We start from the raw sequence: 72,089 nt of genomic DNA on the forward strand, positions 1-72,089 counted from the left end.
TACCCTAACCCTAATCTTACCCTAACCCATACCCTAACCCCAACCCTAACCCTAACCCTAACCCGACTGAAAACATGTGAAATGAAACGATTAAAAAGTCATGTAAAAGGTGCACGTATTTCACCCTACCATTTACCTAATCCTAACCCTAACCCTAACCCTAATTTAACCCTAACCCCAACCCTAACCCTAACCCTGACCCTAACCCTAACCCGACTGAAAACGTTTGAAATGAAACGATTAAAAAGTCATGTAAAAGGTGCATGTATTTCACCCTACCATTTACCTAATCCTAACCCTAACCCTAACCCTAATCTGACCCTAACCCTAATCTAACCCTAACCCTAACCCTAACCCTAACCTGACTGAACACGTGTGAAATGAAACGATTAAAAAGTCATGTAAAAGGTGCATGTATTTCACCCTACCATTTACCTAATCGTAACCCTAACCCTAACCCTAATCTAACCCTAACCCTAATCTAACCCTAACCCTAACCCTAACCCGACTGAAAACGTGTGAAAGTAAACGATTAAAAAGTCATGTAAAAGGTGCATGTATTTCACCCTACCATTTTCCTAATCCTAACCCTAACCCTAACCCTATTCTAACCCTAACCCCAACCCTAAACCTAACCCTACCCCTAACCCTAACCCGACTGAAAACGTGTGAAATGAAACGATTAAAAAGTCATGTAAAATGTGCATGTATTTCACCCTACCATTTACCTAATCCTAACCCTAACCCTAACCCTAATCTAACCCTAACCCTAATCTAACCCTAACCCTAACCCTAACCCTAACCCGACTGAAAACGTGTGAAATGAAACGATTAAAAAGTCATGTAAAAGGTGCATGTATTTCACCCTACCATTTACCTAATCCTAACCCTAACCCTTACCCTAATCTAACCCTAACCCCAACCCTAACCCTAACCCTAACCCTAACCCGACTGAAAACGTGGGAAATGAAACGATTAAAAAGTCATGTAAAAGGTGCATGTATTTCACCCTACCATTTACCTAATCCTAACCCTAACCCTAACCCTAATCTAATCCTAACCCCAACCCTAAACCTAACCCTAACCCTAACCCTAACCCGACAGAAAACTTGTGAAATGAAACGATTAAAAAGTCATGTAAAAGGTACATGTATTTCACCCTACAATTTACCTAATCCTAACCCTAATCCTAACCCTAATCTAACCCTAACCCCAACCCTTACCCTAACCCTAACCCTAAGCCTAACCCGACTGAAAACGTGTGAAATGAAACGATTAAAAAGTCATGTAAAAGGTGCATGTATTTCACCCTACCATTTACCTAATCCTAACCCTAATCCTAACCCTAATCTAACCCTAACCCCAACCCTAACCCTAACCCTAACCCTAACCCTAACCCGACTGAAAACGTGTGAAATGGAACGATTAAAAAGTCATGTAAAAGGTGCATGTATTTCACCCTACCATTTACCTAATCCTAACCCTAATCCTAACCCTAATCTAACCCTAACCCCAACCCTAACCCTAACCCTAACCCTAACCCTAACCCGACTGAAAACGTGTGAAATGAAACGATTAAAAAGTCATGTCGTAGGTGCATGTATTTCACCCTACCATTTACCTTATCCTAACCCTAACCCTAACCCTAATCTAACCCTAACCCTAATCTAACCCTAACCCTAACCCTAACCCTAACCCGACTGAAAACGTGTGAAATGAAACGATTAAAAAGTCATGTCGTAGGTGCATGTATTTCACCCTACCATTTACCTTATCCTAACCCTAACCCTAACCCTAATCTAACCCTTACCCTAATCTAACCCTAACCCTAACCCTAACCCTAACCCGACTGAAAACGTGTGAAATGAAACGATTAAAATGTCATGTAAAAGGTGCATGTATTTCACCCTACCATTTACCACCTCCTTACCCTAACCCTAACCCTAATCTAACCCTAACCCCAACCCTAACCCTAATCTAACCCTAACCCTAACCCTAACCCGACTGAAAACGTGTGAAATGAAACGATTAAAAAGTCATGTAAAATGTTCATGTATTTCACCCTACCATTTACCTAATCCTCACCCTAACACGAACCCTAATCTAACCCTAACCCTAATCTAACGCTAACCCTAACCCTAACCCGACTGAAAACGTGTGAAATGAAACGATTAAAAAGTCATGTAAAAGGGGCATGTATTTCACCCTACCATTTACCTAATCCTAACCCTAACACTAACCCTGATCTAACCCTAACCCTAATCTAACCCTAACCTTAACCATAACCCTAACCCGACTGAAAACGTGTGAAATGAAACGATTAAAAAGTCATGTAAAAGGTGCATGTATTTCACCCTACCATTTACCTAATCCTAACCCTAACCCTAACCCTAATCTAACCCTAACCCTAATCTAACCCTAACCCTAACCCTAACCCTAACCCGACTGAAAACGTGTGAAATGAAACGATTAAGAAGTCATGTAAAAGGTGCATGTATTTCACCCTACCATTTTCCTAATCCTAACCCTAACCCTAACCCTAATCTAACCCTAACCCCAACCCTAACCCTAACCCTAACCCTAACCCTAACCCGACTGAAAACTTGTGAAATGAAACGATTAAAAAGTCATGTAAAAGGTGCATGTATTTAACCCTACCATTTACCTAATCCTAACCCTAATCCTAACCTTAATCTAACCCTAACCCCAACCCTAACCCTAACCCTAACCCTAACCCTAACCCGACTGAAAACGTGTGAAATGAAACGATTAAAAAGTCATGTAAAAGGTGCATGTATTTCACCCTACTATTTACCTAATCCTAACCCTAACCCTAACCCTAATCTAACCCTAACCCTAACCCTTACCCTAACCCGACTGAAAACGTGTGAAATGAAACGATTAAGAAGTCATGTAAAAGGTGCATGTATTTCACCCTACCATTTACCTAATCCTAACCCTAACCCCAACCCTAATCTAACCCTTACCCTAATCTAACCCTAACCCTAACCCTAACCCGACTGAAAACGTGTGAAATGAAACGAGTAAAAAGTCTTGTCGTAGGTGCATGTATTTCACCCAACCATTTACCTAATCCTAACCCTAACCCTAACCCTAATCTAACCCTTACCCTAATCTAACCCATACCTAACCCTAACCCTAACCCGACTGAAAACGTGTGAAATGAAACGATTAAAAAGTCATGTAAAAGGTGCATGTATTTCACCCTACCATTTACCTAATCCTAACCCTAACCCTAACCCTAATCTAACCCTAACCCTCATCTAACCCTAACCCTAACCCTAACCCGACTGAAAACGTGTGAAATGAAACGATTTAAAAGTCATGTAAAAGGTGCATGTATTTCACCCTACCAGTTACCTAATCCTAACCCTAACCCTAACCCTAATCTAATCCTAACCCCAACCCTAACCCTAACCCTAACCCTAACCCTAACCCGACTGAAAACGTGTGAAATGAAACGATTAAAAAGTCATGTAAAAGGTGCATGTATTTCACCCTACCATTTACCTAATCCTAACCCTAACCCTAACCCTAATCTAACCCTAACCCCAACCCTGACCCTAACCCTAACCCTAACCCTAACCCGACTGAAAACGTGTGAAATGATACGATTACAAAGTCATGTAAAAGGTGCATGTATTTCACCCTACCATTTACCTAATCCTAACCCTAACCCTAACCCTAATCTAACCCTAACCCCAACCCTAACCCTAACCCTAACCCTAACCCTAACCCGACTGAAAACGTGTGAAATGAAACGATTAAAAAGTCATGTAAAAGGTGCATGTATTTCACCCTACCATTTACCTAATCCTAACCCTAACCCTAAACCTAATCTAACCCTAACCCTAATCTAACCCTAACTCTAACCCTAACCATAACCCGACTGAAAACGTGTGAAATGAAACGATTAAAAAGTCATGTAAAAGGTGCATGTATTTCACCCTACCATTTACCTAATGCTAACCCTAACCCTAACCCTAATCTAACCCTACCCCAACCCTAACCCTAACCCTAACCCTAACCCTAACCCTAACCCGACTCAAAACTTGTTAAATGAAACGATTAAAAAGTCATGTAAAAGGTGCATGTATTTCACCCTACCATTTACCTAATCCTAACCCTAACCCTAACCCTAATCTAACCCTAACCCTAATCTAACCCTATCCCTAACCCTAACCCTAACCTGACTGAAAACGTGTGAAATGAAACGATTAAAAAGTCATGTAAAAGGTGCATGTATTTCACCCTACCATTTACCTAATCCTAACCCTAACCCTAACCCTAATCTAACCCTAACCCGAACCCTGACCCTAACCCTAACCCTAACCCTAACCCGACTGACAACGTTTGAAATGAAACGATTACAAAGTCATGTAAAAGGTGCATGTATTTCACCCTACAATTTACCTAATCCTAACCCTAACCCTAACCCTAATCTAACCCTAACCCCAACCCTAACCCTAACCCTAACCCTAACCCGACTGAAAACGTGTGAAAGTAAACGATTAAAAAGTCATGTAAAAGGTGCATGTATTTAACACTACCATTTACCTAATCCTAACCCTAACCCTAATCTAACCCTAACCCCAACCCTAACCCTAACCCTAACCCTAACCCTAACCCGACTGAAAACGTGTGAAATGAAACGATTAAAAAGTCATGTAAAAGGTGCATGTATTTCACCCTACCATTTACCTAATCCTAACCCTAACCCCAACCCTAACCCTAACCCCAACCCTAACCCTAACCCTAACCCTAACCCGACTGAAAACGTGTGAAATGAAACGATTAAAAAGTCATGTAAAAGGTGCATGTATTTCACCCTACCATGTACCTAATCCTAACCCTAACCCTAACCCTAATCTAACCCTAACCCTAATCTAACCCTAACTCTAACCCTAACCCTAACCCGACTGAAAACGTGTGAAATGAAACGATTAAAAAGTCATGTAAAAGGTGCATGTATTTCACCCTACCATTTACCTAATCCTAACCCTAACCCTAACCCTAATCTAACCCTACCCCAACCCTAACCCTAACCCTAACCCTAACCCTAACCCTAACCCGACTCAAAACTTGTTAAATGAAACGATTAAAAAGTCATGTAAAAGGTGCATGTATTTCACCCTACCATTTACCTAATCCTAACCCTAACCCTAACCCTAATCTAACCCTAACCCTAATCTAACCCTATCCCTAACCCTAACCCTAACCTGACTGAAAACGTGTGAAATGAAACGATTAAAAAGTCATGTAAAAGGTGCATGTATTTCACCCTACCATTTACCTAATCCTAACCCTAACCCTAACCCTAATCTAACCCTAACCCGAACCCTGACCCTAACCCTAACCCTAACCCTAACCCTAACCCCAACCCTAACCCTAACCCTAACCCTAACCCGACTGAAAACGTGTGAAATGAAACGATTAAAAAGTCATGTAAAAGGTGCATGTATTTCACCCTACCATGTACCTAATCCTAACCCTAACCCTAACCCTAATCTAACCCTAACCCCAACCCTAACCCTAACCCTAACCCTAACCCTAACCCAAACCCGACTGAAAACGTGTGAAATGAAACGATTAAAAAGTCATGTAAAAGGTGCATGTATTTCACCCTACCATTTACCTAATCCTAACCCTAACCCTAACCCTAATCTAACCCTAACCCCAACCCTAACCCTAACCCTAACCCTAACCCGACTGAAAACGTGTGAAATGAAACGATTAAAAAGTCATGTAAAAGGTGCATGTATTTCACCCTACCATTTACCTAATCCTAACCCTAACCCTAATCTAACCCTAACCCCAACCCTAACCCTAACCCTAACCCTAACCCGACTGAAAACGTGTGAAATGAAACGATTAAAAAGTCATGTAAAAGGTGCATGTATTTCACCCTACCATTTACCTAATCCTAAACCTAACCCTAACCCTAATCTAACCCTAACCCTAATCTAACCCTAACCCTAACCCTAACCCTAACCCTAACCCGACTGAAAACGTGTGAAATGAAACGATTAAAAAGTCATGTAAAAGGTGCATGTATTTCACCCTACCATTTACCTAATCCTAACCCTAACCCTAACCCTAATCTAACCCTAACCCTAATCTAATCCTAACCCTAACCCTAACCCTAACCTGACTGAAAACGTGTGAAATGAAACGATTAAAAAGTCATGTAAAAGGTGCATGTATTTCACCCTACCATTTACCTAATCCTAACCCTAACCCTAACCCTAATCGAACCCTAACCCTAATCTAACCCTAACCCTAACCCTAACCCTAACCCGACTGAAAACGTGTGAAATTAAACTATTAAAAAGTCATGTAAAAGGTGCATGTATTTCACCCTACCATTTACCTAATCCTAACCCTAACCCTAACCCTTATCTAACCCTAACCCTAATCTACCCCTAACCCTAACCCTAACCCTAACCCGACTGAAAAGGTTTGAAATGAAACGATTAAAAAGTCATGTAAAAGGTGCATGTATTTCACCCTACCATTTACCTAATCCTAACCCTAACCCTAACCCTAATCTAACCCTAACCCTAACCCTAACCCTAACCCGACTGAACACGTGTGAAATGAAACGATTAAGAAGTCATGTAAAAGGTGCATATATTTCACCCTACCATTTTCCTAATCCTAACCCTAACCCTAACCCTAATCTAACCCTAACCCCAACCCTAACCCTAACCCTAACCCTAACCCTAACCCGACTGAAAACTTGTGAAATGAAACGATTAAAAAGTCATGTAAAAGGTGCATGTATTTCACCCTACCATTTACCTAATCCTAACCCTAATCCTAACCCTAATCTAACCCTAACCCCAACCCTAACCCTAACCCTAACCCTAACCCTAACCCGACTGAAAACGTGTGAAATGAAACGATTAAAAAGTCATGTAAAAATGTGCATGTATTTCACCCTACCATTTACCTAATCCTAACCCTAATCCTAACCCTAATCTAACCCTAACCCCAACCCTAACCCTAACCCTAACCCTAACCCTAACCCGACTGAAAACGTGTGAAATGAAACGACTAAAAAGTCATGTAAAAGGTGCATGTATTTCACCCTACTATTTACCTAATCCTAACCCTAACCCTAACCCTAATCTAACCCTAACCCTAACCCTAACCCTAACCCTAACCCGACTGAAAACGTGTGAAATGAAACGATTAAGAAGTCATGTAAAAGGTGCATGTATTTCACCCTACCATTTACCTAATCCTAACCCTAACCCTACCCCTAATCTAACCCTAACCCTAATCTAACCCTAACCCTAACCCTAACCCGACTGAAAACGTGTGAAATGAAACGATTTAAAACTCATGCAAAAGGTGCATGTATTTCACCCTACCAGTTACCTAATCCTAACCCTAATCCTAACCCTAACCCTAACCCTAATCTAACCCTAACCCTAATCTAACCCTAACTCTAACCCTAACCCTAACCCGACTGAAAACGTGTGAAATGAAACGATTAAAAAGTCATGTAAAAGGTGCATGTATTTCACCCTACCATTTACCTAATGCTAACCCTAACCCTAACCCTAATCTTACCCCACCCCAACCCTAACCCTAACCCTAACCCTAACCCTAACCCTAACCCGACTCAAAACTTGTGAAATGAAACGATTAAAAAGTCATGTAAAAGGTGCATGTATTTCACCCTACCATTTACCTAATCCTAACCCTAACCCTAACCCTAATCTAACCCTTACCCTAATCTAACCCTATCCCTAACCCTAACCCTAACCTGACTGAAAACGTGTGAAATGAAACGATTAAAAAGTCATGTAAAAGGTGCATGTATTTCACCCTACCATTTACCTAATCCTAACCCTAACCCTAACCCTAATCTAACCCTAACCCTAATCTAACCCTAACCCCAACCCTAACCCTAACCCTAACCCTAACCCGACTGAAAACGTGTGAAAGTAAACGATTAAAAAGTCATGTAAAAGGTGCATGTATTTCACACTACCATTTACCTAATCCTAACCCTAACCCTAATCTAACCCTAACCCCAACCCTAACCCTAACCCTAACCCTAACCCTAACCCGACTGAAAACGTGTGAAATGAAACGATTAAAAAGTCATGTAAAAGGTGCATGTATTTCACCCTACCATTTACCTAATCCTAACCCTAACCCTAACCCTAATCTAACCCTAACCCCAACCCTAACCCTAACCCCAACCCTAACCCTAACCCTAACCCTAACCCGACTGAAAACGTGTGAAATGAAACGATTAAAAAGTCATGTAAAAGGTGCATGTATTTCACCCTACCATTTACCTAATCCTAACCCTAACCCTAACCCTAATCTAACCCTAACCCTAATCTAACCCTAACTCTAACCCTAACCATAACCCGACTGAAAACGTGTGAAATGAAACGATTAAAAAGTCATGTAAAAGGTGCATGTATTTCACCCTACCATTTACCTAATGCTAACCCTAACCCTAACCCTAATCTAACCCTACCCCAACCCTAACCCTAACCCTAACCCTAACCCTAACCCTAACCCGACTCAAAACTTGTTAAATGAAACGATTAAAAAGTCATGTAAAAGGTGCATGTATTTCACCCTACCATTTACCTAATCCTAACCCTAACCCTAACCCTAATCTAACCCTAACCCTAATCTAACCCTATCCATAACCCTAACCCTAACCTGACTGAAAACGTGTGAAATGAAACGATTAAAAAGTCATGTAAAAGGTGCATGTATTTCACCCTACCATTTACCTAATCCTAACCCTAACCCTAACCCTAATCTAACCCTAACCCGAACCCTGACCCTAACCCTAACCCTAACCCTAACCCGACTGACAACGTTTGAAATGAAACGATTACAAAGTCATGTAAAAGGTGCATGTATTTCACCCTACAATTTACCTAATCCTAACCCTAACCCTAACCCTAATCTAACCCTAACCCCAACCCTAACCCTAACCCTAACCCTAACCCGACTGAAAACGTGTGAAAGTAAACGATTAAAAAGTCATGTAAAAGGTGCATGTATTTAACACTACCATTTACCTAATCCTAACCCTAACCCTAATCTAACCCTAACCCCAACCCTAACCCTAACCCTAACCCTAACCCTAACCCGACTGAAAACGTGTGAAATGAAACGATTAAAAAGTCATGTAAAAGGTGCATGTATTTCACCCTACCATTTACCTAATCCTAACCCTAACCCCAACCCTAACCCTAACCCCAACCCTAACCCTAACCCTAACCCTAACCCGACTGAAAACGTGTGAAATGAAACGATTAAAAAGTCATGTAAAAGGTGCATGTATTTCACCCTACCATGTACCTAATCCTAACCCTAACCCTAACCCTAATCTAACCCTAACCCTAATCTAACCCTAACTCTAACCCTAACCCTAACCCGACTGAAAACGTGTGAAATGAAACGATTAAAAAGTCATGTAAAAGGTGCATGTATTTCACCCTACCATTTACCTAATCCTAACCCTAACCCTAACCCTAATCTAACCCTACCCCAACCCTAACCCTAACCCTAACCCTAACCCTAACCCTAACCCGACTCAAAACTTGTTAAATGAAACGATTAAAAAGTCATGTAAAAGGTGCATGTATTTCACCCTACCATTTACCTAATCCTAACCCTAACCCTAACCCTAATCTAACCCTAACCCTAATCTAACCCTATCCCTAACCCTAACCCTAACCTGACTGAAAACGTGTGAAATGAAACGATTAAAAAGTCATGTAAAAGGTGCATGTATTTCACCCTACCATTTACCTAATCCTAACCCTAACCCTAACCCTAATCTAACCCTAACCCGAACCCTGACACTAACCCTAACCCTAACCCTAACCCTAACCCCAACCCTAACCCTAACCCTAACCCTAACCCGACTGAAAACGTGTGAAATGAAACGATTAAAAAGTCATGTAAAAGGTGCATGTATTTCACCCTACCATGTACCTAATCCTAACCCTAACCCTAACCCTAATCTAACCCTAACCCCAACCCTAACCCTAACCCTAACCCTAACCCTAACCCAAACCCGACTGAAAACGTGTGAAATGAAACGATTAAAAAGTCATGTAAAAGGTGCATGTATTTCACCCTACCATTTACCTAATCCTAACCCTAACCCTAACCCTAATCTAACCCTAACCCCAACCCTAACCCTAACCCTAACCCTAACCCGACTGAAAACGTGTGAAATGAAACGATTAAAAAGTCATGTAAAAGGTGCATGTATTTCACCCTACCATTTACCTAATCCTAACCCTAACCCTAATCTAACCCTAACCCCAACCCTAACCCTAACCCTAACCCTAACCCGACTGAAAACGTGTGAAATGAAACGATTAAAAAGTCATGTAAAAGGTGCATGTATTTCACCCTACCATTTACCTAATCCTAAACCTAACCCTAACCCTAATCTAACCCTAACCCTAATCTAACCCTAACCCTAACCCTAACCCTAACCCTAACCCGACTGAAAACGTGTGAAATGAAACGATTAAAAAGTCATGTAAAAGGTGCATGTATTTCACCCTACCATTTACCTAATCCTAACCCTAACCCTAACCCTAATCTAACCCTAACCCTAATCTAATCCTAACCCTAACCCTAACCCTAACCTGACTGAAAACGTGTGAAATGAAACGATTAAAAAGTCATGTAAAAGGTGCATGTATTTCACCCTACCATTTACCTAATCCTAACCCTAACCCTAACCCTAATCGAACCCTAACCCTAATCTAACCCTAACCCTAACCCTAACCCTAACCCGACTGAAAACGTGTGAAATTAAACTATTAAAAAGTCATGTAAAAGGTGCATGTATTTCACCCTACCATTTACCTAATCCTAACCCTAACCCTAACCCTTATCTAACCCTAACCCTAATCTACCCCTAACCCTAACCCTAACCCTAACCCGACTGAAAAGGTTTGAAATGAAACGATTAAAAAGTCATGTAAAAGGTGCATGTATTTCACCCTACCATTTACCTAATCCTAACCCTAACCCTAACCCTAATCTAACCCTAACCCTAACCCTAACCCTAACCCGACTGAACACGTGTGAAATGAAACGATTAAGAAGTCATGTAAAAGGTGCATATATTTCACCCTACCATTTTCCTAATCCTAACCCTAACCCTAACCCTAATCTAACCCTAACCCCAACCCTAACCCTAACCCTAACCCTAACCCTAACCCGACTGAAAACTTGTGAAATGAAACGATTAAAAAGTCATGTAAAAGGTGCATGTATTTCACCCTACCATTTACCTAATCCTAACCCTAATCCTAACCCTAATCTAACCCTAACCCCAACCCTAACCCTAACCCTAACCCTAACCCTAACCCGACTGAAAACGTGTGAAATGAAACGATTAAAAAGTCATGTAAAAATGTGCATGTATTTCACCCTACCATTTACCTAATCCTAACCCTAATCCTAACCCTAATCTAACCCTAACCCCAACCCTAACCCTAACCCTAACCCTAACCCTAACCTGACTGAAAACGTGTGAAATGAAACGACTAAAAAGTCATGTAAAAGGTGCATGTATTTCACCCTACTATTTACCTAATCCTAACCCTAACCCTAACCCTAATCTAACCCTAACCCTAACCCTAACCCTAACCCTAACCCGACTGAAAACGTGTGAAATGAAACGATTAAGAAGTCATGTAAAAGGTGCATGTATTTCACCCTACCATTTACCTAATCCTAACCCTAACCCTACCCCTAATCTAACCCTAACCCTAATCTAACCCTAACCCTAACCCTAACCCGACTGAAAACGTGTGAAATGAAACGATTTAAAACTCATGCAAAAGGTGCATGTATTTCACCCTACCAGTTACCTAATCCTAACCCTAATCCTAACCCTAACCCTAACCCTAATCTAACCCTAACCCTAATCTAACCCTAACTCTAACCCTAACCCTAACCCGACTGAAAACGTGTGAAATGAAACGATTAAAAAGTCATGTAAAAGGTGCATGTATTTCACCCTACCATTTACCTAATGCTAACCCTAACCCTAACCCTAATCTTACCCTACCCCAACCCTAACCCTAACCCTAACCCTAACCCTAACCCTAACCCGACTCAAAACTTGTGAAATGAAACGATTAAAAAGTCATGTAAAAGGTGCATGTATTTCACCCTACCATTTACCTAATCCTAACCCTAACCCTAACCCTAATCTAACCCTTACCCTAATCTAACCCTATCCCTAACCCTAACCCTAACCTGACTGAAAACGTGTGAAATGAAACGATTAAAAAGTCATGTAAAAGGTGCATGTATTTCACCCTACCATTTACCTAATCCTAACCCTAACCCTAACCCTAATCTAACCCTAACCCTAATCTAACCCTAACCCCAACCCTAACCCTAACCCTAACCCTAACCCGACTGAAAACGTGTGAAAGTAAACGATTAAAAAGTCATGTAAAAGGTGCATGTATTTCACACTACCATTTACCTAATCCTAACCCTAACCCTAATCTAACCCTAACCCCAACCCTAACCCTAACCCTAACCCTAACCCTAACCCGACTGAAAACGTGTGAAATGAAACGATTAAAAAGTCATGTAAAAGGTGCATGTATTTCACCCTACCATTTACCTAATCCTAACCCTAACCCTAACCCTAATCTAACCCTAACCCCAACCCTAACCCTAACCCCAACCCTAACCCTAACCCTAACCCTAACCCGACTGAAAACGTGTGAAATGAAACGATTAAAAAGTCATGTAAAAGGTGCATGTATTTCACCCTACCATGTACCTAATCCTAACCCTAACCCTAACCCTAATCTAACCCTAACCCCAACCCTAACCCTAACACTAACCCTAACCCTAACCCGACTGAAAACGTGTGAAATGAAACGATTAAAAATCATGTAAAAGGTGCATGTATTTCACCCTACCATTTACCTAATCCTAACCCTAACCCTAACCCTAATCTAACCCTAACCCTAATCTAACCCTAACTCTAACCCTAACCATAACCCGACTGAAAACGTGTGAAATGAAACGATTAAAAAGTCATGTAAAAGGTGCATGTATTTCACCCTACCATTTACCTAATGCTAACCCTGACCCTAACCCTAATGTAACCCTACCCCAACTCTAACCCTAACAATAACCCTAACCCTAAACCTAACCCGACTCAAAACTTGTGAAATGAAACGATTAAAAAGTCATGTAAAAGGTGCATGTATTTCACCCTACCATTTACCTAATCCTAACCCTAACCCTAACCCTAATCTAACCCTAACCCTAATCTAACCCTAACCCTAACCCTAACCCTAACCTGACTGAAAACGTGTGAAATGAAACGATTAAAAAGTCATGTAAAAGGTGCATGTATTTCACCCGACCATTTACCTAATCCTAACCCTAACCCTAACCCTAATCTAACCCTAACCCGAACCCTAACCCTAACCCGAACCCTAACCCGACTGACAACGTGTGAAATGAAACGATTAAAAAGTCATGTAAAAGGTGCATGTATTTCACCCTACCATTTACCTAATCCTAACCCTAACCCTAACCCTAATCTAACCCTAACCCCAACCCTAACCCTAACCCTAACCCTAACCCTAACCCGACTGAAACGTGTGAAATGAAACGATTAAAAAGTCATGTAAAAGGTGCATGTATTTCACCCTACCATTTACCTAATCCTAACCCTAACACTAACCCTGATCTAACCCTAACCCTAATCTAACCCTAACCTTTACCATAACCCTAACCCGACTGAAAACGTGTGAAATGAAACGATTAAAAAGTCATGTAAAAGGTGCATGTATTTCACCCTACCATTTACCTAATCCTAACCCTAACCCTAACCCTAATCTAACCCTAACCCTAACCCTAACCCTAACCCGACTGAACACGTGTGAAATGAAACGATTAAGAAGTCATGTAAAAGGTGCATATATTTCACCCTACCATTTTCCTAATCCTAACCCTAACCCTAACCCTAATCTAACCCTAACCCCAACCCTAACCCTAACCCTAACCCTAACCCTAACCCGACTGAAAACTTGTGAAATGAAACGATTAAAAAGTCATGTAAAAGGTGCATGTATTTCACCCTACCATTTACCTAATCCTAACCCTAATCCTAACCCTAATCTAACCCTAACCCCAACCCTAACCCTAACCCTAACCCTAACCCTAACCCGACTGAAAACGTGTGAAATGAAACGATTAAAAAGTCATGTAAAAATGTGCATGTATTTCACCCTACCATTTACCTAATCCTAACCCTAATCCTAACCCTAATCTAACCCTAACCCCAACCCTAACCCTAACCCTAACCCTAACCCTAACCCGACTGAAAACGTGTGAAATGAAACGACTAAAAAGTCATGTAAAAGGTGCATGTATTTCACCCTACTATTTACCTAATCCTAACCCTAACCCTAACCCTAATCTAACCCTAACCCTAACCCTAACCCTAACCCGACTGAAAACGTGTGAAATGAAACGATTAAGAAGTCATGTAAAAGGTGCATGTATTTCACCCTACCATTTACCTAATCCTAACCCTAACCCTACCCCTAATCTAACCCTAACCCTAATCTAATCCTAACCCTAACCCTAACCCGACTGAAAACGTGTGAAATGAAACGAGTAAAAAGTCTTGTCGTAGGTGCATGTATTTAACCCTACCATTTACCTAATCCTAACCCTAACCCTAACTCTAATCTAACCCTTACCCTAATCTAACCCATACCTAACCCTAACCCTAACCCGACTGAAAACGTGTGAAATGAAACGATTTAAAAGTCATGCAAAAGGTGCATGTATTTCACCCTACCAGTTACCTAATCCTAACCCTAACCCTAACCCTAATCTAACCCTAACCCCAACCCTAACCCTAACCCTAACCCTAACCCTAACCCGACTGAAAACGTGTGAAATGAAACGATTAAAAAGTCATGTAAAAGGTGCATGTATTTCACCCTACCATTTACCTAATCCTTACCCTAACCCTAACCCTAATCTAACCCTAACCCCAACCCTAACCCTAACCCTAACCCTAACCCTAACCCGGCTTAAAACGTGTGAAATGAAACGATTAAAAAGTCATGTAAAAGGTGCATGTATTTCACCCTACCATTTACCTAATCCTAACCCTAACCCTAACCCTAATCTAACCCTAACCCTAATCTAACCCTAACTCTAACCCTAACCCTAACCCGACTGAAAACGTGTGAAATGAAACGATTAAAAAGTCATGTAAAAGGTGCATGTATTTCACCCTACCATTTACCTAATGCTAACCCTAACCCTAACCCTAATCTAACCCTACCCCAACCCTAACCCTAACCCTAACCCTAACCCTAACCCTAACCCGACTCAAAACTTGTGAAATGAAACGATTAAAAAGTCATGTAAAAGGTGCATGTATTTCACCCTACCATTTACCTAATCCTAACCCTAACCCTAACCCTAATCTAACCCTAACCCCAACCCTAACCCTAACCCTAACCCTAACCCTAACCCGGCTGAAAACGTGTGAAATGAAACGATTAAAAAGTCATGTAAAAGGTGCATGTATTTCACCCTACCATTTACCTAATCCTAACCCTAACCCTAACCCTAATCTAACCCTAACCCCAACCCTAACCCTAACCCTAACCCTAACCCTAACCCGGCTGAAAACGTGTGAAATGAAACGATTAAAAAGTCATGTAAAAGGTGCATGTATTTCACCCTACCATTTACCTAATCCTAACCCTAACCCTAACCCTAATCTAACCCTAACCCTAATCTAACCCTAACTCTAACCCTAACCCTAACCCGACTGAAAACGTGTGAAATGAAACGATTAAAAAGTCATGTAAAAGGTGCATGTATTTCACCCTACCATTTACCTAATGCTAACCCTAACCCCAACCCTAATCTTACCCTACCCCAACCCTAACCCTAACCCTAACCCTAACCCTAACCCTAACCCGACTCAAAACTTGTGAAATGAAACGATTAAAAAGTCATGTAAAAGGTGCATGTATTTCACCCTACCATTTACCTAATCCTAACCCTAACCCTAACCCTAATCTAACCCTTACCCTAATCTAACCCTATCCCTAACCCTAACCCTAACCTGACTGAAAACGTGTGAAATGAAACGATTAAAAAGTCATGTAAAAGGTGCATGTATTTCACCCTACCATTTACCTAATCCTAACCCTAACCCTAACCCTAATCTAACCCTAACCCGAACCCTGACCCTAGCCCTAACCCTAACCCTAACCCGACTGACAACGTGTGAAATGAAACGATTACAAAGTCATGTAAAAGGTGCATGTATTTCACCCTACCATTTACCTAATCCTAACCCTAACCCTAACCCTAATCTAACCCTAACCCCAACCCTAACCCTAACCCTAACCCTAACCCGACTGAAAACGTGTGAAAGTAAACGATTAAAAAGTCATGTAAAAGGTGCATGTATTTCACACTACCATTTACCTAATCCTAACCCTAACCCTAATCTAACCCTAACCCCAACCCTAACCCTAACCCTAACCCTAACCCTAACCCGACTGAAAACGTGTGAAATGAAACGATTAAAAAGTCATGTAAAAGGTGCATGTATTTCACCCTACCATTTACCTAATCCTAACCCTAACCCTAACCCTAATCTAACCCAAACCCCAACCCTAACCCTAACCCCAACCCTAACCCTAACCCTAACCCTAACCCGACTGAAAACGTGTGAAATGAAACGATTAAAAAGTCATGTAAAAGGTGCATGTATTTCACCCTACCATGTACCTAATCCTAACCCTAACCCTAACCCTAATCTAACCCTAACCCCAACCCTAACCCTAACCCTAACCCTAACCCTAACCCTACCCCGACTGAAAACGTGTGAAATGAAACGATTAAAAAGTCATGTAAAAGGTGCATGTATTTCACCCTACCATTTACCTAATCCTAACCCTAACCCTAACCCTAATCTAACCCTAACCCCAACCCTAACCCTAACCCTAACCCTAACCCGACTAAAAACGTGTGAAATGAAACGATTAAAAAGTCATGTAAAAGGTGCATGTATTTCACCCTACCATTTACCTAATCCTGACCCTAACCCTAATCTAACCCTAACCCCAACCCTAACCCTAACCCTAACCCTAACCCTAACCCGACTGAAAACGTGTGAAATGAAACGATTAAAAAGTCATGTAAAAGGTGCATGTATTTCACCCTACCATTTACCTAATCCTAAACCTAACCCTAACCCTAATCTAACCCTAACCCTAATCTAACCCTAACCCTAACCCTAACCCTAACCCGACTGATAACGTGTGAAATGAAACGATTAAAAAGTCATGTAAAAGGTGCATGTATTTCACCCTACCATTTACCTAATCCTAACCCTAACCCTAACCCTAATCTAACCCTAACCCTAATCTAACCCTAACCCTACCCCTAACCCTAACCCGACTGAAAACGTGTGAAATGAAACGATTAAAAAGTCATGTAAAAGGTGCATGTATTTCACCCTACCATTTACCTAATCCTAACCCTAACCCTAACCCTAATCGAACCCTAACCCTAATCTAACCCTAACCCTAACCCTAACCCTAACCCTAACCCGACTGAAAACGTGTGAAATTAAACGATTAAAAAGTCATGTAGAAGGTGCATGTATTTCACCCTACCATTTACCTAATCCTAACCCTAACCCTAACCCTAATCTAACCCTAACCCTAATCTACCCCTAACCCTAACCCTAACCCTAACCCGACTGAAAACGTGTGAAATGAAACGATCAAAAAGTCATGTAAAAGGTGCATGTATTTCACCCTACCATTTACCTAATCCTAACCCTACCCCTAACCCTCATCTAACCCTAACCCCAACCCTAACCCTAACCCTAACCCTAACCCTAACCCTTACCCGACTGAAAACGTGTGAAATGAAACGATTAAAAAGTCATGTAAAAGGTGCATGTATTTCACCCTACCATTTACCTAATCCTAACCCTAACCCTAACCCTAATCTAACCCTAACCCCAACCCTGACCCTAACCCTAACCCTAACCCTAACCCGACTGAAAACGTGTGAAATGAAACGATTACAAAGTCTTGTAAAAGGTCCATGTATTTCACCCTACCATTTACCTAATCCTAACCCTAACCCTAACCCTAATCTAACCCTAACCCCAACCCTAACCATAACCCTAACCCTAACCCTAACCCGACTGAAAACGTGTGAAATGAAACGATTAAAAAGTCATGTAAAAGGTGCATGTATTTCACCCTACCATTTACCTAATCCTAACCCTAACCCTAACTCTAATCTAACCCTTACCCTAATCTAACCCATACCTAACCCTAACCCTAACCCGACTGAAAACGTGTGAAATGAAACGATTAAAAAGTCATGTAAAAGGTGCATGTATTTCACCCTACCATTTACCTAATCCTAACCCTAACCCTAACCCTAATCTAACCCTAACCCTCATCTAACCCTAACCCTAACCCTAACCCGACTGAAAACGTGTGAAATGAAACGATTTAAAAGTCATGCAAAAGGTGCATGTATTTCACCCTACCAGTTACCTAATCCTAACCCTAACCCTAACCCTAATCTAATCCTAACCCCAACCCTAACCCTAACCCTAACCCTAACCCTAACCCGACTGAAAACGTGTGAAATGAAACGATTAAAAAGTCATGTAAAAGGTGCATGTATTTCACCCTACCATTTACCTAATCCTAACCCTAACCCTAACCCTAATCTAACCCTAACCCCAACCCTAACCCTAACCCTAACCCTAACCCTAACCCGGCTGAAAACGTGTGAAATGAAACGATTAAAAAGTCATGTAAAAGGTGCATGTATTTCACCCTACCATTTACCTAATCCTAACCCTAACCCTAACCCTAATCTAACCCTAACCCTAATCTAACCCTAACTCTAACCCTAACCCTAACCCGACTGAAAACGTGTGAAATGAAACGATTAAAAAGTCATGTAAAAGGTGCATGTATTTCACCCTACCATTTACCTAATGCTAACCCTAACCCTAACCCTAATCTAACCCTACCCCAACCCTAACCCTAACCCTAACCCTAACCCTAACCCTAACCCGACTCAAAACTTGTGAAATGAAACGATTAAAAAGTCATGTAAAAGGTGCATGTATTTCACCCTACCATTTACCTAATCCTAACCCTAACCCTAACCCTAATCTAACCCTTACCCCAACCCTAACCCTAACCCTAACCCTAACCCTAACCCGGCTGAAAACGTGTGAAATGAAACGATTAAAAAGTCATGTAAAAGGTGCATGTATTTCACCCTACCATTTACCTAATCCTAACCCTAACCCTAATCTAACCCTAACCCCAACCCTAACCCTAACCCTAACCCTAACCCTAACCCGGCTGAAAACGTGTGAAATGAAACGATTAAAAAGTCATGTAAAAGGTGCATGTATTTCACCCTACCATTTACCTAATCCTAACCCTAACCCTAACCCTAATCTAACCCTAACCCTAATCTAACCCTAACTCTAACCCTAACCCTAACCCGACTGAAAACGTGTGAAATGAAACGATTAAAAAGTCATGTAAAAGGTGCATGTATTTCACCCTACCATTTACCTAATGCTAACCCTAACCCTAACCCTAATCTAACCCTACCCCAACCCTAACCCTAACCCTAACCCTAACCCTAACCCGACTCAAAACTTGTGAAATGAAACGATTAAAAAGTCATGTAAAAGGTGCATGTATTTCACCCTACCATTTACCTAATCCTAACCCTAACCCTAACCCTAATCTAACCCTTACCCTAATCTAACCCTATCCCTAACCCTAACCCTAACCTGACTGAAAACGTGTGAAATGAAACGATTAAAAAGTCATATAAAAGGTGCATGTATTTCACCCTACCATTTACCTAATCCTAACCCTAACCCTAACCCTAATCTAACCCTAACCCGAACCCTGACCCTAACCCTAACCCTAACCCTAACCCGACTGACAACGTGTGAAATGAAACGATTAAAAAGTCATGTAAAAGGTGCATGTATTTCACCCTACCATTTACCTAATCCTAACCCTTACCCTAACCCTAATCTAACCCTAACCCCAACCCTAACCCTAACCCTAACCCTAACCCGACTGAAAACGTGTGAAAGTAAACGATTAAAAAGTCATGTAAAAGGTGCATGTATATCACACTACCATTTACCTAATCCTAACCCTAACCCTAATCTAACCCTAACCCCAACCCTAACCCTAACCCTAACCCTAACCCTAACCCGACTGAAAACGTGTGAAATGAAACGATTAAAAAGTCATGTAAAAGGTGCATGTATTTCACCCTACCATTTACCTAATCCTAACCCTAACCCTAACCCTAATCTAACCCTAACCCCAACCCTAACCCTAACCCTAACCCTAACCCTAACCCGACTGAAAACGTGTGAAATGAAACGATTAAAAAGTCATGTAAAAGGTGCATGTATTTCACCCTACCATTTACCTAATCCTAACCCTAACCCTAATCTAACCCTAACCCCAACCCTAACCCTAACCCTAACCCTAACCCTAACCCGACTGAAAACGTGTGAAATGAAACGATTAAAAAGTCATGTAAAAGGTGCATGTATTTCACCCTACCATTTACCTAATCCTAAACCTAACCCTAACCCTAATCTAACCCTAACCCTAATCTAACCCTAACCCTAACCCTAACCCTAACCCGACTGAAAACGTGTGAAATGAAACGATTAAAAAGTCATGTAAAAGGTGCATGTATTTCACCCTATCATTTACCTAATCCTAACCCTAACCCTAACCCTAATTTAACCCTAACCCTAATCTAACCCTAACCCTAACCCTAACCCTAACCCTAACCTGACTGAAAACGTGTGAAATGAAACGATTAAAAAGTCATGTAAAAGGTGCATGTATTTCACCCTACAATTTACCTAATCCTAACCCTAACCCTAACCCTAATCGAACCCTAACCCTAATCTAACCCTAACCCTAACCCTAACCCTAACCCTAACCCGACTGAAAACGTGTGAAATGAAACGATTAAAAAGTCATGTAAAAGGTGCATGTATTTCACCCTACCATTTACCTAATCCTAACCCTACCCCTAACCCTCATCTAACCCTAACCCCAACCCTAACCCTAATCTAACCCTAACCCTAATCTACCCCTAACCCTAACCCTAATCTAACCCTAACCCTAATCTACCCCTAACCCTAACCCTAACCCTAACCCTAATCTAACCCTAACCCTAATCTACCCCTAACCCTAACCCTAACCCTAACCCGAATGAAAACGTGTGAAATGAAACGATCAAAAAGTCATGTAAAAGGTGCATGTATTTCACCCTACCATTTACCTAATCCTAACCCTACCCCTAACCCTCATCTAACCCTAACCCCAACCCTAACCCTAACCCTAACCCTAACCCTAACCCTTACCCGACTGAAAACGTGTGAAATGAAACGATTAAAAAGTCATGTAAAAGGTGCATGTATTTCACCCTACCATTTACCTAATCCTAACCCTAACCCTAACCCTAATCTAACCCTAACCCCAACCCTAACCCTAACCCTAACCCTAACCCTAACCCGGCTGAAAACGTGTGAAATGAAACGATTAAAAAGTCATGTAAAAGGTGCATGTATTTCACCCTACCATTTACCTAATCCTAACCCTAACCCTAACCCTAATCTAACCCTAACCCTAATCTAACCCTAACTCTAACCCTAACCCTAACCCGACTGAAAACGTGTGAAATGAAACGATTAAAAAGTCATGTAAAAGGTGCATGTATTTCACCCTACCATTTACCTAATGCTAACCCTAACCCTAACCCTAATCTAACCCTACCCCAACCCTAACCCTAACCCTAACCCTAACCCTAACCCTAACCCGACTCAAAACTTGTGAAATGAAACGATTAAAAAGTCATGTAAAAGGTGCATGTATTTCACCCTACCATTTACCTAATCCTAACCCTAACCCTAACCCTAATCTAACCCTAACCCCAACCCTAACCCTAACCCTAACCCTAACCCTAACCCGGCTGAAAACGTGTGAAATGAAACGATTAAAAAGTCATGTAAAAGGTGCATGTATTTCACCCTACCATTTACCTAATCCTAACCCTAACCCTAATCTAACCCTAACCCCAACCCTAACCCTAACCCTAACCCTAACCCTAACCCGGCTGAAAACGTGTGAAATGAAACGATTAAAAAGTCATGTAAAAGGTGCATGTATTTCACCCTACCATTTACCTAATCCTAACCCTAACCCTAACCCTAATCTAACCCTAACCCTAATCTAACCCTAACTCTAACCCTAACCCTAACCCGACTGAAAACGTGTGAAATGAAACGATTAAAAAGTCATGTAAAAGGTGCATGTATTTCACCCTACCATTTACCTAATGCTAACCCTAACCCTAACCCTAATCTAACCCTACCCCAACCCTAACCCTAACCCTAACCCTAACCCTAACCCGACTCAAAACTTGTGAAATGAAACGATTAAAAAGTCATGTAAAAGGTGCATGTATTTCACCCTACCATTTACCTAATCCTAACCCTAACCCTAACCCTAATCTAACCCTTACCCTAATCTAACCCTATCCCTAACCCTAACCCTAACCTGACTGAAAACGTGTGAAATGAAACGATTAAAAAGTCATATAAAAGGTGCATGTATTTCACCCTACCATTTACCTAATCCTAACCCTAACCCTAACCCTAATCTAACCCTAACCCGAACCCTGACCCTAACCCTAACCCTAACCCTAACCCGACTGACAACGTGTGAAATGAAACGATTAAAAAGTCATGTAAAAGGTGCATGTATTTCACCCTACCATTTACCTAATCCTAACCCTTACCCTAACCCTAATCTAACCCTAACCCCAACCCTAACCCTAACCCTAACCCTAACCCGACTGAAAACGTGTGAAAGTAAACGATTAAAAAGTCATGTAAAAGGTGCATGTATATCACACTACCATTTACCTAATCCTAACCCTAACCCTAATCTAACCCTAACCCCAACCCTAACCCTAACCCTAACCCTAACCCTAACCCGACTGAAAACGTGTGAAATGAAACGATTAAAAAGTCATGTAAAAGGTGCATGTATTTCACCCTACCATTTACCTAATCCTAACCCTAACCCTAACCCTAATCTAACCCTAACCCCAACCCTAACCCTAACCCTAACCCTAACCCTAACCCGACTGAAAACGTGTGAAATGAAACGATTAAAAAGTCATGTAAAAGGTGCATGTATTTCACCCTACCATTTACCTAATCCTAACCCTAACCCTAATCTAACCCTAACCCCAACCCTAACCCTAACCCTAACCCTAACCCTAACCCGACTGAAAACGTGTGAAATGAAACGATTAAAAAGTCATGTAAAAGGTGCATGTATTTCACCCTACCATTTACCTAATCCTAAACCTAACCCTAACCCTAATCTAACCCTAACCCTAATCTAACCCTAACCCTAACCCTAACCCTAACCCGACTGAAAACGTGTGAAATGAAACGATTAAAAAGTCATGTAAAAGGTGCATGTATTTCACCCTACCATTTACCTAATCCTAACCCTAACCCTAACCCTAATTTAACCCTAACCCTAATCTAACCCTAACCCTAACCCTAACCCTAACCTGACTGAAAACGTGTGAAATGAAACGATTAAAAAGTCATGTAAAAGGTGCATGTATTTCACCCTACAATTTACCTAATCCTAACCCTAACCCTAACCCTAATCGAACCCTAACCCTAATCTAACCCTAACCCTAACCCTAACCCTAACCCTAACCCGACTGAAAACGTGTGAAATGAAACGATTAAAAAGTCATGTAAAAGGTGCATGTATTTCACCCTACCATTTACCTAATCCTAACCCTACCCCTAACCCTCATCTAACCCTAACCCCAACCCTAACCCTAATCTAACCCTAACCCTAATCTACCCCTTACCCTAACCCTAATCTAACCCTAACCCTAATCTACCCCTAACCCTAACCCTAACCCTAACCCTAATCTAACCCTAACCCTAATCTACCCCTAACCCTAACCCTAACCCTAACCCGACTGAAAACGTGTGAAATGAAACGATCAAAAAGTCATGTAAAAGGTGCATGTATTTCACCCTACCATTTACCTAATCCTAACCCTACCCCTAACCCTCATCTAACCCTAACCCCAACCCTAACCCTAACCCTAACCCTAACCCTAACCCTTACCCGACTGAAAACGTGTGAAATGAAACGATTAAAAAGTCATGTAAAAGGTGCATGTATTTCACCCTACCATTTACCTAATCCTAACCCTAACCCTAACCCTAATCTAACCCTAACCCCAACCCTGACCCTAACCCTAACCCTAACCCTAACCCGACTGAAAACGTGTGAAATGAAACGATTACAAAGTCTTGTAAAAGGTCCATGTATTTCACCCTACCATTTACCTAATCCTAACCCTAACCCTAACCCTAATCTAACCCTAACCCCAACCCTAACCATAACCCTAACCCTAACCCTTACCCGACTGAAAACGTGTGAAATGAAACGATTAAAAAGTCATGTAAAAGGTGCATGTATTTCACCCTACCATTTACCTAATCCTAACCCTAACCCTAACCCTAATCTAACCCTAACCCTAATCTACCCCTAACCCTAACCCTAACCCTAACTCGACTGAAAACGTGTGAAATTAAACGATTAAAAAGTCATGTAAAAGGTGCATGTATTTCACCCTACCATTTACCTAATCCTAACCCTAACCCTAACCCTAATCTAACCCCAACACTAATCTAACCCTAACCCTAACCCTAACCCTAACCCGACTGCAAACGTGTGAAATGAAACGATTAAAATGTCATGTAAAAGGTGCATGTATTTAACCCTACCATTTACCTAATCCTAATCCTAACCCTAACCCTAATCTAACCCTAACCCCAACCCTAACCCTAACACTAACCCTAACCCTAACCCAACTGAAAACGTGTGAAATGAAACGATTAAAAATCATGTAAAAGGTGCCTGTATTTCACCCTACAATTTACCTAATCCTAACCCTAACCCTAACCCTAATCTAACCCTAACCCTAATCTAACCCTAACTCTAACCCTAAACCTAACCCGACTCAAAACTTGTGAAATGAAACGATTAAAAAGTCATGTAAAAGGTGCATGTATTTCACCCTACCATTTACCTAATCCTAACCCTAACCCTAACCCTAATCTAACCCTAACCCTAATCTAACCCTAACCCTAACCCTAACCCTAACCCTAACCTGACTGAAAACGTGTGAAATGAAACGATTAAAAAGTCATGTAAAAGGTGCATGTATTTCACCCGACCATTTACCTAATCCTAACCCTAACCCTAACCCTAATCTAACTCTAACCCGAACCCTAACCCTAACCCTAACCCTAACCCGACTGACAACGTGTGAAATGAAACGATTAAAAAGTCATGTAAAAGGTGCATGTATTTCACCCTACCATTTACCTAATCCTAACCCTAACCCTAACCCTAATCTAACCCTAACCCCAACCCTAACCCTAACCCTAACCCTAACCCTAACCCGACTGAAAACTTGTGAAATGAAACGATTAAAAAGTCATGTAAAAGGTGCATGTATTTCACCCTACAATTTACCTAATCCTAACCCTAACCCTAACCCTAATCTAACCCTAACCCCAACCCTTACCCTAAACCTAACCCTAACCCGACTGAAAACGTGTGAAAGTAAACGATTAAAAAGTCATGTAAAAGGTGCATGTATTTCACCCTACCATTTACCTAATCCTAACCCTAACCCTAATCTAACCCTAACCCCAACCCTACCCCTAACCCTAACCCTAACACTAACCCGACTGAAAACGTGTGAAATGAAACGATTAAAAATCCTGTAAAAGGTGCATGTATTTCACCCTACCATTTACCTAATCCTAACCCTAACCCTAACCCTAATCTAACCCTAACCCCAACCCTAACCCTAACCCTAACCCTAACCCTAACCCAACTGAAAACGTGTGAAATGAAACGATTAAAAAGTCATGTAAAAGTTGCATGTATTTCACCCTACCATTTACCTAATCCTAACCCTAACCCTAACCCTAATCTAACCCTAACCCTAATCTAACCCCAACCCTAAACATAACCTGACTGAAAACGTGTGAAATGAAACGATTAAAAAGTCATGTAAAAGGTGCATGTATTTCACCCTACCATTTACCTAATCCTAACCCTAACCCTAACCCTAATCTAACCCTAACCCTAATCTAACCCTAACCCTAACCCTAACCCTAACCCGACTAAAAACGTGTTAAATGCAACGATTAAAAAGTCATGTAAAAGGTGCATGTATTTCACCCTACCATTTACCTAATCCTAACCCTAACCCTAACCCTAACCCTAATCTAACCCTAACCCTAATCTAACCCTAACCCTAACCCTAACCCTAACCCGACTGAAAACGTGTGAAATGAAACGATTAAAAAGTCATGTAAAAGGTGCATGTATTTCACCCTACCATTTACCTAATCCTAACCCTTACCCTAACCCTAATCTAACCCTAACCCCAACCCTAACCCTAACCCTAACCCTACCCTAACCCGACTGACAACGTGTGAAATGAAACGATTAAAAAGTCATGTAAAAGGTGCATGTATTTCACCCTACCATTTACCTAATCCTAACCCTTACCCTAACCCTAATCTAACCCTAACCCCAACCCTAACCCTAACCCTAACCCTACTATAACCCGACTGAAAACGTGTGAAATGAAACGATTAAAAAGTCATGTAAAAGGTGCATGTATTTCACCCTACCATTTACCTTATCCTAACCCTTACCCTAACCCTAATCTCACCCTAACCCTAATCTAACCCTAACCCTAACCCTCACCCTAACCCGACTGAAAACGTGTGAAATGAAACGATTAAAAAGTCATGTAAAAGGTGCATGTATTTCACCCTACCATTTACCTAATCCTAACCCTAACCCTAACCCTAATCTAACCCTAACCCTAATCTAACCCTAACCCTAACCCTAACCCTAACCCGACTGAAAACGTGTGAAATGAAACGATTAAAAAGTCATGTAAAAGGTGCATGTATTTCACCCTACCATTTACCTAATCCTAACCCTAACCCTAATCTAACCCTAACCCCAACCCTAACCCTAACCCTAACCCTAACCCGACTGAAAACGTGTGAAATGAAACGATTAGCAAGTAATGTAAAAGGTGCATGTATTTCACCCTACCATTTACCTAATCCTAACCCTAACCCTAACCCTAATCTAACCCTAACCCTAATCTCACCCTAACCCTAACCCTAACCCTAACCCGACTGAAAACGTGTGAAATGAAACGATTAAGAAGTCATGTAAAAGGTGCATGTATTTCACCCTACCATTTACCTAACCCTAACCCTAACCCTAATCTAACCCTAACCCCAACCCTAACCCTAACCCTAACCCTAACCCTAACCCGACTGAAAACGTGTGAAATGAAACGATTAAACAGTCATGTAAAAGGTGCATGTATTTCACCCTACCATTTACCTAATCCTAACCCTAACCCTAACCCTAATCTAACCCTAACCCCAACCCTAACCCTAACCCTAACCCGACTGAAAACGTGTGAAATGAAACGATTAAAAAGTCATGTAAAAGGTGCATGTATTTCACCCTACAATTTACCTAATCCTAACCCTAACCCTAATCTAACCCTAACCCCAACCCTAACCCTAACCCTAACCCTAACCCTAATCTTACTGAAAACGTGTGAAATGAAACGATTAAAAAGTCATGTAAAAGGTGCATGTATTTCACCCTACCATTTATCTAATCCTAACCCTAACCCTAACCCTAATCTAACCCTAACCCCAACCCTAACCCTAACCCTAACCCTAACCCTAACCCTAACCCGACTGAAAATCTGTGAAATGAAACGATTAAAAAGTCATGTAAAAGGTGCATGTATTTCACCCTACCATTTACCTAATCCTAACCCTAACCCCAACCCTAATCTAACCCTAACCCTAATCTAACCCCAACCCTAACCCTAACCCTAACCCGACTGAAAACGTGTGAAATGAAACGATTAACAAGTCATGTAAAAGGTGCATGTATTTCACCCTACCATTTACCTAATCCTAACCCTAACCCTAATCTAACCCTAACCCCAACCCTACCCCTAACCCCAACCCTAACCCTAACCCTAACCCGACTGAAAACGTGTGAAATGAAACGATTAAAAAGTCATGTAAAAGGTGCATGTATTTCACCCTACCATTTACCTAATCCTAACCCTAACCCTAACCCTAATCTAACCCTAACCCCAACCCTAACCCTAACCCTAACCCTAAACCTAACCCAACTTAAAACGTGTGAAATGAAACGATTAAAAAGTCATGTAAAAGGTGCATGTATTTCACCCTACCATTTACCTAATCCTAACCCTAACCCTAACCCTAATCTAACCCTAACCCTAATCAAACCCCAACCCTAACCCTAACCCGACTGAAAACGTGTGAAATGAAACGATTAAAAAGTCATGTAAAAGGTGCATGTATTTCACCCTACCATTTACCTAATCGTAACCCTAACCCTAACCCTAATCTAACCCTAACCCTAATCTAACCCTAACCCTAACCCTAACCCTAACCCGACTAAAAACGTGTTAAATGAAACGATTAAAAAGTCATGTAAAAGGTGCATGTATTTCACCCTACCATTTACCTAATCCTAACCCTAACCCTAACCCTAACCCTAATCTAACCCTAACCCTAATCTAACCCTAACCCTAACCCTAACCCTAACCCGACTGAATACGTGTGAAATGAAACGATTAAAAAGTCATGTAAAAGGTGCATGTATTTCACCCTACCATTTACCTAATCCTAACCCTAATCTAACCCTAATCTAACCCTAACCCCAACCCTAACCCTAACCCTAACCCTACCCTAACCCGACTGACAACGTGTGAAATGAAACGATTAAAAACTCATGTAAAAGGTGCATGTATTTCACCCTACCATTTACCTAATCCTAACCCTTACCCTAACCCTAATCTAACCCTAACCCTAATCTAACCCTAACCCTAACCCTAACCCTAACCCGACTGAAAACGTGTGAAATGAAACGATTAAAAAGTCATGTAAAAGGTGCATGAATTTCACCCTACCATTTACCTAACCCTAACCCTAACCCTAACCCTACTCTCACCCTAACCCTAATCTAACACTAACCCTAACCCTAACCCTAACCCGACTGAAAACGTGTGAAATGAAACGATTAAAATGTCATGTAAAAGGTGCATGTATTTCACCCTACCATTTACCTAATCCTATCCCTAACTCTAATCTAACCCTAACCCTAACCCTAACCTTAACCCTACCCTAACCCGACTGAAAACGTGTGAAATGAAACGATTAAAAAGTCATGTAAAAGGTGCATGTATTTCACCCTACCATTTACCTAATCCTAACCCTAACCCTAAATCTAATCTAACACTAACCCTAATCTAACCCTAACCCTAACCCTAACCCGACTGAAAACGTGTGAAATGAAACGATTAAAAAGTCATGTAAAAGGTTCATGTATTTCACCCTACCATTTACCTAATCCTAACCCTAACCCTAACCCTAATCTAACCCTAACCCTAATCTAACCCTAACCCTAACCTTAACCCGACTGAAAACGTGTGAAATGAAACGATTAAAAAGTCATGTAAAAGGTACATGTATTTCACCCTACCATTTACCTAATCCTTACCCTAACACTAACCCTAATCTAACCCTAACCCTAATCTGACCCTAACCTTAACCATAACCCTAACCCGACTGAAAACGTGTGAAATGAAACGATTAAAAAGTCATGTAAAAGGTGCATGTATTTCACCCTACCATTTACCTAATCCTAACCCTAACCCTAACCCTAATCAAACCCTAACCCTAATCTAACCCTAACCCTAACCCTAACCCTAACCTGACTGAAAACGTGTGAAATGAAACGATGAAAAGTCATGTAAAAGGTGCATGTATTTCACCCTACCATTTACCTTATCCTAACCCTAACCCTAACCCTAATCTAACCCTAACCCCAACCCTAACCCTAACCCTAACCCTACCCTAACCCGACTGAAAACGTGTGAAATGAAACGATTAAAAAGTCATGTAAAAGGTGCATGTATTTCACCCTACCATTTACCTAATCCTAACCCTAACCCTAACCCTACTCTAACCCTAACCCTAATCTAACCCTAACCCTAACCCTAACCCTAACCCGACTGAAAACGTGTGAAATGAAACGATTAAAAAGTCATGTAAAAGGTGCATGTATTTCACCCTACCATGTACCTTATCCTAACCCTAACCCTAACCCTAATCTAACCCTAACCCCAACCCTAGCCCTAACCCCAACCCTACCCTAACCCGACTGAAAACGTGTGAAATGAAACGATTAAAAAGTCATGTAAAAGGTGCATGTATTTCACCCTACCATTTACCTAATCCTAACCCTAACCCTAACCCTAATCTAACCCTAACCCTAATCTAACCCAAACCCTGACCCTCACCCTAACCCGACTGAAAACGTGTGAAATGAAACGATTAAACAGTCATGTAAAAGGTGCATGTATTTCACCCTACCATTTACCTAATCCTAACCCTAACCCTAACCCTAATCTAACCCTAACCCTAATCTAACCCTAACCCTTACCCTAACCCTAACCCGACTGAAAACGTGTGAAATGAAACGATCAAAAAGTCATGTCATAGGTGCATGTATTTCACCCTACCATTTACCTAATCCTAACCCTAACCCTAACCCTAATCTAACCCTAACCCTAATCTAACCCTAACCCTAACCCTAACACGACTGAAAACGTGTGAAATGAAACGATTAAAAAGTCATGTAAAAGGTGCATGTATATCACCCTACCAGTTACCTAATCCTAACCCTAACCCTAACCCTAATCTAACCCTAACCCTAATCTAACCCTAACCCTAACCCTAACCCTAACCCGACTGAAAACGTGTGAAATGAAACGATTAAAAAGTCATGTAAAAGGTTCATGTATTTCACCCTACCATTTACCTAATCCTAACCCTAACCCTAACCCTAATCTAACCCTAACCCTAATCTAACCTTAACCCTAATCTAACCCTAACCCTAACCCTAACCCTAACCCTAACCCGACTGAAAACGTGTGAAATGAAACGATCAAAAAGTCATGTCATAGGTGCATGTATTTAACACCCTACCATTTACCTAATCCTAACCCTAACCCTAACCCTAATCTAACCCTAACCCTGATCTAACCCTAACCCTAACCCTAACCCGACTGAAAACGTGTGAAATGAAACGATTAAAAAGTCATGTAAAAGGTGCATGTATATCACCCTACCATTTACCTAATCCTAACCCTAACCCTAACCCTAATCTAACCCTAACCCTAATCTAACCCTCACCCTAACCCTAACCCTAACCCTGACCTGACTGAAAACGTGTGAAATGAAACGATTAAAAAGTCATGTAAAAGGTGCATGAATTTCCCCCTACTATTTACCTAACCCTAACCCTAACCCTAACCCTAATCTAACCCTAACCCTAATCTAACCCTAACCCTAACCCTAACCCGACTGAAAACGTGTGAAATGAAACGATTAAAAAGTCATGTAAAAGGGGCATGTATTTCACCCTACCATTTACCTAATCCTAACCCTAACCCTAACCCTAATCTAACCCTAACCCTAACCCTAACCCTAACCCGACCCTAACCCGACTGAAAACGTGTGAAATGAAACGATTAAAAAGTCATGTAAAAGGTGCATGTATTTCACCCTACCATTTACCTAATCCTAACCCTAACCCTAACCCTAATCTAACCCTAACCCTAATCTAACCCTAACCCTAACCCTAACCCTAACCCGACTGAAAACGTGTGAAATGAAACGATTAAAAAGTCATGTAAAAGGTTCATGTATTTCACCCTACCATTTACCTAATCCTAACCCTAACCCTAACCCTAATCTAACCCTAACCCTAATCTAACCCTAACCCTAACCCTAACCCGACTGAAAACGTGTGAAATGAAACGATTAAAAAGTCATGTAAAAGGTGCATGTATTTCACCCTACCATTTACTTAATGCTAACCCTAGCACTAACCCTAATCTAACCCTAACCCTAATCTAACCCTAACCTTAACCATAACCCTAACCCGACTGAAAACGTGTGAAATGAAACGATTAAAAAGTCATGTAAAAGGTGCATGTATTTCAACCTACCATTTACCTAATCCTAACCCTAAACCTAACCCTAATCTAACCCTAACCCTAATCTAACCCTAACCCTAACCCTAACCCGACTGAAAACGTGTGAAATGAAACGATTAAAAAGTCATGTAAAAGGTGCATGTATTTCACCCTACCATTTACCTTATCCTAACCCTAACCCTAACCCTAATCTAACCCAAACCCCAACCATAACCATAACCCTAACCCTACCCAAACCCGACTGAAAACGTGTGAAATGAAACGATTAAAAAGTCATGTAAAAGGTGCATGTATTTCACCCTACAATTTACCTTATCCTAACCCTAACCCTAACCCTAATCTAACCCTAACCCCAACCCTAGCCCTAACCCCTACCCTACCCTAACCCGACTGAAAACGTGTGAAATGAAACGATTAAAAAGTCATGTAAAAGGTGCATGTATTTCACCCTACCATTTACCTAATCCTTACCCTAACCCTACCCTAACCCGACTGAAAACGTGTGAAACGAAACGATTAAAAAGTCATGTCGTAGGTGCATGTATTTCACCCTACCATTTACCTTATCATAACCCTAACCCTAACCCTAATCTAACCCTAACCCCAACCCTAACCCTAACCCTAACCCTACCCTTACCCGACTGAAAACGTGTGAATTCAAACGATTAAAAAGTCATGTAAAAGGTGAATGTATTTCACCCTACCATTTACCTAATGCTAACCCTAACCCTACCCTAACCCGACTGAAAACGTGTGAAACGGAACGATTAAAAATCATGTCATAGGTGCATGTATTTCACCCTACCATTTACCTAATCCTAACCCTAACCCTAACCCTAATCTAACCCTAACCCTTATCTAACCCTACCCCTAACCCTACCCTAACCCGACTGAAAACGTGTGAAATGAAACGATTTAAAAGTCATGTAAAAGGTGCATGTATTTCAGCCTACAATTTACCTAATCCTAACCCTAACCCTAACCCTAATCTAACCCTAACCCTAATCTAACCCTAACCTAAACCCTAACCCTAACCCGACTGAAAACGTGTGAAATGAAACGATTAAAAAGTCATGTAAAAGGTGCATGTATTTCACCCTACCATTTACCTAATCCTAACCCTAACCCTAACCCTAATCCAACCCTAACCCTAATCTAACCCTAACCCTAACCCTAACCCTAACCCGACTGAAAACGTGTGAAATGAAACGATTAAAAAGTCATGTAAAAGGTGCATGTATTTCACCCTACCATTTACCTTATCCTAACCCTAACCCTAACCCTAATCTAACCCTAACCCCAACCCTAACCCTAACCCTAACCCTACCCTAACCCGACTGAAAACGTGTGAAATGAAACGATTAAAAAGTCATGTAAAAGGTGCATGTATTTCACCCTACCATTTACCTAACCCTAACCCTAATCTAACCCTAACCCTAACCCTAACCCGACTGAAAACGTGTGAAATGAAACGATTAAACAGTCATGTAAAAGGTGCATGTATTTCACCCTACCATTTACCTAATCCTAACCCTAACCCTAACCCTAATCTAACCCTAACCCTAATCTAACCCTAACCCTAACCCTAACCCGACTGAAAACGTGTGAAATTAAACGATTAAAAAGTCATGTAAAACGTGCATGTATTTCACCCAACCATTTACCTAATCCTAACCCTAACCCTAACCCTAATCTAACCCAAACCCAAACCCTAAACCTAACCCTAACCCTACCCTAACCCGACTGAAAACGTGTGAAATGAAACGATTAAAAAGTCCTGTAAAAGGTGCATGTATTTCACCCTACCATTTACCTAATCCTAACCCTAACCCTAACCCTAATCTAACCCAAACCCAAACCCTAAACCTAACCCTAACCCTACCCTAACCCGACTGAAAACGTGTGAAATGAAACGATTAAAAAGTCCTGTAAAAGGTGCATGTATTTCACCCTACCATTTACCTAATCCTAACCCTAACCCTAACCCTAATCTAACCCTAACCCTAATCTAATCCTAACCCTAACCCTAACCCGACTGAAAACGTGTGAAATCACACGATTAAAAAGTAATGTAAAAAGTGCATTAATTTCATCCTACCATTTACCTAATCCTAACCCTAACCCTAACCCTACTCTAACCCTTACCCTAATCTAACCCTAACCCTAACCCTAACCCTAACCCGACTGAAAATTTGTGAAATGAAACGATATTAAAGTCATGTAAAAGGTGCATGTATTTCACCCTACCATTTACCTAATCCTAACCCTTACCCTAACCCTAATCTAACCCTAACCCTAACCCTAACCCTCACCCGACTGAACACGTGTGAAAGTAAACGATTAAAAAGTCATGTAAAAGGTGCATGTATTTCACCCTACCATTTACCTAATCCTAACCCTAACCCTAATCTAACCCTAACCCTAATCTAACCCTAACGCTAACCCTAACCCGACTGAAAACGTGTGAAATGAAACGATTAAAAAGTCATGTAAAAGGTGCATGTATTTATCCCTACCATTTACCTAATCCTAACCCTAACCCTAACCCTAATCTAACCCTCACCCCAACCCTAACCCTAACCCTAACCCTACCCTAACCCGACTGAAAACGTGTGATATGAAACGATTAAAAAGTCATGTAAAAGGTGCATGTATTTCACCCTACCATTTACCTAATCCTAACCCTAACCCTAACCCTAACCCTAATCAATCCCTAACCCTAATCTAACCCTAACCCCAACCCTAACCCTAACCCGATTGAAAACGTGTGAAATGAAACGATTAAAAAGTCATGCAAAAGGTGCATGAATTTCACCCTAATATTTACCTAATCCTAACCCTAACCCTAACCCTAATCTTACCCTAACCCTTATCTAACCTTAACACTAACCCTAACTCTAACCCGACTGAAAACGTGTGAAATGAAACGATTAAAAAGTCATGTAAAAGGTGCATGTATTTCACCCTACCATTTACCAAATCCTAACCCTAACCCTAACCCTACTCTAACCCTTACCTTAACCCTACCCTAACCCGACTGAAAACGTGTGAAATGAAACGATTAAAAAGTCATGTAAAAGGTGCAGGTACTTCACCCTACCATTTACCTAGTCCTAACCCTAACCCGAACCCTAATCTAACCCTAACCCTAATCTAACCCTAACCCTAACCCTAACCCTAACCCATACCCTAATCTTACCCTAACCCATACCCTAACCCTAACCCTAACCCTAACCCTAACCCGACTGAAAATGTGTGAAATGAAACGATTAAAAAGTCATGTAAAAGGTGCATGTATTTCACCCTACCATTTACCTAATCCTAACCCTAACCCTAACCCTAATTTAACCCTTAACCCAACCCTAACCCTAACCCTGACCCTAACCCTAACCCGACTGAAAACGTTTGAAATGAAACGATTAAAAAGTCATGTAAAAGGTGCATGTATTTCACCCTACCATTTACCTAATCCTAACCCTAACCCTAACCCTAATCTAACCCTAACCCCAACCGTAACCCTAACCCTAACCCTAACCCTAACCCGACTGAAAACGTGTGAAATGAAACGATCAAAAAGTCATGTAAAATGTGCATGTATTTCACCCTACGATTTACCTAATCCTAACCCTAACCCTAACCCTAATCTAACCCTAACCCCAACCCTATCCCTAACCCTAACCCTAACCCTAACCCGAATGAAAACGTGTGAAATGAAACGATTAAAAAGTCATGTAAAAGGTGCATGTATTTCACCCTACCATTTACCTAATCCTAACCCTAACCCTAACCCTAATCTAACCCTAACCCCAACCCCAACCCTAACCCTAACCCGACTGAAAACTTGTGAAATGAAACGATTAAAAAGCTATGTAAAAGGTGCATGTATTTCACCCTACCATTTACCTAATCCTAACCCTAACCCTACCCCTAATCTAACCCTAACCCCAACCCTAACCCTAACCCTAACCCTAACCCGATTGAAAACGTGTGAAATGAAACGATTAAAAAGTCATGCAAAAGGTGCATGAATTTCACTTTACCATTTACCTAATCCTAACCCTAACCCTAACCCTAATCAATCCCTAACCCTAATCTAACCCTAACCCCAACCCTAACCCTAACCCGATTGAAAACGTGTGAAATGAAACGATTAAAAAGTCATGCAAAAGGTGCATGAATTTCACCCTACCATTTACCTAATCCTAACCCTAACCCTAACCCTAATCTAACCCTAACCCTTATCTAACCTTAACACTAACCCTAACTCTAACCCGACTGAAAACGTGTGAAATGAAACGATTAAAAAGTCATGTAAAAGGTGCATGTATTTCACCCTACCATTTACCAAATCCTAACCCTAACCCTAACCCTACTCTAACCCTTACCTTAACCCTACCCTAACCCGACTGAAAACGTGTGAAATGAAACGATTAAAAAGTCATGTAAAAGGTGCAGGTACTTCACCCTACCATTTACCTAGTCCTAACCCTAACCCAAACCCTAATCTAACCCTAACCCTAATCTAACCCTAACCCTAACCCTAACCCTAACCCATACCCTAATCTTACCCTAACCCATACCCTAACCCTAACCCTAACCCTAACCCTAACCCGACTGAAAACGTGTGAAATGAAACGATTAAAAAGTCATGTAAAAGGTGCATGTATTTCACCCTACCATTTACCTAATCCTAACCCTAACCCTAACCCTAATTTAACCCTTAACCCAACCCTACCCTAACCCTGACCCTAACCCTAACCCGACTGAAAACGTTTGAAATGAAACGATTAAAAAGTCATGTAAAAGGTGCATGTATTTCACACTACCATTTACCTAATCCTAACCCTAACCCTAACCCTAATCTAACCCTAACCCCAACCGTAACCCTAACCCTAACCCTAACCCTAACCCGACTGAAAACGTGTGAAATGAAACGATCAAAAAGTCATGTAAAAGGTGCATGTATTTCACCCTACGATTTACCTAATCCTAACCCTAACCCTAACCCTAATCTAACCCTAACCCCAACCCTATCCCTAACCCTAACCCTAACCCTAACCCGAATGAAAACGTGTGAAATGAAACGATTAAAAAGTCATGTAAAAGGTGCATGTATTTCACCCTACCATTTACCTAATCCTAACCCTAACCCTAACCCTAATCTAACCCTAACCCCAACCCCAACCCTAACCCTAACCCGACTGAAAACTTGTGAAATGAAACGATTAAAAAGCTATGTAAAAGGTGCATGTATTTCACCCTACCATTTACCTAATCCTAACCCTAACCCTACCCCTAATCTAACCCTAACCCCAACCCTAACCCTAACCCTAACACTAACCCGATTGAAAACGTGTGAAATGAAACGATTAAAAAGTCATGCAAAAGGTGCATGAATTTCACTTTACCATTTACCTTATCCTAACCCTAACCCTAACCCTAATCTAACCCTAACCCTTATCTAACCCTAACACTAACCCTAACCCTAACCCGACTGAAAACGTGTGAAATGAAACGATTAAAAAGTCATGTAAAAGGTGCATGTATTTCACCCTGCCATTTACCTAATCCTAACCCTAACCCTAACCCTACTCTAACCCTAACCCCAACCCTAACCCTTATCTTAACCCTACCCTAACCCGACTGAAAACGTGTGAAATGAAACGATTAAAAAGTCATGTAAAATGTGCATGTATTTCACCCTACGATTTACCTAATCCTAACCCTAACCCTAACCCTAATCTAACCCTAACCCCAACCCTATCCCTAACCCTAACCCTAACCCTAACCCGAATGAAAACGTGTGAAATGAAACGATTAAAAAGTCATGTAAAAGGTGCATGTATTTCACCCTGCCATTTACCTAATCCTAACCCTAACCCTAACCCTACTCTAACCCTAACCCCAACCCTAACCCTTATCTTAACCCTACCCTAACCCGACTGAAAACGTGTGAAATGAAACGATTAAAAAGTCATGTAAAATGTGCATGTATTTCACCCTACGATTTACCTAATCCTAACCCTAACCCTAACCCTAATCTAACCCTAACCCCAACCCTATCCCTAACCCTAACCCTAACCCTAACCCGAATGAAAACGTGTGAAATGAAACGATTAAAAAGTCATGTAAAAGGTGCATGTATTTCACCCTACCATTTACCTAATCCTAACCCTAACCCTAACCCTAATCTAACCCTAACCCCAACCCCAACCCTAACCCTAACCCGACTGAAAACTTGTGAAATGAAACGATTAAAAAGCTATGTAAAAGGTGCATGTATTTCACCCTACCATTTACCTAATCCTAACCCTAACCCTACCCCTAATCTAACCCTAACCCCAACCCTAACCCTAACCCTAACCCTAACCCGATTGAAAACGTGTGAAATGAAACGATTAAAAAGTCATGCAAAAGGTGCATGAATTTCACTTTACCATTTACCTAATCCTAACCCTAACCCTAACCCTAATCAATCCCTAACCCTAATCTAACCCTAACCCCAACCCTAACCCTAACCCGATTGAAAACGTGTGAAATGAAACGATTAAAAAGTCATGCAAAAGGTGCATGAATTTCACCCTACCATTTACCTAATCCTAACCCTAACCCTAACCCTAATCTAACCCTAACCCTTATCTAACCTTAACACTAACCCTAACTCTAACCCGACTGAAAACGTGTGAAATGAAACGATTAAAAAGTCATGTAAAAGGTGCATGTATTTCACCCTACCATTTACCAAATCCTAACCCTAACCCTAACCCTACTCTAACCCTTACCTTAACCCTACCCTAACCCGACTGAAAACGTGTGAAATGAAACGATTAAAAAGTCATGTAAAAGGTGCAGGTACTTCACCCTACCATTTACCTAGTCCTAACCCTAACCCAAACCCTAATCTAACCCTAACCCTAATCTAACCCTAACCCTAACCCTAACCCTAACCCATACCCTAATCTTACCCTAACCCATACCCTAACCCTAACCCTAACCCTAACCCTAACCCGACTGAAAACGTGTGAAATGAAACGATTAAAAAGTCATGTAAAAGGTGCATGTATTTCACCCTACCATTTACCTAATCCTAACCCTAACCCTAACCCTAATTTAACCCTTAACCCAACCCTACCCTAACCCTGACCCTAACCCTAACCCGACTGAAAACGTTTGAAATGAAACGATTAAAAAGTCATGTAAAAGGTGCATGTATTTCACACTACCATTTACCTAATCCTAACCCTAACCCTAACCCTAATCTAACCCTAACCCCAACCGTAACCCTAACCCTAACCCTAACCCTAACCCGACTGAAAACGTGTGAAATGAAACGATCAAAAAGTCATGTAAAAGGTGCATGTATTTCACCCTACGATTTACCTAATCCTAACCCTAACCCTAACCCTAATCTAACCCTAACCCCAACCCTATCCCTAACCCTAACCCTAACCCTAACCCGAATGAAAACGTGTGAAATGAAACGATTAAAAAGTCATGTAAAAGGTGCATGTATTTCACCCTACCATTTACCTAATCCTAACCCTAACCCTAACCCTAATCTAACCCTAACCCCAACCCCAACCCTAACCCTAACCCGACTGAAAACTTGTGAAATGAAACGATTAAAAAGCTATGTAAAAGGTGCATGTATTTCACCCTACCATTTACCTAATCCTAACCCTAACCCTACCCCTAATCTAACCCTAACCCCAACCCTAACCCTAACCCTAACACTAACCCGATTGAAAACGTGTGAAATGAAACGATTAAAAAGTCATGCAAAAGGTGCATGAATTTCACTTTACCATTTACCTTATCCTAACCCTAACCCTAACCCTAATCTAACCCTAACCCTTATCTAACCCTAACACTAACCCTAACCCTAACCCGACTGAAAACGTGTGAAATGAAACGATTAAAAAGTCATGTAAAAGGTGCATGTATTTCACCCTGCCATTTACCTAATCCTAACCCTAACCCTAACCCTACTCTAACCCTGACCCCAACCCTAACCCTTATCTTAACCCTACCCTAACCCGACTGAAAACGTGTGAAATGAAACGATTAAAAAGTCATGTAAAAGGTGCATGTATTTCACCCTACATTTTACCTAATCCTAACCCTAACCCTAACCCTAATTTAACCCTTAACCCAACCCTAACCCTAACCCTGACCCTAACCCTAACCCGACTGAAAACGTTTGAAATGAAACGATTAAAAAGTCATGTAAAAGGTGCATGTATTTCACCCTACCATTTACCTAATCCTAACCCTAACCCTAACCCTAATCTAACCCTAACCCCAACCGTAACCCTAACCCTAACCCTAACCCTAACCCGACTGAAAACGTGTGAAATGAAACGATCAAAAAGTCATGTAAAATGTGCATGTATTTCACCCTACGATTTACCTAATCCTAACCCTAACCCTAACCCTAATCTAACCCTAACCCCAACCCTATCCCTAACCCTAACCCTAACCCTAACCCGAATGAAAACGTGTGAAATGAAACGATTAAAAAGTCATGTAAAAGGTGCATGTATTTCACCCTACCATTTACCTAATCCTAACCCTAACCCTAACCCTAATCTAACCCTAACCCCAACCCCAACCCTAACCCTAACCCGACTGAAAACTTGTGAAATGAAACGATTAAAAAGCTATGTAAAAGGTGCATGTATTTCACCCTACCATTTACCTAATCCTAACCCTAACCCTACCCCTAATCTAACCCTAACCCCAACCCTAACCCTAACCCTAACCCTAACCCGATTGAAAACGTGTGAAATGAAACGATTAAAAAGTCATGTAAAAGGTGCATGTATTTCACCCTACCCTTTACCTAATCCTAACCCTAACCCGAACCCTACTCTAACCCTAACCCCAACCCTAACCCTTATCTTAACCCTACCCTAACCCGACTGAAAACGTGTGAAATGAAACGATTAAAATGTCATGTAAAATGTTCATGTACTTCACCCTACCATTTACCTAATCCTAACCCTCACCTCAACCCTAATCTAACCCTAACCCTAATCTAACCCTAACCCTAACCCTAACCCTAACCCTAACCCTAATCTTACCCTAACCCATACCCTAACCCTAACCCTAACCCTAACCCGACTGAAAACGTGTGAAATGAAACGATTAAAAAGTCATGTAAAAGGTGCATGTATTTCACCCTACCATTTACCTAATCCTAACCCTAACCCTAACCCTAATCTAACCCTAACCCTAATCTAACCCTAACCCTAACCCTAACCCTAACCTGACTGAACACGTGTGAAATGAAACGATTAAAAAGTCATGTAAAAGGTGCATGTATTTCACCCTACCATTTACCTAATCCTAACCCTAACCCTAACCCTAATCTAACCCTAACCCCAACCCTAACCATAACCCTATCCCTAACCCTAACCCGACTGAAAACGTGTGAAATGAAACGATTAAAAAGTCATGTAAAAGGTGCATGTATTTCACCCTACACTTTACCTAATCCCAACCCTTACTCTAACCCTAATCTAACCCTAACCCTAATCTAACCCTAACCCTAACCCTAACCCGACTGAAAACGTGTGAAATGAAACGATTAAAAAGTCATGTAAAAGGTGCATGTATTTCACCCTACCATTTACCTAATCCTAACCCTAACCCTAACCCTAATCTAACCCTAATCCTAATCTTACCCTAACCCTAACCCTAACCCTAACCCGACTGAAAACGTGTGAAATGAAACGATTAAAAGTCATGTAAAAGGTGCATGTATTTCACCCTACCATTTACCTAATCCTAACCCTAACCCTAACCCTAATCTAACCCTAACCCTAATCTAACCCTAACCATAACCCTAACCCTAACCCGACTGAAAACGTGTGAAATGAAACGATTAAAAAGTCATGTAAAAGGTGCATGTATTTCACCCTACCTTTTACCTAATCCTAACCCTAACCCTAGCCCTAATCTAACCCTAACTCCAACCCTAACCCTAACCCTAACCCTAACCCTAACCCGACTGAAAACGTGTGAAATGAAACGATTAAAAAGTCATGTAAAAGGTGCATGTATTTCATCCTACCATTTACCTAATCCTAACCCTAACCCTTAGCCTAACCCTAACCCTAACCCCAACCCTAACCCTAACCCTAATCCTAACCCTAACCCTAACCCGACTGAAAACGTGTGAAATGAAACGATTAAAAAGTCATGTAAAAGGTGCATGTATTTCACCCTACCATTTACCTAATCCTAACCCTAACCCTAACCCTAATCTAACCCTAACCCTAATCTAACCCTAACCCGACTGAAAACGTGTGAAATGAAACGATTAAAAAGTCATGTAAAAGGTGCATGTATTTCACCCTACCATTTACCTAATCCTAACCCTAACCCTAATCTAACCCTAACCCCAACCCTAACCCTAACCCTAACCCTAACCCTAACCCGACTGAAAACGTGTGAAATGAAACGATTAAACAGTCATGTAAAAGGTGCATGTATTTCAACCTACCATTTACCTAATCCTAACCCTAACCCTAACCCTAATCTAACCCTAACCCCAACCCTAACCCTAACCCTAACCCTAACCCTAACCCGACTGAAAACGTGTGAAATGAAACGATTAAAAAGTCATGTAAAAGGTGCATGTATTTCACCCTACCATTTACCTAATCCTAACTCTAACCCTAACCCTAATCTAACCCTAACCCCAACCCTAACCCTAACCCTAACCCTAACCCTAACCCGACTGAAAACGTGTGAAATGAAATGATTAAAAAGTCATGTAAAAGGTGCATGTATTTCACCCTACCATTTACCTAATCCTAACCCTAACCCTAATCTAACCCTAACCCCAACCCTAACCCTAACCCTAACCCTAACCGACTGAAAACGTGTGAAATGAAACGATTAAAAAGTCATGTAAAAGGTGCATGTATTTCACCCTACCATTTACCTAATCCTAACCCTAACCCTAACCCTAATCTAACCCTAACCCCAACCCTAACCCTAACTCAAACCCTAACCCTAACCCTAACCCGACTGAAAACGTGTGAAATGAAACGATTAAAAAGTCATGTAAAAGGTGCATGTATTTCACCCTACCATTTACCTAATCCTAACCCTAACCCTAACCCTAATCTAACCCTAACCCTAATCTAACCCTAACCTTAACCCTAACCCTAACCCGACTGAAAACGTGTGAAATGAAACGATTAAAAAGTCATGTAAAAGGTGCATGTATTTCACCCTACCATTTACCTAATCCTAACCCTAACCCTAACCCTAATCTAACCCTAACCCTAATCTAACCCTAACCCTAACCCTAACCCTAACCCGACTGAAAACGTGTGAAATGAAACGATTAAAAAGTCATGTAAAAGGTGCATGTATTTCACCCTACCATTTACCTAATCCTAACCCTAACCCTAACCCTAATCTAACCCTAACCCTAATCTAACCCTAACCCTAACCCTAACCCTAACCCGACTGAAAACGTGTGAAATGAAACGATTAAAAAGTCATGTAAAAGGTGCATGTATTTCACCCTACCATTTACCTAATCCTAACCCTAACCCTAACCCTAATCTAACCCTAACCCCAACCCTAACCCTAACCCTAACCCTAACCCTAACCCGACTGAAAACGTGTGAAATGAAACGATTAAAAAGTCATGTAAAAGGTGCATGTATTTCACCTACCATTTACCTAATCCTAACCCTAACCCGAACCCTACTCTAACCCTAACCCCAACCCTAACCCTTATCTTAACCCTACCCTAACCCGACTGAAAACGTGTGAAATGAAACGATTAAAATGTCATGTAAAATGTTCATGTACTTCACCCTACCATTTACCTAATCCTAACCCTCACCTCAACCCTAATCTAACCCTAACCCTAATCTAACCCTAACCCTAACCCTAACCCTAACCCTAACCCTAACCCTAATCTTACCCTAACCCATACCCTAACCCTAACCCTAACCCTAACCCGACTGAAAACGTGTGAAATGAAACGATTAAAAAGTCATGTAAAAGGTGCATGTATTTCACCCTACCATTTACCTAATCCTAACCCTAACCCTAACCCAAATCTAACCCTAACCCTAATCTAACCCTAACCCTAACCCTAACCCTAACCTGACTGAACACGTGTGAAATGAAACGATTAAAAAGTCATGTAAAAGGTGCATGTATTTCACCCTACCATTTACCTAATCCTAACCCTAACCCTAACCCTAATCTAACCCTAACCCCAACCCTAACCATAACCCTATCCCTAACCCTAACCCGACTGAAAACGTGTGAAATGAAACGATTAAAAAGTCATGTAAAAGGTGCATGTATTTCACCCTACACTTTACCTAATCCCAACCCTTACTCTAACCCTAATCTAACCCTAACCCTAATCTAACCCTAACCCTAACCCTAACCCGACTGAAAACGTGTGAAATGAAACGATTAAAAAGTCATGTAAAAGGTGCATGTATTTCACCCTACCATTTACCTAATCCTAACCCTAACCCTAACCCTAATCTAACCCTAATCCTAATCTTACCCTAACCCTAACCCTAACCCTAACCCGACTGAAAACGTGTGAAATGAAACGATTAAAAGTCATGTAAAAGGTGCATGTATTTCACCCTACCATTTACCTAATCCTAACCCTAACCCTAACCCTAATCTAACCCTAACCCTAATCTAACCCTAACCATAACCCTAACCCTAACCCGACTGAAAACGTGTGAAATGAAACGATTAAAAAGTCATGTAAAAGGTGCATGTATTTCACCCTACCTTTTACCTAATCCTAACCCTAACCCTAGCCCTAATCTAACCCTAACTCCAACCCTAACCCTAACCCTAACCCTAACCCTAACCCTAACCCGACTGAAAACGTGTGAAATGAAACGATTAAAAAGTCATGTAAAAGGTGCATGTATTTCATCCTACCATTTACCTAATCCTAACCCTAACCCTTACCCTAACCCTAACCCTAACCCCAACCCTAACCCTAACCCTAATCCTAACCCTAACCCTAACCCGACTGAAAACGTGTGAAATGAAACGATTAAAAAGTCATGTAAAAGGTGCATGTATTTCACCCTACCATTTACCTAATCCTAACCCTAACCCTAACCCTAATCTAACCCTTACCCTAATCTAACCCTAACCCGACTGAAAACGTGTGAAATGAAACGATTAAAAAGTCATGTAAAAGGTGCATGTATTTCACCCTACCATTTACCTAATCCTAACCCTAACCCTAATCTAACCCTAACCCCAACCCTAACCCTAACCCTAACCCTAACCCTAACCCGACTGAAAACGTGTGAAATGAAACGATTAAACAGTCATGTAAAAGGTGCATGTATTTCAACCTACCATTTACCTAATCCTAACCCTAACCCTAACCCTAATCTAACCCTAACCCCAACCCTAACCCTAACCCTAACCCTAACCCTAACCCGACTGAAAACGTGTGAAATGAAACGATTAAAAAGTCATGTAAAAGGTGCATGTATTTCACCCTACCATTTACCTAATCCTAACCCTAACCCTAACCCTAATCTAACCCTAACCCTAATCTAACCCTAACCTTAACCCTAACCCTAACCCGACTGAAAACGTGTGAAATGAAACGATTAGCAAGTCATGTAAAAGGTGCATGTATTTCACCCTACCATTTACCTAATCCTAACCCTAGCCCTAATCTAACCCTAACCCCAACCCTAACCCTAACCCTAACCCTAACCCTAACCTTAACCCGACTGAAAACGTGTGAAATGAAACGATTAAAAAGTCATGTAAAAGGTGCATGTATTTCACCCTACCATTTACCTAATCCTAACTCTAACCCTAACCCTAATCTAACCCTAACCCCAACCCTAACCCTAACCCTAACCCTAACCCTAACCCTAACCCGACTGAAAACGTGTGAAATGAAACGATTAAAAAGTCATGTAAAAGGTGCATGTATTTCACCCTACCATTTACCTAATCCTAACCCTAACCCTAATCTAACCCTAACCCCAACCCTAACCCTAACCCTAACCCTAACCGACTGAAAACGTGTGAAATGAAACGATTAAAAAGTCATGTAAAAGGTGCATGTATTTCACCCTACCATTTACCTAATCCTAACCCTAACCCTAACCCTAATCTAACCCTAACCCCAACCCTAACCCTAACTCAAACCCTAACCCTAACCCTAACCCGACTGAACACGTGTGAAATGAAACGATTAAAAAGTCATGTAAAAGGTGCATGTATTTCACCCTACCATTTACCTAATCCTAACCCTAACCCTAACCCTAATCTAACCCTAACCCTAATCTAACCCTAACCTTAACCCTAACCCTAACCCGACTGAAAACGTGTGAAATGAAACGATTAAAAAGTCATGTAAAAGGTGCATGTATTTCACCCTACCATTTACCTAATCCTAACCCTAACCCTAACCCTAATCTAACCCTAACCCTAATCTAACCCTAACCCTAACCCTAACCCTAACCCGACTGAAAACGTGTGAAATGAAACGATTAAAAAGTCATGTAAAAGGTGCATGTATTTCACCCTACCATTTACCTAATCCTAACCCTAACCCTAACCCTAATCTAACCCTAACCCTAATCTAACCCTAACCCTAACCCTAACCCTAACCCGACTGAAAACGTGTGAAATGAAACGATTAAAAAGTCATGTAAAAGGTGCATGTATTTCACCCTACCATTTACCTAATCCTAACCCTAACCCTAACCCTAATCTAACCCTAACCCCAACCCTAACCCTAACCCTAACCCTAACCCTAACCCGACTGAAAACGTGTGAAATGAAACGATTAAAAAGTCATGTAAAAGGTGCATGTATTTAACCTACCATTTACCTAATCCTAACCCTAACCCTAACCCTAATCTAACCCTAACCCCAACCCTAACCCTAACCCTAACCCTAACCCGACTGAAAACGTGTGAAATGAAACGATTAGCAAGTCATGTAAAAGGTGCATGTATTTCACCCTACCATTTACCTAATCCTAACCCTAACCCTAACCCTAATCTAACCCTAACCCCAACCCTAACCCTAACCCTAACCCTAACCCAAACCCGACTGAAAACGTGTGAAATGAAACGATTAAAAAGTCATGTAAAAGGTGCATGTATTTCACCCTACCATTTACCTAATCCTAACCCAAACCCTAACCCTAATCTAACCCTAACCCCAACCCTAAGCCTAACCCTAACCTTAACCCTAACCCGACTGAAAACGTGTGAAATGAAACGATTAAAAAGTCATGTAAAAGGTGCATGTATTTCACCCTACCATTTACCTAATCCTAACCCTAATTCTAACCCTAATCTAACCCTAACCCTAATCTAACCCTAACCCTAACCCTAACCCTAACCCGACTGAAAACGTGTGAAATGAAACGATTAAAAAGTCATGTAAAAGGTGCATGTATTTCACCCTACCATTTACCTAATCCTAACCCTAACCCTAATCTAACCTTAACCCCAACCCTAACCCTAACCCTAACCCTAACGCTAACCCGACTGAAAACGTGTGAAATGAAACGATTAAAAAGTCATGTAAAAGGTGCATGTATTTAACCCTACCATTTTCCTAATCCTAACCCTAACCCTAACCCTAATCTAACCCTAACCCCAACCCTAACCCTAACCCTAACCCTAACCCTAACCCGACTGAAAACGTGTGAAATGAAACGATTAAAAAGTCATGTAAAGGGTGCATGTATTTCACCCTACCATTTACCTAATCCTAACCCTAACCCTAACCCCAACCCTAACCCTAACCCTAACCCTAACCCTAACCCGACTGAAAACGTGTGAAATGAAACGATTAAAAAGTCATGTAAAAGGTGCATGTATTTCACCCTACCATTTACCTAATCCTAACCCTAACCCTAACCCTAATCTAACCCTAACCCCAACCCTAACCCTAACCCTAACCCTAACCCTAACCCGACTGAAAACGTGTGAAATGAAACGATTAAAAAGTCATGTAAAAGGTGCATGTATTTCACCCTACCATTTACCTAATCCTAACCCTAACCCTAACCCTAATCTAACCCTAATCTAACCCCGACCCTAACCCTAACCCGACTGAAAACGTGTGAAATGAAACGATTAAAAAGTCATGTAAAAGGTGCATGTATTTCACCCTACAATTTACCTAATCGTAACCCTAACCCTTACCCTAATCTAACCCTAACCCTAATCTAACCCTAACCCTAACCCTAACCCTAACCCTAACCCGACTGAAAACGTGTGAAATGAAACGATTAAAAAGTCATGTAAAAGGTGCATGTATTTCACCCTACCATTTACCTAATCCTAACCCTAACCCTAACCCTAATCTAACCCTAACCCTAATCTAACCCTAACCCTAACCCTAACCCTAACCCGACTGAAAACGTGTGAAATGAAACGATTAAAAAGTCATGTAAAAGGTGCATGTATTTCACCCTACCATTTACCTAATCCTAACCCTAACCCTAACCCTAATCTAACACTAACCCTAATCTAACCCCAACCCTAACCCTAACCCGACTGAAAACGTGTGAAATGAAACGATTAAAAAGTCATGTAAAAGGTGCATGTATTTCACCCTACAATTTACCTAATCGTAACCCTAACCCTTACCCTAATCTAACCCTAACCCTAATCTAACCCTAACCCTAACCCTAACCCTAACCCTAACCAGACTGAAAACGTGTGAAATGAAACGATTAAAAAGTCATGTAAAAGGTGCATGTATTTCACCCTACCATTTACCTAATCCTAAACCTAACCCTAACCCTAATCTAACCCTAACCCTAATCTAACCCTAACCCTAACCCTAACCCGACTGAAAACGTGTGAAATGAAACGATTAAAAAGTCATGTAAAAGGTGCATGTATTTCACCCTACCATTTACCTAATCCTAACCCTAACCCTAACCCTAATCTAACCCTAACCCTAATCTAACCCTAACCCTAACCCTAACCCTAACCCGACTGAAAACGTGTGAAATGAAACGATTAAAAAGTCATGTAAAAGGTGCATGTATTTCACCCTACCATTTACCTAATCCTAACCCTAACCCTAACCCTAATCTAACACTAACCCTAATCTAACCCCAACCCTAACCCTAACCCGACTGAAAACGTGTGAAATGAAACGATTAAAAAGTCATGTAAAAGGTGCATGTATTTCACCCTACAATTTACCTAATCCTAACCCTAACCCTTACCCTAATCTAACCCTAACCCTAATCTAACCCTAACCCTAACCCTAACCCTAACCCTAACCAGACTGAAAACGTGTGAAATGAAACGATTAAAAAGTCATGTAAAAGGTGCATGTATTTCACCCTACCATTTACCTAATCCTAACCCTAACCCTAATCTAACCCTAACCCCCACCCTAACCCTAACCCTAACCATAACCCTAACCCGACGTAAAACGTGTGAAATGAAACGATTAAAAAGTCATGTAAAAGGTGCATGTATTTCACCCTACCATTTACCTTATCCTAACCCTAACCCTAATCTAAACCTAACCCCAACCCTAACCCTAACCCTGACCCTAACCCTAACCCGACTGAAAACGTGTGAAATGAAACGATTAAAAAGTCATGTAAAAGGTGCATGTATTTCACCCTACCATTTACCTAATCCTAACCCTAACCCTAACCCTAATCTAACCCTAACCCTAATCTAACCCTAACCCTAACCCTAACCCTAACCCGACTGAAAACGTGTGAAATGAAACGATTAGCAAGTCATGTAAAAGGTGCATGTATTTCACCCTACCATTTACCTAATCCTAACCCTAACCCTAATCTAACCCTAACCCCAACCCTAACCCTAACCCTAACCCTAACCCTAACCCGACTGAAAACGTGTGAAATGAAACGATTAAAAAGTCATGTAAAAGGTGCATGTATTTAACCCTACCATTTACCTAATCCTATCCCTAACCCTAACCCTAATCTAACCCTAACCCCAACCCTAACCCTAACCCTAACCCTAACCCTAACCCGACTGAAAACGTGTGAAATGAAACGATTAAAAAGTCATGTAAAAGGTGCATGTATTTCACCCTACCATTTACCTAATCCTAACCCTAACCCTAACCCTAATCTAACCCTAACCCTAATCTAACCCTAACCCTAACCCTAACCCGACTGAAAACGTGTGAAATGAAACGATTAGCAAGTCATGTAAAAGGTGCATGTATTTCACCCTACCATTTACCTAATCCTAACCCTAACCCTAACCCTAATCTAAACCTAACCCCAACCCTAACCCTAACCCTAACCCTAACCCGACTGAAAACGTGTGAAATGAAACGATTAAAAAGTCATGTAAAAGTAGCATGTATTTCACCCTACCATTTACCTAATCCTAACCCTAACCCTAACCCTAATCTAACCCTAACCCCAACCCTAACCCTAACCCTAACCTTAACCCTAACCCTAACCCGACTGAAAACGTGTGAAATGAAACGATTAAAAAGTCATGTAAAAGGTGCATGTATTTCACCCTACCATTTACCTAATCCTAACCCTAACCCTAACCCTAACCCTAATCTAACCCTAACCCTAATCTAACCCTAACCCTAACCCTAACCCTAACCCGACTGAAAACGTGTGAAATGAAACGATTAAAAAGTCATGTAAAAGGTGCATGTATTTGACCCTACCATTTACCTAATCCTAACCCTAACCCTAATCTAACCCTAACCCCCACCCTAACCCTAACCCTAACCATAACCCTAACCCGACTGAAAACGTGTGAAATGAAACGATTAAAAAGTCATGTAAAAGGTGCATGTATTTCACCCTACCATTTACCTTATCCTAACCCTAACCCTAATCTAACCCTAACCCCAACCCTAACCCTAACCCTAACCCTAACCCTAACCCGACTGAAAACGTGTGAAATGAAACGATTAGCAAGTCATGTAAAAGGTGCATGTATTTCACCCTACCATTTACCTAATCCTAACCCTAACCCTAACTTTAATCTAACCCTAACCCACACCCTAACCCTAACCCTAACCCTAACCCTAACCCTAACCCGACTGAAAACGTGTGAAATGAAACGATTAAAAAGTCATGTAAAAGGTGCATGTATTTCAACCTACCATTTACCTAATCCTAACCCTAACCCTAACCCTAATCTAACCCTAACCCCAACCCTAACCCTAACCCTAACCCTAACCCGACTGAAAACGTGTGAAATGAAACGATTAAAAAGTCATGTAAAAGGTGCATGTATTTCACCCTACCATTTACCGAATCCTAACCCTAACCCTAATCTAACCCTAACCCCAACCCTAACCCTAACCCTAACCCAAAGTCTAACCTGACTGAAAACGTGTGAAATGAAACGATTAAAAAGTCATGTAAAAGGTGCATGTATTTCACCCTACCATTTACCTAATCCTAACCCTAACCCTAACCCTAATCTAACCCTAACCCCAAACTTAACCCTAACCCTAACCCTAACCCTAACCCTAACCCGACTGAAAACGTGTGAAATGAAACGATTAAAAAGTCATGTAAAAGGTGCATGTATTTCACCCTACCATTTACCTAATCCTAACCCTAACCCTAACCCTAATCTAACCCTAACCCTAATCTAACCCTAACCCTAACCCTAACCCTAACCCGACTGAAAACGTGTGAAATGAAACGATTAAAAAGTCATGTAAAAGGTGCATGTATTTCACCCTACCATTTACCTAATCCTAACCCTAACCCTAATCTAACCCTAACCCCAACCCTAACCCTAACCCTAACCCTAACCCTAACCCGACTGAAAACGTGTGAAATGAAACGATTAAAAAGTCATGTAAAAGGTGCATGTATTTCACCCTACCATTTACCTAATCCTAACCCTAACCCTAACCCTAATCTACCCCTAACCCCAACCCTAACCCTAACCCTAACCCTAACCCTAACCCGACTGAAAACGTGTGAAATGAAACGATTAACAAGTCATGTAAAAGGTGCATGTATTTCACCCTACTATTTACCTAATCCTAACCCTAACCCTAACCCCAACCCTAACCCTAACCCTAACCCTAACCCTAACCCTAACCCTAACCCGACTGAAAACGTGTGAAATGAAACGATTAAAAAGTCATGTACAAGGTGCATGTATTTCACCTACCATTTACCTAATCCTAACCCTAACCCTAACCCTAATCTAACCCTAACCCCAACCCTAACCCTAACCCTAACCCTAACCCTAACCCGACTGAAAACGTGTGAAATGAAACGATTAAAAAGTCATGTAAAAGGTGCATGTATTTCACCCTACCATTTACCTAATCCTAACCCTAACCCTAACCCTAATCTAACCCTAACCCCAACCCTAACCCTAACCCTAACCCTAACCCTAACCCGACTGAAAACGTGTGAAATGAAACGATTAAAAAGTCATGTAAAAGGTGCATGTATTTCACCTACCATTTACCTAATCCTAACCCTAACCCTAACCCTAATCTAACCCTAACCCCAACCCTAACACTGACCCTAACCCTAACCCTAACCCGACTGAAAACGTGTGAAATGAAACGATTAAAAAGTCATGTAAAAGGTGCATGTATTTCACCCTACCATTTACCTAATCCTAACCCTAACCCTTACCCTAATCTAACCCTAACCCTAATCTAACCCTAACCCCAACACTAACCCTAACCCTAACCCTAACCCGACTGAAAACGTGTGAAATTAAACGATTAAAAAGTCATGTAAAAGGTGCATGTATTTCACCCTACCATTTACCTAATCCTAACCCTAACCCTAACCCTAATCTAACCCTAATCCTAATCTAACCCTAACCCTAACCCTAACCCGACTGAACACGTGTGAAATGAAATGATTAAAAAGTCATGTAAAAGGTGCATGTATTTCACCCTACCATTTACCTAATCGTAACCCTAACCCTTACCCTAATCTAACCCTAACCCTAATCTAACCCTAACCCTTACCCTAACCCTAACCCTAACCCGACTGAAAACGTGTGAAATGAAACGATTAAAAAGTCATGTAAAAGGTGCATGTATTTCACCCTACCATTTACCTAATCCTAACCCTAACCCTAACCCTAATCTAACCCTAACCCTAATCTAACCCTAACCCTAACCCTAACCCTAACCCGACTGAAAACGTGTGAAATGAAACGATTAAAAAGTCATGTAAAAGGTGCATGTATTTCACCCTACCATTTACCTAATCCTAACCCTAACCCTAGCCCTAATCTAACCCTAACTCCAACCCTAACCCTAACCCTAACCCTAACTCTAACCCTAACCCGACTGAAAACGTGTGAAATGAAACGATTAAAAAGTCATGTAAAAGGTGCATGTATTTCACCCTACCATTTACCTAATCCTAACCCTAACCCTAACCCTAATCTAACCCTAACCCAAACCCTAACCCTAACCCTAACCCTAACCCTAACCCGACTGAAAACGTGTGAAATGAAACGATTAAAAAGTCATGTAAAAAGTGCATGTATTTCACCCTACCATTTACCTAATCCTAACCCTAACCCTAACCTAACCCTAACCCTAATCTACCCCTAACCCTAACCCTAACCCTAACCCGACTGAAAACGTGTGAAATGAAACGATTAAAAAGTCATGTAAAAGGTGCATGTATTTCACCCTACCATTTACCTAATCCTAACCCTAACCCTAACCCTAATCTAACCCTAACCCTAATCTAACCCTAACCCTAACCCTAACCCGACTGAAAACGTGTGAAATGAAACGATTAAAAAGTCATGTAAAAGGTGCATGTATTTCACCCTACCATTTACCTAATCCTAACCCTAACCCTAACCCTAATCTAACCCTAACCCCAACCCTAACCCTTACCCTAACCCGACTGAAAACGTGTGAAATGAAACGATTAAAAAGTCATGTAAAAGGTGCATGTATTTCACCCTACCATTTACTTAATCCTTACCCTAACCCTAACCCTAATCTAACCCTAACCCTAATCTAACCCTAACCCTTACCCTAACCCGACTGAAAACGTGTGAAATGAAACGATTAAAAAGTCATGTAAAAGGTGCATGTATTTCACCCTACCATTTACCTAATCCTAACCCTAACCCTAACCCTAATCTAACCCTAACCCTAAGCCTAACCCGACTGAAAAAATGTGAAATGAAACGATTAAAAAGTCATGTCATAGGTGCATGTATTTCACCCTACCATTTACCTTATTCCAACCCTAACCCTAACCCTAATCTAACCCTAACCCTAATCTAACCCTAACCCTAACCCTAACCCTAACCCGACTGAAAACGTGTGAAATGAAACGATTAAAAAGTCATATAAAAGGTGCATGTCATTCACCCTACAATTTACCTCACCCTAACCCTAACCCTAACCCTAATTTTACCCTAACCATAATCTAACCGTAACCCTACCCCTAACCCTAACCTGACTGAAAACGTGTGAAATGAAACGATTAAAAAGTCATGTAAAAGGTGCATGTATTTCACCCAACCATTTACCTTATCCTAACCCTAACCCTAATCCTTATCTAACCCTAACCCCAACCCTAACCCTAAACCTAACCCTGACCCGACTGAAAACGTGTGAAATGAAACGATTAAAAAGTCATGTAAAAGGTGCATGTATTTCACCCTACCATTTACATAATCCTAACCCTAACCCTAACCCTAATCTAACCTAACCCTAATCTAACCCTAACCCTAACCCTAACCCTAACCCGACTGAAAACGTGTGAAATGAAACGATTAAAAAGTCATGTAAAAGGTGCATGTATTTCACCCTATCCTTTACCTAATCCTAACCCTAACCCTAACCCTAATCTAACCCTAACCCTAATCTAACCCTAACCCTAACCCTAACCCTAACCCGACTGAAAACGTGTGAAATGAAACGATTAAAAAGTCATGTCATAGGTGCATATATTTCACCCTACCATTTACCTAATCCTAACCCTAATGCTAACCCTAATCTAACCCTAACCCTAATCTAACCCTAACCCTTACCCTTACCCTAACCCGACTGAAAACGTGTGAAATGAAACGATTAAAAAGTCATGTAAAATGTGCATGTATTTCACCCTACCATTTACCTAATCCTAACCCTAACCCTAACCCTAATCTAACCCTAACCCTAATCTAACCCTAACCCTAACCCTAACCCTAACCCGCCTGAAAACGTGTGAAATGAAACGATTAAAAAGACATGTAAAAGGTGCATGTATTTCACCCTACCATTTACCTAATCCTAACCCTAACCCTAACCCTAACCCTAATCTAACCCTAACCCTAACCCTAACCTTAATCCGACTGAAAACGTGTGAAATGAAACGATTAAAAAGTCATGTCATAGGTGCATGTATTTCACCCTACCATTTACCTAATCCTAACCCTAACCCTAACCCTAATCGAACCTAACCCTAATCGAACCCTAACCCTAACCCTAACCAGACTGAAAACGTGTGAAATGAAACGATTAAAAAGTCATGTAAAAGGTGCATGTATTTCACCCTACCATTTACCTAATCCTAACCCTAACCCTAACCCTAATCTAACCCTAACCCTAATCTAACCCTAACCCTAACCCTAACCCTAACCCGACTGAAAACATGTGAAATAAAACGATTAAAAAGTCATGTAAAAGGTGCATGTATTTCACCCTACCATTTACCTAATCCTAACCCTAACCCTAACCCTAATCTAACCCTAACCCTAATCTAACCCTAACCCTAACCCTAACCCGACTGAAAACGTGTGAAATGAAACGATTAAAAAGTCATGTAAAAGGTGCATGTATTTCACCCTACCATTTACCTAATCCTAACCCTAACCCTAACCCTGATCTAACCCTCACCCTAATCTAACCCTAACCCTAACTCTAACCCTAACCCGACTGAAAACGTGTGAAATGAAACAGTTAAAAAGTCATGTAAAAGGTGCATGTATTTAACCCAACCATTAACCAAATCCTAACCCTAACCCTAACCCTAATATAACCCTAACCCTAATCTAACCTTTACCCTAATTCTAACCCTAACCCGACTGAAAACGTGTGAAATGAAACGATTACAAAGTCATGTAAAAGGTGCATGTATTTCACCCTACCATTTACCTAATCCTAACCCTAACCCTAACCCTAATCTAACCCTAACCCTAATCTAACCTAACCCTAACCCGAACCCTAACCCGACTGAAAACGTGTGAAATGAAACGATTAAAAAGTCATGTCATAGGTGCATGTATTTCACCCTACCATTTACCTAATCCTAACCCTAACCCTAACCCTAATCTAACCCTAACCCTAATCTAACCCTGACCCTAAACCTAACCCTAACCCTAACCCGACTGAAAACGTGTGAAATGAAACGATTAAAAAGTCATGTAAAAGGTGCATGTATATAACCCAACCATTTACCTAATCCTAACCCTAACCCTAACCCTAATCTAACCCTAACCCTAATCTAACCCTAACCCTAACCCTAACCTTAACCCGACTGAAAACGTGTGAAATGAAACGATTAAAAGTCATGTAAAAGGTACATGTATTTAACCCTACCATTTACCTAATCCTAACACTAACCCTAACCCTAATCTAACCCTTACCCTAACCCTAACCTTAACCCTAACCCTAACCCGACTGAAAACGTGTGAAATGAAACGATTAAAACGTCATGTAAAAGGTGCATGTATTTCACCCAACCATTTACCTAATCCTAACCCTCACCCTAACCCTAATCTAACCCTAATCCCAACCCTAACCCTAACCCTAACCCGACTGAAAACGTGTGAAATGAAACGATTAAAAAGTCATGTAAAAGGTGCATGTATTTCACCCTACCATTTACCTAATCCTAACCCTAACCCTAACCCTAATCTAACCCTAACCCAAACCCTGACCCTAACCCTAACCCTAACCCTAACCCGACTGAAAACGTGTGAAATGAAACGATTAAAAAGTCATGTAAAAGGTGCATGTATTTCACCCTACCATTTACCTAATCCTAACCCTAACCCTAACGCTAATCTAACCCTAACCCTAATCTAACCCTAACCCTAACCCTAACCCGACTGAAAACGTGTGAAATGAAACGATTAAAAAGTCATGTAAAAGGTGCATGTATTTCACCCTACTATTTACCTAATCCTAACCCTAACCCTAACCCTAATCTAACCCTAACCCTAATCTAACCCTAACCCTAACCCTAACCCTAACCCGACTGAAAACGTGTGAAATGAAACGATTAAAAAGTCATGTAAAAGGTGCATGTATTTCACCCTACCATTTACCTAATCCTAACACTAACCCTAACCCTAATCTAAACCTCACCCTAACCCTAACCCTAACCCTAACCCGACTGAAAACGTGTGAAATGAAACGAGTAAAAAGTCATGTAAAAGGTGCATGTATTTCACCCTACCATTTACCTAATCCTAACCCTAACCCTAACCCTAATCTAAACCTAACCCCAACCCTAACCCTAACCCTAACCCGACTGAAAACGTGTGAAATGAAACGATTAAAAAGTCATGTAAAAGGTGCATGTATTTCACCCTACCATTTACCTAATCCTAACCCTAACCCTAACCCTAATCTAAATCTAACCCTAATCTAACCCTAACCCTAACCCTAACCTTAACCCGACTGAAAACGTGTGAAATTAAACGATTAAAAAGTCATGTAAAAGGTGCATGTATTTCACCCTACCATTTACCCAATCCTAACCCTAACCCTAACCCTAATCTAACCCAAACCCTAATCTAACCCTAACCCTGACCCTAATATTAACCCGACTGAAAACGTGTGAAATGAAACGATTAAAAAGTCATGTAAAAGGTGCATGTATTTCACCCTACCATTTACCTAATCCTAACCCTAACCCTAACCCTAATCTAACCCTAACCCTAATCTAACCCTAACCCTAATTCTAACCCTAACACGACTGAAAACGTGTGAAATGAAACGATTAAAAAGTCATGTAAAAGGTGCATGTATCTAACCCTACCATTTACCTAATCCTAACCCTAACCTTAACCCTAACCCTAATCTAACCCTAACCCTAACCCTAACCTTAACCCGACTGAACACGTGTGAAATGAAACGATTAAAAAGTCATGTCATAGGTGCATGTATTTCACCCTACCATTTACCTAATCCTAACCCTAACCCTAACCCTGATCTAACCCTAACCCTAATCTAACCCTAACCCTAACCCTAACCCTAACCCGACTGAAAACGTGTGATATGAAACGATGTAAAAGTCATGTAAAAGGTGCATGTATTTCACCCTACCATTTACCTAATCCTAACCCTAACCCTAACCCTAATATAACCCTAACCCTAATCTAACCTTAACCCTAATTCTAACCCTAACCCGACTGAAAACGTGTGAAATGAAACGATTAAAAAGTCATGTAAAAGGTGCATGTATTTCACCCTACCATTTACCTAATCCTAACCCTAACCCTAACCCTAATCTAACCCTAACCCTAATCTAACCCTAACCCTAACCCTAACCCTAACCCGACTGAAAACATGTGAAATGAAACGATTAAAAAGTCATGTCATAGGTGCATGTATTTCACCCTACCATTTACCTAATCCTAACCCTAACCCTAACCCTAATCTAACCCTAACCCTAATCTAACCCTAACCCTAACCCTAACCCGACTGAAAACGTGTGAAATGAAACGATTAAAAAGTCATGAAAAAGGTGCATGTATTTAACCCGACCAGTTACCTAATCCTAACCCTAACCCTAACCCTAATCTACCCCTAACCCTAATCTAACCCTAACCCTAACCCTAACCCTAACCCGACTGAAAACGTGTGATATGAAACGATTAAAAGTCATGTAAAAGGTACATGTATTTCACCCTACCATTTACCTTATCCTAACACTAACCCTAACCTTAATCTAACCCTTACCCTAACCCTAACCCTAACCCTAACCCTAACCCGACTGAAAACGTGTGAAATGAAACGATTAAAACGTTATGTAAAAGGTGCATGTATTTCACCCTACCATTTACCTAATCCTAACCCTAACCCTAACCCTAATCTAACCCTAATCCCAACCCTAACCCTAACCCTAACCCGACTGAAAACGTGTGAAATGAAACGATTAAAAAGTCATGTAAAAGGTGCATGTATTTCACCCTACCATTTACCTAATCCTAACCCTACCCCTAACCCTAATCTAACCCTAACCCTAATCTAACCCTAACCCTAACCCTAACCCGACTGAAAACGTTTGAAATGAAACGATTAAAAAGTCATGTAAAAGGTGCATGTATTTCACCCTACCATTTACCTTATCCTAACCCTAATCTTACCCTAATCTAACCCTAACCCTAATCTAACCCTAACCCTAACCCTAACCCTAACCCGACTGAAAACGTGTGAAATGAAACGATTAAAAAGTCATGTAAAAGGTGCATGTATTTCACCCTACCATTTACCTAATCCTCACACTAACCCTAACCCTAATCTAACCCTCACCCTAACCCTAACCCTAACCCTAACCCGACTGAAAACGTGTGAAATGAAACGATTAAAAAGTCATGTAAAAGGTGCATGTATTTCACCCTACCATTTACCTAATCCTAACCCTAACCCTAACCCTTATCTAAACCTAACCCCAACCCTAACCCTAACCCTAACCCGACTGAAAACGTGTGAAATGAAACGATTAAAAAGTCATGTAAAAGGTGCATGTATTTCACCCTACCATTTACCTAATCCTAACCCTAACCCTAACCCTAATCTAACCCTAACCCTAATCTAACCCTAACCCTAACCCTAACCCGACTGAAAACGTGTGAAATGAAACGATTAAAAAGTCATGTAAAAGGTGCATGTATTTCACCCTACCATTTACCTAATCCTAACCCTAACCCCTGGCCCTAATCTAACCCTAACCCCAACCCTAACCCTAACCCTAACCCTAACCCGGCAGAAAACGTGTGAAACGAAACGATTAAAAAGTCATGTAAAAGGTGCATGTATTTCACCCTACCATTTACCTAATCCTAACCCTAACCCTAACCCTGATCTAACCCTAACCCTAATCTAACCCTAACCCTAACACTCACCCTAACCCGACTGAAAACGTGTGAAATGAAACGATTAAAAAGTCATGTAAAAGGTGCATGTATTTCACCCTACCATTTACCTAATCCTAACCCTAACCCTAACCCTAATCTAACCCTAACCCTAATCTAACCCTAACCCTAATTCTAACCCTAACCCGACTGAAAACGTGTGAAATGAAACGATTAAAATGTCATGTAAAAGGTGCATGTATTTGACCCTACCATTTACCTAATCCTAACCCTAACCCTAACCCTAACCCTAATCTAACCCTAACCCTAACCCTAACCTTAACCCGACTGAAAACGTGTGAAATGAAACGATTAAAAAGTCATGTAAAAGGTGCATGTATTTCACCCTACCATTTACCTAATCCTAACCCTAACCCTAACCCTAATCTAACCCTAACCCTAATCTAACCCTAACCCTAATTCTAACCCTAACCCGACAGAAAACGTGTGAAAGGAAACGATGAAAAAGTCATGTAAAAGGTGCATGTATTTAACCCTACCATTTACCTAATCCTAACCCTAACCCTAACCCTAACCCTAATCTAACCCTAACCCTAACCCTAACCTTAACCCGACTGAAAACGTGTGAAATGAAACGATTAAAGAGTCATGTCATAGGTGCATGTATTTAACCCTACCATTTACCTAATCCTAACCCGAACCCTAATCCTAACCCTAACCCTAACCCTAATCTAACCCTAACCCTAACCCTAACCCGACTGAAAACGTGTGAAATGAAACGATTAAAAAGTCATGTAAAAGGTGCATGTATTTCACCCTACCATTTACCTAATCCTAACCCTAACCCTAACCCTAATCTAACCCTAACCCTAATCTAACCCTAACCCTTACCCTAACCCTAACCCGACTGAAAACGTGTGAAATGAAACGATTAAAAAGTCATGTAAAAGGTGCATGTATTTCACCCTACCATTTACCTAATCCTAACCCTAACCCTAACCCTAATCTAACCCTACCCCTAATCTAACCCTAACCCTAACCCGACTGAAAACGTATGAAATGAAACGATTAAAAAGTCATGTAAAAGGTGCATGTATTTCACCCTACCATTTACCTAATCCTAACCCTAACACTAACCCTAATCTAACCCTAACCCTAATCTAAGCCTAACCCTAACCCTAACCCTCACCCGACTGAAAACGTGTGAAATGAAACGATTAAAAAGTCATGTAAAAGGTGCATGTATTTCACCGTACCATTTACCTAATCCTAACCCTAACCCTAACCCTAATCTAACCCTAACCCTTATCTAACCCTAACCCTAACCCTAACCCTAACCCGACTGAAAACGTGTGAAATGAAACGATAAAAAAGTCATGTAAAAGGTGCATGTATTTCACCCTAAAATTTACCTAATACTAAACCTAACCCTAACCCTAATCTAACCCTAACCCTAATCTAACCCTAACCCTAACCCTAACCCGACTGCAAACGTGTGAAATGAAACGATTAAAAAGTCATGTAAAAGGTGCATGTATTTCACCCTACCATTTACCTAATCCTAACCCTAACCCTAACCCTAATCCATCCTAACCCACACCCTAACCCTAACCCTAACCCTAACCCTACCCCGACTGAAAACGTGTGACATGAAACGATTAAAAAGTCATGTAAACGGTGCATGTATTTCATTCTACCATTTATCTAATCCTAACCCTAACCCTTACCCTAATCTAACCCTAACCCTAATCTAACCCTAACCCTAACGCTAACCCGACTGCAAATGTGTGAAATGAAACGATTAAAAAGTCATGTAAAAGGTGCATGTATTTCACCCTACCATTTACCTAATCCTAACCCTAACCCTAACCCTAATCTATCCTTACCCCAACCCTAACCCTAACCCTAACCCTAACCCGACTGAAAACGTGTGAAATGAAACGATTAAAATGTCATGTAAAAGGTGCATGTATTTCATTCTACCATTTACCTAATCCTAACCCTAACCCTAACCCTAATATAACCCTAACCCTTATCTAACCCTAACCCTAACCCTAACCCTAACCCGACTGAAAACGTGTGAAATGAAACGATTAAAAAGTCATGTAAAAGGTGCATGTATTTCACCCTACCATTTACCTAATCCTAACCCTAACCCTAACCCTAATCTAACCATAACCCTAATCTAACCCTAACCCTAACCCTAACCCTAACCCGACTGAAAACGTGTGAAATGAAACGATTAAAAAGTCATGTAAAAGGTGCATGTATTTCACCCTACCATTTACCTAACCCTAACCCTAACCCTAACCCTAATCTAACCCTAACCCTAATCTAACCCTAACCCTAACCCTAACCCGACTGAAAACGTGTGAAATGAAACGATTAAAAAGTCATGTAAAAGGTGCATGTATTTCACCCTACCATTTACCTTATCCTAACCCTAACCCTAACCCTAATCTAACCCTAACCCTAATCTAACCCTAACCCTAACCCTAACCCTAACCCGACTGAAAACGTGTGAAATGAAACGATTAAAAAGTCATGTAAAAGGTGCATGTATTTCACCCTACCATTTACCTAATCCTAACACTAACCCTAACCCTAATCTAACCCTCACCCTAACCCTAACCCTAACCCTAACCCTAACCCGACTGAAAACGTGTGAAATGAAACGATTAAAAAGTCATGTAAAAGGTGCATGTATTTCACCCTACAATTTACCTAATCCTAACCCTAACCCTAACCCTTATCTAAACCTAACCCCAACCCTAACCCTAACACTAACCCGACTGAAAACGTGTGAAATAAAACGATTAAAAAGTCATGTAAAAGGTGCATGTATTTCACCCTACCATTTACCTAATCCTAACCCTAACCCTAACCCTAATCTAACCCTAACCCTAATCTAACCCTAACCCTAACCCTAACCCTAACCCGACTGAAAACGTGTGAAATGAAACGATTACAAAGTCATGTAAAAGGTGCATGTATTTCACCCTACCATTTACCTAATCCTAACCCTAACCCCTGGCCCTAATCTAACCCTAACCCCAACCCTAACCCTAACCCTAACCCTAACCCGGCAGAAAACGTGTGAAATGAAACGATTAAAAATCATGTAAAAGGTGCATGTATTTCACCCTACCATTTACCTAATCCTAACCCTAACCCTAACCCTGATCTAACCCTAACCCTAATCTAACCCTAACCCTAACACTAACCCTAACCCGACTGAAAACGTGTGAAATGAAACGATTAAAAAGTCATGTAAAAGGTGCATGTATTTCACCCTACCATTTACCTAATCCTAACCCTAACCCTAACCCTAATCTAACCCTAACCCTAATCTAACCCTAACCCTAATTCTAACCCTAACCCGACTGAAAACGTGTGAAATGAAACGATTAAAATGTCATGTAAAAGGTGCATGTATTTGACCCTACCATTTACCTAATCCTAACACTAACCCTAACCCTAACCCTAATCGAACCCTAACCCTAACCCTAACCTTAACCCGACTGAAAACGTGTGAAATGAAACGATTAAAAAGTCATGTAAAAGGTGCATGTATTTCACCCTACCATTTACCTAATCCTAACCCTAACCCTAACCCTAATCTAACCCTAACCCTAATCAAACCCTAACCCTAATTCAGACCCTAACCCGACAGAAAACGTGTGAAAGGAAACGATGAAAAAGTCATGTAAAAGGTGCATGTATTTAACCCTACCATTTACCTAATCCTAACCCTAACCCTAACCCTAACCCTAATCTAACCCTAACCCTAACCCTAACCTTAACCCGACTGAACACGTGTGAAATGAAACGATTAAAGAGTCATGTCATAGGTGCATGTATTTAACCCTACCATTTACCTAATCCTAACCCGAACCCTAATCCTAACCCTAACCCTAACCCTAATCTAACCCTAACCCTAACCCTAACCCGACTGAAATCGTGTGAAATGAAACGATTAAAAAGTCATGTAAAAGGTGCATGTATTTCACCCTACCATTTACCTAATCCTAACCCTAACCCTAACCCTAATCTAACCCTAACCCTAATCTAATCCTAACCCTAACCCTAACCCTAACCCGACTGAAAACGTGTGAAATGAAACGATTAAAAAGTCATGTAAAAGGTGCATGTATTTCACCCTACCATTTACCTAATCCTAACCCTAACCCTAACCCTAATCTAACCCTACCCCTAATCTAACCCTAACCCTAACCCTAACCCGACTGAAAACGTATGAAATGAAACGATTAAAAAGTCATGTAAAAGGTGCATGTATTTCACCCTACCATTTACCTAATCCTAACCCTAACCCTAACCCTAATCTAACCCTAACCCTAATCTAACCCTAACCCTAACCCTAACCCTCACCCGACTGAAAACGTGTGAAATGAAACGATTAAAAGTCATGTAAAAGGTGCATGTATTTCACCCTACCATTTACCTAATCCTAACCCTAACCCTAACCCTAATCTAACCGTCACCCCAACCCTAACCCTAACCCTAACCCTAACCCGACTGAAAACGTGTGAAATGAAACGATTAAAAAGTCATGTAAAAGGTGCATGTATTTCACCGTACCATTTACCTAATCCTAACCCTAACCCTAACCCTAATCTAACCCTAACCCTCATCTAACCCTTACCCTAACCCTAACCCTAACCCTAACCCGACTGAAAACGTGTGAAATGAAACGATTAAAAAGTCATGTAAAAGGTGCATGTATTTCACCCTACAATTTACCTAATCCTAAACCTAACCCTAACCCTAATCTAACCCTAACCCTAATCTAACCCTAACCCTAACCCTAACCCGACTGAAAACGTGTGAAATGAAACGATTAAAAAGTCACGTAAAAGGTGCATGTATTTGACCCTACAATTTATCTAATCCTAACCCTAACCCTAACCCTAATCTAACCCTAACCCTAATCTTACCCTAACCCCAACCCTAACCCTAACCCGACTGAAAACGTGTTAAATGAAACGATTAAAAAGTCATGTCATAAATGCATGTATTCCACCCTACCATTTACCTAATCCTAACCCTAACCCGAACCCTAATCTAACCCTCACTCCAATCCTAACCCTAACCCTAACCCTAACCCGACTGAAAACGTGTGAAATGAAACGATTAAAAAGTCATGTAAAAGGTGCATGTATTTCACCCTACCATTTACCTAATCCTAACCCTAACCCTAACCCTAATCTAACCCTAACCCTAATCTAACCCTAACCCTAACCCTAACCCGACTGCAAACGTGTGAAATGAAACGATTAAAAAGTCATGTAAAAGGTGCATGTATTTCACCCTACCATTTACCTAATCCTAACCCTAACCCTAACCCTAATCTATCCTAACCCCAACCCTAACCCTAACCCTAACCCTAACCCTACCCCGACTGAAAACGTGTGACATGAAACGATTAAAAAGTCATGTAAAAGGTGCATGTATTTCATTCTACCATTTATCTAATCCTAACCCTAACCCTTACCCTAATCTAACCCTAACCCTAATCTAACCCTAACCCTAACCCTAACCCGACTGCAAACGTGTGAAATGAAACGATTAAAAAGTCATGTAAAAGGTGCATGTATTTCACCCTACCATTTACCTAATCCTAACCCTAACCCTAACCCTAATCTATCCTTACCCCAACCCTAACCCTAACCCTAACCCGAATGAAAACGTTTGAAATGAAACGATTAAAAAGTCATGTAAAAGGTGCATGTATTTAATTCTACCATTTACCTAATCCTAACCCTAACCCTAACCCTAATATAACCCTAACCCTTATCTAACCCTAACCCTAACCCTAACCCTAACCCGACTGAAAACGTGTGAAATGAAAGGATTAAAAAGTCATGTAAAAGGTGCATGTATTTCACCCTACCATTTACCTAATCCTAACCCTAACCCTAACCCTAATCCAACCCTAACCCTAATCTAACCCTAACCCTAACCCTAACCCTAACCCGACTGAAAACGTGTGAAATGAAACGATTAAAAAGTCATGTAAAAGGTGCATGTAGTTCATCCTACCATTTACCTAATCCTAACCCTAACCCTAACCCTAATCTTACCCTAACCCTAATCTAACCCTAACCCTACCCCTACCCCGACTGAAAACGTGTGAAATGAAACGATTAAAAAGTCATGTAAAAGGTGCATGTATTTCACCCTACTATTTACCTAATCCTAACCCTAACCCTTACGCTCATCTAACCCTAAAACCAACCCTAACCCTAACCCTTACCCTAACCCTAACCCGACTGGAAACGTGTGAAATGAAACGATAAAAAAGTCATGTAAAAGGCGCATGTATTTAACCCTACCATTTACCTAATCCTAACCCTAACCCTAACCCTAATCTAACCCTAACCCTAATCTAACCCTAACCCTAACCCTAACCCTAACCTGACTGAAAACGTGTGAAATGAAACGGTTTAAAAGTCATGTAAAAGGTGCATGTATTTCACCCTACCATTTACCTAATCCTAACCCTACCCCTAACCCTAATCTAACCCTAACCCCAACCCTAACCCTAACCCTTACCCTAACCCTAACCCGACTGAAGACGTGTGAAAAGAAACGATTGAAAAGTCATGTAAAAGGTGCATGTATTTCACCCTACCATTTACCTAATCCTAACCCTAACCCTAACCCTAATCTAACCCTAATCCCAACCCTAACCCTAACCCTAACCCGACTGAAAACGTGTGAAATGAAACGATTAAAAAGTCATGTAAAAGGTGCATGTATTTCACCCTACCATTTACCTAATCCTAACCCTAACCCTAACCCTAATCTAACTCTAAACCCCACCCTAACCCTAACCCTTACCCTAACCCTAACCCGACTGAAAACGTGTGAAATGAAACGATTAAAAAGTCATGTAAATGGTGCATGTATTTCACCCTACCATGTACCTAATCCTAACCCTTACCCTAACCCTAATCTAACCCTAACCCGAATCTCACTCTAACCCTAACCCTAACCCTAACCCGACTGGAAACGTGTGAAATGAAACGATAAAAAAGTCATGTAAAAGGCGCATGTATTTAACCCTACCATTTACCTAATCCTAACCCTAACCCTAACCCTAATCTAACCCTAACCGTAATCTAACCCTAACCCTGACCCTAACCCTTACCCGACTGAAAACGTGTGAAATGAAACGATTAAAAAGTCATGTAAAAGGTGCATGTATTTCACCCTACCATTTACCTAATCCTAACCCTAACCCTAACCCTAATCTAACCCTAACCCTAACCCTAACCCTAACCCTAACCCTAACCCTAACCCGACTGAAAACGTGTTAAATGAAACGATTAAAAAGTCATGTAAAATGTGCATGTATTTCACCCTACCATTTACCTAATCCTAACCCTAACCCTAACCCTAATCTAACCCTAACCCTAATCTAACCCTAACCCTAACCCTAACCCGACTGAAAACGTGTGAAATGAAACGATTAAAAAGTCATGTAAAAGGTGCATGTATTTCACCCTACCATTTACCTAATCCTAACCCTAACCCTAACCCTAATCTAACCCTAACCCTAATCTAACCCTAACCCTAAACCTAACCCTAACCCGACTGAAAACGTGTGAAATGAAACGATTAAAAAGTCATGTAAAAGGTGCATGTATTTAACCCTCCCATTTACCTAATCCTAACCGCAACCCTAACCCTAATCTAACCCTAACCCTATTCTAACCCTAACCCTAACCCTAACCCGACTGAAAACGTGTGAAATGAAACGATTAAAAGTCATGTAAAAGGTGCATGTATTTCACCCTACCATTTACCTAATCCTAACCCTAACCCTAACCCTAATCTAACCCTAACCCTAATCTAACCCTAACCCTATACCCTAACCCTAACCCGACTGAAAACGTGTGAAATGAAACGATTAAAAAGTCATGTAAAAGGTGCATGTATTTCACCCTACCATTTATCTAATCCTAACCCTAACCCTAACCCTAATCTAACCCTAACCAAAACCCTAACCCTAACCCTAACCCTAACCCGACTGAAAACGTGTGAAATGAAACGATTAAAAAGTCATGTAAAAGGTGCATGTATTTCACCCTACCATTTACCTAATCCTAACCCTAACCCTAACCCTAATCTAACCCTACCCCTAATCTAACCCTAACCCTAACCCTAAACCGACTGAAAACGTATGAAATGAAACGATTAAAAAGTCATGTAAAAGGTGCATGTATTTCACCCTACCATTTACCTAATCCTAACCCTAACCCTAACCCTAATCTAACCCTAACCCTAATCTAAGCCTAAACCTAACCCTAACCCTCACCCGACTGAAAACGTGTGAAATGAAACGATTAAAAGTCATGTAAAAGGTGCATGTATTTCACCCTACCATTTACCTAATCCTAACCCTAACCCTAACCCTAATCTAACCCTAACCCTAATCTAACCCTAACCCTAAACCTAACCCTAACCCGACTGAAAACGTGTGAAATGAAACGATTAAAAAGTCATGTAAAAGGTGCATGTATTTAACCCTCCCATTTACCTAATCCTAACCGTAACCCTAACCCTAATCTAACCCTAACCCTATTCTAACCCTAACCCTAACCCTAACCCGACTGAAAACGTGTGAAATGAAACGATTAAAAGTCATGTAAAAGGTGCATGTATTTCACCCTACCATTTACCTAATCCTAACCCTAACCCTAACCCTAATCTAACCCTAACCCTAATCTAACCCTAACCCTATACCCTAACCCTAACCCGACTGAAAACGTGTGAAATGAAACGATTAAAAAGTCATGTAAAAGGTGCATGTATTTCACCCTACCATTTATCTAATCCTAACCCTAACCCTAACCCTAATCTAACCCTAACCAAAACCCTAACCCTAACCCTAACCCTAACCCGACTGAAAACGTGTGAAATGAAATGATTAAAAAGTCATGTAAAAGGTGCATGTATTTCACCGTACCATTTACCTAATCCTAACCCTAACCCTAACCCTAATCTAACCCTAACCCTTATCTAACCCTAACCCTAACCCTAACCCTAACCCTAACCCGACTGAAAACGTGTGAAATGAAACGATAAAAAAGTCATGTAAAAGGTGCATGTATTTCACCCTACAATTTACCTAATACTAAACCTAACCCTAACCCTAATCTAACCCTAACCCTAATCTAACCCTAACCCTAACCCTAACCCGACTGCAAACGTGTGAAATGAAACGATTAAAAAGTCATGTAAAAGGTGCATGTATTTCACCCTACCATTTACCTAATCCTAACCCTAACCCTAACCCTAATCTATCCTAACCCCAACCCTAACCCTAACCCTAACCCTAACCCTACCCCGACTGAAAACGTGTGACATGAAACGATTAAAAAGTCATGTAAACGGTGCATGTATTTCATTCTACCATTTATCTAATCCTAACCCTAACCCTTACCCTAATCTAACCCTAACCCTAATCTAACCCTAACCCTGACCCTAACCCTAACCCGACTGAAAACGTGTGAAATGAAACGATTAAAAAGTCATGTAAAAGGTGCATGTATTTAACCCTACCATTTACCTAATCCTAACCCTAACCCTAACCCTAATCTAACCCTAACCCAAACCCTAACCCTAACCCTAACCCTAACCCGACTGAAAACGTGTTAAATGAAACGATTAAAAAGTCATGTAAAATGTGCATGTATTTCACCCTACCATTTACCTAATCCTAACCCTAACCCTTACCCTAATCTAACCCTAACCCTAATCTAACCCTAACACTAACCCTAACCCGACTGAAAACGTGTGAAATGAAACGATTAAAAAGTCATGTAAAAGGTGCATGTATTTCACCCTACCATTTACCTAATCCTAACCCTAACCCTAAACCTAATCTAACCCTAACCCTAATCTAACCCTAACCCTAAACCTAACCCTAACCCGACTGAAAACGTGTGAAATGAAACGATTAAAAAGTCATGTAAAAGGTGCATGTATTTAACCCTCCCATTTACCTAATCCTAACCGTAACCCTAACCCTAATCTAACCCTAACCGTATTCTAACCCTAACCCTAACCCTAACCCGACTGAAAACGTGTGAAATGAAACGATTAAAAGTCATGTAAAAGGTGCATGTATTTCACCCTACCATTTACCTAATCCTAACCCTAACCCTAACCCTAATCTAACCCTAACCCTAATCTAACCCTAACCCTATACCCTAACCCTAACCCGACTGAAAACGTGTGAAATGAAACGATTAAAAAGTCATGTAAAAGGTGCATGTATTTCACCCTACCATTTATCTAATCCTAACCCTAACCCTAACCCTAATCTAACCCTAACCAAAACCCTAACCCTAACCCTAACCCTAACCCGACTGAAAACGTGTAAAATGAAACGATTAAAAAGTCATGTAAAAGGTGCATGTATTTCACCCTACCATTTACCTAATCCTAACCCTAACCCTAACCCTAATCTAACCCTACCCCTAATCTAACCCTAACCCTAACCCTAACCCGACTGAAAACGTATGAAATGAAACGATTAAAAAGTCATGTAAAAGGTGCATGTATTTCACCCTACCATTTACCTAATCCTAACCCTAACCCTAACCCTAATCTAACCCTAACCCTAATCTAAGCCTAACCCTAACCCTAACCCTCACCCGACTGAAAACGTGTGAAATGAAACCATTAAAAGTCATGTAAAAGGTGCATGTATTTCACCCTACCATTTACCTAATCCTAACCCTAACCCTAACCCTAATCTAACCGTCACCCCAACCCTAACCCTAACCCTAACCCTAACCCGACTGAAAACGTGTGAAATTAAACGATTAAAAAGTCATGTAAAAGGTGCATGTATTTCACCGTACCATTTACCTAATCCTAACCCTAACCTAACCCTAATCTAACCCTAACCCTTATCTAACCCTTACCCTAACCCTAACCCTAACCCTAACCCGACTCAAAACGTGTGAAATGAAACGATAAAAAAGTCATGTAAAAGGTGCATGTATTTCACCCTACAATTTACCTAATACTAAACCTAACCCTAACCCTAATCTAACCCTAACCCTAATCTAACCCTAACACTAACCCTAACCCGACTGCAAACGTGTGAAATGAAACGATCAAAAAGTCATGTAAAAGGTGCATGTATTTCACCCTACCATTTACCTAATCCTAACCCTAACCCTAACCCTAATCTATCCTAACCCCAACCCTAACCCTAACCCTAACCCTAACCCTAACCCGACTGAAAACGTGTGACATGAAACGATTAAAAAGTCATGTAAACGGTGCATGTATTTCATTCTACCATTTATCTAATCCTAACCCTAACCCTTACCCTAATCTAACCCTAACCCTAATCTAACCCTAACCCTAACCCTAACCCGACTGCAAACGTGTGAAATGAAACGATTAAAAAGTCATGTAAAAGGGGCATGTATTTCACCCTACCATTTACCTAATCCTAACCCTAACCCTAACCCTAATCTATCCTTACCCCAACCCTAACCCTAACCCTAACCCTAACCCGAATGAAAACGTGTGAAATGAAACGATTAAAAAGTCATGTAAAAGGTG

This window comes from Euprymna scolopes, chromosome 46 (genome assembly GCF_053919585.1).
Source record: "Euprymna scolopes isolate OS-2025 chromosome 46, ASM5391958v1, whole genome shotgun sequence".
Classification (NCBI taxonomy): domain Eukaryota; kingdom Metazoa; phylum Mollusca; class Cephalopoda; order Sepiida; family Sepiolidae; genus Euprymna; species Euprymna scolopes.